The sequence below is a fragment of the Apium graveolens genome, chromosome 11 (assembly GCF_009905375.1).
Source record: "Apium graveolens cultivar Ventura chromosome 11, ASM990537v1, whole genome shotgun sequence".
Taxonomy (NCBI): Eukaryota; Viridiplantae; Streptophyta; class Magnoliopsida; order Apiales; family Apiaceae; genus Apium; species Apium graveolens.
In genome coordinates, this window is record NC_133657.1 from 161,791,972 (window position 1) to 161,864,060 (window position 72,089).

The 72,089-nt window shown below is 33.6% G+C and overlaps 3 protein-coding genes and 1 non-coding gene across 4 annotated transcripts in view; all 4 read left to right on the top strand.

Moving 5' to 3' along the window:
• LOC141696063 (uncharacterized) overlaps nucleotides 1-3,433 on the top strand; it is a 7,199-nt gene extending 3,766 nt beyond the window's left edge. The window contains exons 5-15 of the mRNA XM_074500251.1: nucleotides 1-122; nucleotides 284-340; nucleotides 429-485; nucleotides 584-718; nucleotides 851-924; nucleotides 1,008-1,533; nucleotides 1,637-2,095; nucleotides 2,193-2,445; nucleotides 2,519-2,588; nucleotides 2,732-2,999; nucleotides 3,084-3,433. The exon at nucleotides 1-122 is cut by the window's left edge and continues 7 nt beyond it. Coding sequence (XP_074356352.1) covers nucleotides 1-122; nucleotides 284-340; nucleotides 429-485; nucleotides 584-718; nucleotides 851-924; nucleotides 1,008-1,533; nucleotides 1,637-2,095; nucleotides 2,193-2,445; nucleotides 2,519-2,588; nucleotides 2,732-2,999; nucleotides 3,084-3,433 — 2,371 coding nt within the window. The remainder of the gene's footprint in view (nucleotides 123-283; nucleotides 341-428; nucleotides 486-583; nucleotides 719-850; nucleotides 925-1,007; nucleotides 1,534-1,636; nucleotides 2,096-2,192; nucleotides 2,446-2,518; nucleotides 2,589-2,731; nucleotides 3,000-3,083) is intronic.
• A 6-nt stretch (nucleotides 3,434-3,439) lies between these two features.
• Nucleotides 3,440-4,117, top strand: LOC141696064 (uncharacterized). The gene is made up of 3 exons (XM_074500252.1): nucleotides 3,440-3,533; nucleotides 3,635-3,834; nucleotides 3,935-4,117. Exons 1-3 carry the CDS (start codon nucleotides 3,440-3,442, stop codon nucleotides 4,115-4,117), a joined length of 477 nt encoding a protein of 158 aa, XP_074356353.1.
• A 25,780-nt stretch (nucleotides 4,118-29,897) lies between these two features.
• On the top strand, nucleotides 29,898-35,241 carry LOC141697531 (enoyl-[acyl-carrier-protein] reductase, mitochondrial-like). Its single transcript, XM_074501950.1, has 10 exons — nucleotides 29,898-30,218; nucleotides 30,362-30,459; nucleotides 31,445-31,576; nucleotides 32,050-32,193; nucleotides 32,270-32,372; nucleotides 33,250-33,349; nucleotides 33,559-33,635; nucleotides 33,718-33,796; nucleotides 34,388-34,506; nucleotides 34,905-35,241. Exons 1-10 carry the CDS (start codon nucleotides 30,034-30,036, stop codon nucleotides 34,996-34,998), a joined length of 1,131 nt encoding a protein of 376 aa, XP_074358051.1. The 5' UTR covers nucleotides 29,898-30,033; the 3' UTR covers nucleotides 34,999-35,241.
• Nucleotides 35,242-35,543: 302 nt separating this feature from the next.
• TRNAE-UUC (transfer RNA glutamic acid (anticodon UUC)) lies at nucleotides 35,544-35,615 on the top strand. The gene has a single exon. It is a non-coding gene; the product is annotated as a tRNA-Glu (tRNA).
• The last annotated feature ends 36,474 nt before the right edge of the window (nucleotides 35,616-72,089 follow it).

Here is a 72,089-nt window from a genome sequence, read left to right on the forward strand (position 1 = left end):
CTCTAGGGGGTCGAATTCTAAAAATACTAAATTTAGGAAAATAAGTCGTACTCCTGGTGTTGATATCCCGTCTACGCGTCTGTTTGATGAGAATAATGGCAACATTGATTTTGAATCTACAGGTTTCTGTATTATTCATCACATTAAAGTAACATTGATTTTTAGGTTATTTATTATGTTACTGTAAATTGCTGGAGTTCACGTTACAGTAATTTCAATAAGCGGATGTAATCCCATGTTAAATGTTGTTAAGTATTTAGAATCAAGATTATGTTGTTTGTAGAGCATTCCGTAATTCCAGAATTACAAGCAGAAGAGGGTGATTTGTTTTGGGATGATGGTAATACCCATTAACACTCTTCTTTATTCAATGTAGATAATTATGAAAATGTTAATCTTTTATTTTTTGTTTTCTATTTTTGTAACAGATTACATCAATCCTGACATTGACCATGCATTCAATCATATCAGTGAATCTGAACCAGGTACCTAATGCTCTGTAAGTTTATACTGACAATTTTGTGATGTGAAATAATGTTTTAAAGTTTTACTGAACATTGTAGACAAAATTTTACCACTGCAGGCTCAACCGGTTATTATTCGTTAGGTCCTCCTACCGAGTTTTGTCGTAAATGTGATGCTGTTATGTGGAAAGAAGAGAGAACCAACAAAAATGTTAAAAATGGTACTCCTAAGTTTAGTTTATGTTGCTGTCAAGGTTAGATAAAACTTCCACCAACACCACCAACTCCATCTTATCTTCTAAAATTATATACTGATCATGCGATAAGTAATTATTTCAAAAGATGCATTAGGATGTACAATGCTATGTTTGCGTTTACTTCGATAGGTGGTAAGATTGATTATTATATTAACTGCGGAAGAGCTCCATATGTTTATCGTCTCAATGGACAAAACCATCACGTGTTTGGCACACTTATACCCAACGAAGGAACCGATCCAAATTTTGTCAGCTCTACATTTATGACACTGAGCACGAAATTCAGAACCGTATAAAATCGATTAAAGTTGATGATGGAGATGCTCTTGATGTTGAAATCATTGAAGGTTTGGTCAAAATGTTAGATGAAACGAACCAATTGGTGAAGAAATTCAGAATGGCTCGGGATCGATTCAAAGAAAATCCTGTAAGAGATCTCAAAATAAAGTTAAAGGTATGTCGTTCTGAGAGTGGGCGTGAAAATTTTTTAGGACCCTCAGACGAGGTATCATATGTAATAGTTGGCGATATTGACACAATAATTGGTGATACAGATACAATTGTTGAGAAGAAGGTAGATGTGAATAAGCGTGATATAGTGATGGAGAAGTCTGATAAAGTACTTGAAAGAATCTTCAGCATTCATCCTTCACTCATGGCATTGCAGTACCTCCTTCTGTTTCCTCTTGGTGAGGACGGCTACCATGATGAAATACCTTATATAGACTCCGAGAATCAGAACAAGAAGAAGCGTAAAAGAATTACGATGAAGGAATATTATGCCTATAGGTTCCAAGTCCGCCGTAATGAAGGTAAAGTTTGATGATTTGTACTCCCTTTTTTAATATTGACTTTTTTTATTACATGTTTAGCATACTTTCTAAATTGTCTCTAACAAGTTTATTCAATATTTAGGTTTGCACGTACCGTTGGGCGGAAGGCTGTACCAGCAGTATGTAGTAGATGCATTTTCATGCGTCGAACAGTCCCGTCTGTGGTGGCTACATTCTCACCAAAAAACTCTTAGATGTGATTTATACAACTCACTTGCAAAGAAAGCGCTCAATGGTCAAACAGATTCGTCAAATGTAGGTAAAGGTTTCATACTGCCTGCAAATTTTCTCGGTTCTAAACGCTATATGCAACAGAATTTCCAAGATGCTCTTGCAGTTTGCCGTGTTGTTGGGCACACCGACATATTTTCGACTATGATGTGCAACCCCCTTTGGGATGAGATTCAACAAATGATGGAAGTTATTCCAGGATGCAATCCCAGAGATTCTCCTGATATAATTGCCCGAGTTTTCCACCTCAAACTTGAACAATTATTAGAAGATATTAAGAAGAAAAACTGCTTTGGCACATATTTGAGAGGTACGAAATGATTGCATTTGAATAAATTATTTTTTCTGTTTTTCCTCATAGTTTTTACCAGGATTATAAATAATTTTTTTCTCTAAATATTTTGCAGTCATGTATGTTGTAGAATTCCAGAAACGGGGACTCCCACATGTTCACATGTTGATATGGCTTGATTCGGAGTCAAAGAGAAAGCTGACTAGAGACGTTGACAATTTTGTTAGTGTCGAGATTCTTGATCCTATCACAGATCCTCTTGTTTATGAAGCTGTGAAGTCGTTGATGATTCACGGACCCTGTGGACTGCAGAACACTAAATCTCCATGCATGAATAACGGTGTCTGTGCAAAGCATTTTTTGAAGAAGTATGCTTTTCCTCCTTTTTTTATTGAATTTTAATACTGTCTAAAGTTTAAAAATTGCTATCAAATTTAATAGGTACTGCAGAGAGACGTATTTTGATCAGTCCGGTTTCCCCATTTACAAAAGACGTAATACAGGAGTAACGGTTCTCAAAGGAAGATGTGAACTTGATAAACGTTGGGTCGTGTCGTACAACCGAGATCTTCTAGTAAATACCAATGCCACATGAATGTTGAAATATGTTTTCATGCCCGTAGTTTAAAATACTTATTCAAGTATTGTATGAAGGGTCATGACCGTGCAACTATCGAAATTTTAACTCAGACAAATCAGAATAAAAGCAAAGTGGATGCTCATGTACACGAGATTAATGCATATTTTGATGGGCGGTACATATGTGCATCTGAGGCTGCGTATAGAATTTTCTCTTTTTCAATTCATTTTCGCTCCATTTCCGTGTTACGTTTATCATTTTATTTGCCAGGAGAGAGAAGTTGCACTTTCAATGAAAATGAAGACCTTGACAGAGTTGTTCGTCGTGAGCAGCACAAGCTAAGTCAGTTGGAAGCATTTTTTAAACTAAACCGCTGTGATCATGAAGCCCACAAATATATGTATGACCAAATTCCACAATTTTAAGTCTGGAATGAGATTGATCGTGTTTGGTCAAAGCGGAAAAAGGGCCAACAGATTGGTAGGCTGCTATACACACATCACAATGCTGGGGAGTTGTGGTACCTACGTCTATTGCTTTCTAATGTTCGTGGTTCCACCTCTTTTGAATCTCTAAAGACTGTTCATGGTATTCATTACCGAACCTTTCAAAATGCGTGTAAGGCCTTAGGTTTACTGGATGATGACAATGAGTGGCATTCTGTAATTAGTGAAGGTTCCGTTGGTGGCTTTCTTGAACAGATACGTCACCTTTTTGTACATATTATTGTCAATTGTCAGGTTTCTGATTTGAGAAATCTGTGGGACAGTCATTGAAGGAACATGATTGACGATATTATGCTCAGTAGGCGCAGCAATAGCAATGATCCAAGTACAATATTTTCTGAAAAACAACAACAGTTTTTTGCCCTTGCAGGTACCACTTTATACTATTGAAAGGCTGTGTTCTACACTTTATAATTACATAGTTTTTAAAACTTGCATTTTCCTCTCTAATGATTTAAAAATATTATGTAGAGATTGATAAGTTGTTAAAGTCCATTGGTAAGTCAATCAAACACTACTCACAGTTGCCTCAACCGCCAGCCAGTTATCTACATAGTGGCTTAAATAACTTGGTAATTGATGAAACCAGTTATAACCTTACTGATATGGAGAGGGAGTTTAACAAGCTAATTGTTAACTGCAATCCGGAACAACTTGCAATTTTCAATGAGGTATACAACTCTGTGCATAATAAGTTGGGTGGTTTATACTTTATTTATGGTAGTGGGGGGCTGCGGAAAAACCTATGTGTGGAAGACTATTATTTACAAGTTACGTTCTGAAGGCTTGATAGTTCTTCCAGTTGCTTCTTCTGGAATAGCTGCCACTCTAATTCACGGTGGCCGAACAGCGCACTCACGATTCAAAATTCCGATTGTGTTAGATGATTGCTTTTCTTGTGCAATTCGTCACGATTCAGATATCGCTGAACTTATAAAAACACAAGTCCGATAATCTGGGACGAAGACCCATGCAACATCGCTATGCCTTTGAATGTCTTGACCGCTCCTTACGTGATATAATGAAAGTGGTAGATCCATCAAAATACCATCTTTCGTTTGGAGGCATTACTGTGGTTCTTGGAGGTGATTTTAGACAGATTCTTCCTGTAATAACTATGGGTTCCCGTGGAGATGTTGTGTCTGCATCTATAACCAGATCACAGCTTTGGGTTAATTGTAAGATCATGACTCTATATCGTAACATGAGGCTAAATCAAGCTACAAATGATGAGGAGTTGCACTGTTTGAAATTGTTTACGGAGTGGGTATTAAATATTGGTAATGGGACCCATTCACCCTCCTCTAAATTCAGCAGTTTTAAAGAAGAGGACGATACTAAAATTCCTATTGACTTCTGTGATCCTGAAACACATAATTCAATTGAAAATATGATCAAGTGGACCTATCCCCAGTTTCTTTTGCAATACAGGTCTCCACAGTACTTAAGTGAGCGAGCGATTCTAACTCCAACTAACCAAATTATTAATCATCTCAACTATGTAATTATTGAAAACATACCAGGTGATGAATATACGTATTACTGTGTAGATAGAGCAGAGGATTTCGGAAGGACTGCTTTAGAGCTGAGTTTTGCTTTTTCGCCTGAATATTTAAACTCCATCACTATTCCAGGAATGCCCCCGCATGAGCTAAAGTTAAAGGAAGGTGTAGCTGTAATGCTTGTGCGAAATCTTAACCAAACTCTTGGCCTTTGTAACGGCACACGCATGATGATCACTCGATGTCTAAAGCATTGTGTTGAGTGTGAAGTTATATGTGGGGCATTTGTGTGCAGTAAGCATTTTATTCCTCGAATGAAACTATGTCCATCAGACACAAAGCTCCCTTTCAAGCTAATCCGTAAGCAGATGCCTCTTCAAGTCTGTTATTCCATGACGATCAACAAAGCTCAAGGGCAATCTCCAAAGAGGGTTGGTTTGTACTTGCCTAATTCTGTGTTTACTCACGGCCAACTCTATGTTGCAATTAGTCGTGTTACTTCTCCTTCCGGTCTGAAGGTTTTCATTGATTCCAAGAACGGGGATGCTACTAATATAACCAAAAATGTAGTTTTTAAAGAAATTTTTTATAATGTACCAGTTATATTTGAAAAGTAAATTTGCTATATGTTTCCTTATTTGTATTATAAGAAATTATGAATTTACTATCTGTACAATTTATTTGTCATTTGGTTTTCTGTTAAATCCCTGAATGGAGATGCTAAACCAAATAGTATTACAGTTTTACTACTTTTGTCCAGTTTCCTTCCACTTTTGCATTGGATTCCTTTATAAAAATATTATTAGCAAGAGATTCAACTATACACAATGTCACTTTATTGACTTGACCATTCTATAAACACCTATTTTGTTATAACCAAGAAGTACTCCTATCATATGTGTACTCTAATGTAATTACATGAACCAGTTTCTTGCTACTTTATATTTATAGATCTAGACATGAAACATAAATATCAAGCATATCACAATCTTCAAAATTTGCTGGAAAATCATGACCTCTTTCAGTTATCAAGCTTTATCTGACCTTCATCCATTAACTCCCACTGATTGTAAAATAAAAGTTCACATTTCCAGAAAATGGAATGACTATGCTCCATATCCATGTTCCGTTCCCAGAGTCAATCTTTTGGTGGTAGACGACATGGTAAGGCTTCTCCTCTTGCATGTTTCTCGAAAATGTTAAAAAGTTATTAAAACATGTTCTGCATTTACATATTTCTGTATATGTCCGTAAGCATATTTGGATTCCTCCAAATTTGGTGGGTCGTCTCGGTCGGACTTTAATGGTAGGAAAAACATATGAAATATGCAATCTCATTGTATATTAGCACACTGGGATGTTCAAATGTTTTGACAGTCACTCTCATATCTATATGACTGAGATGACTACTGTGAACATGATTCAGTCATCCACATTTGATGACCATGGTGAAATCTTTGAATTCACGTACATTGGTAATATTAATTCCACTCTATTTCAGGACAATCACTGCATAGGTAAGTGTGTCTTACCAAGATCTATGTTTCGTATTTTTTATAAAACTTTAAATGACTTTTTTCTATGTTGTGTTTTCAGATGTTATTGGTGTGATGACGCTTAGAAAAAACCTACGCACCCAAACTGATTTGAATAACGAAACTCACACTTATTTGGTCTTCTACATTTCTGATTGTGTGTAATTACTTTAGTTGTCTTCATCCCAATTGTATTGATTTACATGTACTACTTCAACCCATTTTATTAACACTTGTAAGTACTATATTAAGGTCCGACTTTGGGATCATTATGCTTTGTCCACCAACATTGAGATGAACAATGCTGCCTTCCTCCCTTTTCATCCTATTGTTTTAACAATATCCGGTTGCAAAATGGTTCAAGATCAATACACCAAAGTTGTTACCATATGCAATACTTCTTCCATTAAGGTCTTTGTAAATTATGATATTCCCAAAGTTCATGAATTGCGGAACAGGTCATTTTTCAAACACCCAATTTTATACAAATTTCTACGTTTTCTGTTTTTACAATTAATTTAATCATTTTGATAATTTTCTGATGTAATGCAGGGCTGTGGGAAATGAGCTATAGTGGCATTTATGATATTATTCCGCCTTTTTATTTCGAAGAGAACAAATTTTATTTGGGATTATGTTATTGTAATGAATCCTTTTATTTGGATTTGTAATAAATATTTTTATTAGTTTCTTCCATGCTATTATGTTCTAGCACAATTATAGAAGGATGCTTTATAAAAGCTTATGGTACAGTTAAAAAACGCTTACTAAATTAAAAAAAATAATAACTTATGGCAATGGTGGAAATTGTACTTCTCCGTTTATGAAAGATTTACTAAATTGACCACATCATTTTTAAATTTGTACCTTCAAATCAAGTTGTATAAGAAATTTATTAAAAATAATGACACCTCTGAACAATAATATAAAATAAAGCCTTTTTGTTTCCAGACAGATTTTTAATGTATTACATTTTCTTTAATATTTTACATATTAAATCACGAGGAACCTAATCAATTTGTAGAAAAACGAACATTTGATAATGTTGTTCAAACAATACATTACAAAGAAAATCAAAATAAAAAGTTAGTACATTATTCTTATCACAAGAACTAAAATCCATTACGTAACCCGTTAACTAATTATAACTTAAAACTTCAATATTATGTTATAATAAGTTTAACCTTCGCGCGTTGATCTCCGAGGTGGTTTTAGTCATAACAAACTTTTTTGTTCATTGTCCAAACCAGATTTGATTATGGAGCATGAGGTTAAATCAAATAACAAATGATCGCATATGATAGACGAACTAAGTAACTACATCATATATTATATTTTACTCTTTTCATGATATGGTGATGAGGCATCTCTAAAAAACAACCTAAAAAATACCGCATATGATAGACGAACTAAAGTAAGTCAATCATATGTTACATTTTACCTTAAAATTGAGTTATTTCTTTAAATAAATAAAATAGTGGCAAGAATTGAACTATAATATTACACCTCACAAGCCTATTCCAAAATAGATCTGACGAATGTAATTGTACCATAGTCAATTATGAAGACCTTTTACTTCAAAAGGAATGCAAACATTTTACGTAATTTCAAAACAAATTTCTTAAAAATTTACGAACCTTATTTTCAAAATTCCATCAAGGTCTTCGGAAAATAAAACTTTTTTTAAAACAAATAAATTTAGTAATATAGGTAATGCATGTCATTATTTTTAACAGAAATTGATGCGTTGTCCATGTTCTTAATGATAAAAAAATTAAAGTTATATTAAATAATACGTAATGCCAATATATACCACACTTTTTAAAAACCAAAAATAACTATATGAGTGATATAACTCCAAATTATTCTAACATCAAATAACATTAAATTAATTTTGCCGAAAACTTATTTGCAATCTTTTATTATGTAAACCAATCATATTTTGATTATTACAGCAAGAATTTCGGAAATCTTTACTCTCTTTCAGGATTAGGTGATGAAACATGAGCATAATTCAACCTAAAAAAACCGCATATGTTAGACGCACTAAAGTAGGTAAATCATAAATCATAGTCATATTTTGAGAACCTCTGACTTCAAAAGGAATCCTAACAATTAAAGTAATTTCACATTTTATTTCTTTTAAATTTACGAAGCATATTTATAATTTTCCTTCATGGATTTTGGAAAATATAACTTTTTAAAAAAAAAATACATTTAGTAATATAGGTAATGCATGTCATTAATTTAAACAAAATTTAATAAATTTACTCTTTTCATGATATGGTGATGAAGCATCTCCAGAAAACAACCTACAAAATACCGCATATGATAGACGAACTAAAGTAAGTCAATCATATGTTACATTTTACCTTAAAATTGAGTTATTTCTTTAAATAATAATATACTGGCAAGAATTGAACTATAATATTAAACCCCGCAAGCCTATTCCAAAATAGATCTGACGAATGTAATTGTACCATAGTCAATTTATGAAGACTTTTTACTTCAGAAGGAATGCAAACATTTTACGTAATTTCAAAACAAATTTCTTAAAAATTTACGAACCTTATTTTCAAAATTCCATCAAGGTTTTCGGAAAATAAATTTTCTTTAAAACAAATACATTTAGTAAGATAGGTAATGCATGTCATTATTTTTAACAGAAATTGATGTGTTGTCCATTTTCTTAATGATAAAAAAATTAAAGTTATATTAAATAATACGTAATGCCAATATATATCGCATTTTTTAAAAACCAAAAATAACTATATGAGTGATATAACTATAACTTATTCTAACATCAAATAACATTAAATTATTTTTGCCGAAAACTTATTTGCAATCTTTTGTTATGTAAACCAATCATATTTTGATTATTACAGCAAGAATTTCGGAAATCTTTACTTTCTTTCAGGATTAGGTGATGAAACATGAGCATAATTCAACCAAAAAAAACCGCATATGTTAGACGCACTAAAGTAAGTAAATCATAAACTATAGTCATATTTTGAGAACCTTTGACTTCAAAAGGAATCCTAACAATTAAGGTAATTTCATATTTTATTTCTTTTAAATTTACGAAGCATATTTCTAATTTTCCTTCATGGATTTTGGAAAATATAACTTTTAAAAAATATATATATTTAGTAATATAGGTAATGTATGTCATTAATTTATACAAAATTTAATAAATTTACTCTTTTCATGATATGGTGATTAAGCATCTCCAGAAAACAACCTACAAAATACCGCATATGATAGACGAACTAAAGTAAGTCAATCATATGCTTAAAATTGAGTTATTTCTTTAAATAAATAATATAGTGGCAAGAATTGAACTATAATATTACACCCCGCAAGTCTATTCCAAAATAGATCTGACGAATGTAATTGTACCATAGTCAATTTATGAAGACCTTTTACTTCAGAAGGAATGCAAACATTTTACGTAATTTCAAAACAAATTTTTTAAAAATTTACGAACCTTATTTTCAAAATTCAATCAAGGTTTTCAGAAAATAAAACTTTTTTTAAAACAAATACATTTAGTAATATAGGTAATGCATGTCATTATTTTTAATAGAAATTGATGTGTTGTCCATTTTTTAATGATAAAAAAATTAACGTTATATTAAATAATACGTAATGCCAATATATACCGCATTTTTTAAAAACCAAAAATAACTATATGAGTGATATAACTATAACTTATTCTAATATATAATAACATTAAATTAATTTTGCCGAAAACTTATTTGCAATCTTTTGTTATGTAAACCAATCATATTTTGATTGTTACAGCAAGAATTTCGGAAATCTTTACTCTCTTTCAGGACTAGGTGATGAAACATGAGCATAATTCAACCTAAAAAAAACCGCATATGTTAGACGCACTAAAGTAGGTAAATCATAAACCATAGTCATATTTTGAGAACCTTTGACTTTAAAAGGAATCTTAACAATTAAGGTAATTTCACATTTTATTTCTTTTAAATTTATGAAGCATATTTCTAATTTTCCTTCATGGATTTTGGAAAATATAACTTTAAAAAAAAATACATTTAGTAATATAGGTAATGCATGTCATTAATTTAAACAAAATTTAATAAACTTTCTCTTTTCATGATATGGTGGTGAAGCATCTCCAGAAAACAACCTACAAAATACCGTATATAATAGACGAACTAAAGTATGTCAATCATATATTACATTTTACCTTAAATTTGAGTTATTTCTTTAAATTAATAATATTGTGGCAAGAATTGAACTATAATATTACACCCCACAGCCTATTCCAAAATAGATCTGACGAATGTAATTGTACCATAGTCAATTTATGAAGACCTTTTACTTCAAAAGGAATGCAAATATTTTACGTAATTTCAAAACAAATTTCTTAAAAATTTACGAACCTTATTTTCAAAATTCCATCAAGGTTTTCGGAAAATAAAACTTTTTTTAAAACAAATACATTTAGTAATATAGGTAATGCATGTCATTATTTTTAACAGAAATTGATGCGTTGTCCATGTTCTTAATGATAAAAAAATTAAAGTTATATTAAATAATACATAATGCCAATATATACCGCATTTTTTAAAAACCAAAAATAACTATATGAGTGATATAACTATAACTTATTCTAACATCAAATAACATTAAATTAATTTTTCCGAAAATTATTTGCGATCTTTTGTTATGTGAACCAATCATATTTTGATTATTACAGCAAGAATTTCGGAAATCTTTACTCTCTTTCAGGATTAGGTGATGAAACATGAGCATAATTCAACCTAAAAAAACCCGCATATGTTAGACGCATTAAAGTAAGTAAATCATAAACCATAGTCATATTTTGAGAACCTTTGACTTCAAAAGGAATCCTAACAATTAAGGTAATTTCACAATTTATTTCTTTTAAATTTACGAAGCATATTTCTAATTTTCCTTCATGGATTTTGGAAAATATAACTTCTTTAAAAAAATACATTTAGTAATATAGGTAATGCATGTCATTAATTTAAACAAAATTTAATAAATTTTCCACGTTCTTAGTTAAAAAAATTTCAAAGTGATATTAAATATTACGTATTGCCACAGTATACTGAATTTTTTAAAAAACCACAAATAACTATATTATTGATATAATTACAAATTACTCAAACTTTACATTACTTTTAAATATTATTAACAAAAAATTACTTGCAATTTTATGTTATGAAAAAAATCATATTTTGATTTTTACAGCAATGATTTCTGTAACTGTAGCCACTTCATGATTAGGTGATGAAGCATGAGGCTAAAACAAATTACAAATGACCGCATATGATAAAATAAAGTAAAATAAATCATATGTTACATTTTACATTTAAATTGAGTTATTTCAGTAAATTAATGATAAAGTGGCAACAATATAACGATAATATAACATCCCGCCAGTCCTTTCCAAGATAACTCGGGAAGGTATTAAATAAAAACAGATATGTACAAAACATAGTATTTCCCTAGATCAAAATGGTTAACGAACTTTATTTTCCAATTGTAAAACATTAGGAGTGAAAAATCGAATACTATCGCAACACATGTAACCATTTTAACCACAAATATCCAATATAGATATATACTCTAAGAAATTCTAACTTAACATTTCATCAAAATATATTTCACAAAAATTAAAACCCAGTATTATTACAAAAATATTGTAACTAAATTCTACGAAAATAAAAAATGAAGCGTTCGAGATTTAACATGAATTCGAAAGCATTCTACTACAAAATTAGAATTCATAACAGGCTGTGTATATTATTATAAATTTAATATGAAAGTTAACAGGTTCTAACCAATGTAATTGTACCATAGCCAATTTTTAAAGACCTTTGACTTCATAAGGAATCCAAACATTTTACGTAATTTCATAACAAATTACGTTGAAATTTAAGAAGCTTATTTTCAATCTTCCATCACGGTGTTCGAAAAATAAAACTTTATTAAAAACAAATACATTTTGTAATATATGTAATGCATGTCATTTTTTTAAACAGAAATTGATACTTTGTCCACGTTCTTAATGATAAAAAAATTAAATTATATTAAATAATACGTGATGCCAATATATACCGCAATTTTTTTTAAACCACAAATAACTATATTATTGATATAACTATAACCTTTTCTAACTTCACATAACATTAAAATAATTTTGCCCAATTTTTTTTTGTAATTTTTTGTTATGTAAACCAATCATATTTTTATTATTACATCAATGATTTCGAATAACTTTACTCTCTTTCAGGATGAGGTGATGAAGCATGACCCTAAATCAAGCTACAAATGACCACATATGATAAATGAACTAAAGTAAGTAAATCATATGTTATATTTTAGCTTAAAATTGAGTTATTTTAGTAAAGTTAATAGTATAGTGCCAATAACTGAACAATAATATAACCCCCTTAGCCTATTCCAAAATAAATCGGAAAGGTACTAAATACTATTTCTCGAGTTAGCAATGAGTAAGGACCTTTTATTTTTAAAATGGACAACTATCGCAGCGATTAGTGGCAAGCATTGAACAATAATATAACACCCCAAAACTTTTCCAACATCACTCATAATGTGTAAGGAGCTTTATTTTCAATATGCAATTTTTGAATATTAAATTACGGATCAGGAATTACGGTCACTCTTCTTTTCTCACAACTCCAAGTTTATATAGAGACTCGCTTGAAGGGTAATTTATTATTTAATTTGTAACCAGATATCACAAATAATTATACAATTGCAATTATTAAGTTATAAATGTAGAAAATTTCAATTTTACATCAATGATTATGGATAAGGGTTAGTCTTCTTTTAATTCGGCTCAAAGATTTTTTTATAACTCTCTATAAGTGTTAGTTTTGTTTCCCATATACCTTATCTAACTTTACTCTCTTTATATAAAACATCTACCCAAAAAAGAATAGAATGCCACTAACAAAAAAATAAAAAGTATTGTTATATCTAACTTTAGTCTCTTTGTAATGTTATATCTAAAAACATGAATAATGTAAAATGAAAAAATACGGATTCAATAAGCTAAAATATTCAGGGGTTACACAAACCAAGTGCAGACAAACCTGATTTTCCTTTGTACTCTACTTTATACTATGATGCAATAGAAATGATGGTCATTTCTTCTGTCAAAGCACATATACGAAAGCAATGTCCATCCATCTGCAAGAATAGTTTATTATACGCTAAGTCTACTTTGAGAGATGGGAAGTGATGTCTTTGCATACAAAAGATACTACAATTTTCTGCATAAAGCTACCTATTTGAAGGTAATGCTCTTTCGGATAAGAACAAGGACTTTAGACTTTTGTGTTGCCAATGTTTTCTTGCAGCTTTAAAGTACATCGGAACAGTGCAATGCTGAGTAATTGCTAGCTAATTCATCAAATTGGCAACTGAGTATCTTTTATCCAACTCATTGTAGATTTTATACAGTCTATGATAGCCATACTATCAGTACTGATATTTATTTTCTACCTTTCCCAACAGATTGGTACTAAATTCAGATTTATTGTATACTACATTTCACATTTGTACGTTTCACAACCACAAATATTAACAACGGTCAAATTGAATATAATTAACCTAGAAATCTTTAGTTAAACAATGTAAAGGTTATGACATAATTAACTTTTTAGTAAATGTCTACGACACTTTTCTAGCTCTAAATCACATTTTTAGCTCTGTTTTTAATGTACGTACCAGTAAAGCAATCTATTTTTAATGTATGTACCAGTAAAGCACCGTATATTTCACTTTAGTCGACTATAACAAATAAAAAAATATATTAAGGTGTACTGTGCCATTGTTTTATGACCATACTAAGTTATTAACCCTTCTACATACAATTAATGGAAATTGTTATACTAATGACTGTAATACCACTGTAAGGCCTTCGTTGAATTCCCTGATAGTTCTTCCAAGTCCATAATACACATTTACAAAATACAGAATCCTTTCTTTTGAACATGTCTCTAACATTCAATACTCTGTCAGAGCTAAGCACTGAAAAAATTATATGGTCCATTCGTGTGAGAGCGCAGGCAGTATGAAAAGGCATCAATAGGAGAATAAATAAGTTCCGTGGCTTCAATATCTTATTCATTGATGAACAGGTATAACATTATCGAACAATACATCTCCATTTATTGAACACAACCACCTCTTTCAAGAACTTATTCTTTCTATTATATAGAGCTGTAGGATACATGCATTTATTAGTGAGAAATTATTTGATGTGTTTGCGGAGCTGCTAAAGGAAGGTCTTCTGTACCGTGTATCAAATTTTAAGGTTGTCAAATATAATGGTGACAAGAAGAACATATGTGTTCGTAATGATAAGCATATATACTTTGAGAGCAACACATAAATGACCTTAATACAACAACCCGTACCTCTAATGAAAGAACTGGCGTTTGATTTGTTCAATCTCAAAGATGTGTCTCTCTTTGTAAGAGAAGATAATTTTTATTTCATAGGTAACAAATATAAACCATAATCAATAAAAATTCTTAATATAATTATACCTAATAATCTAAGTTCTTCATTGTAAAATAACCATTTTGCAGATGTGGTTGGTATGGTGCAAAAGTCATCTGTTAGATTGCTGTAAGCTAAGGATGACAACTCTAAAGTGCATATCAAATTTGTCTTATCTGACGGGAGGTACCAATCTTTTTAATTTCATGTAGTAACTAACATTATCAGTAATACATTAGTTCACTTGCATGAACTACCTATCATGTTCAATATTCAATCCAGGAATGAAGTAAATGTTACCTTATTTGGGGATTTCGGACAGCATTTTGAAAAAGATATTAAGGGAATTCCAGAGGATGTTGTTTACGTTATATTGGCAAGTGCTAAGGTCAATAAATACGAAGGTATATATGAAAGATACATTAATTCAAAAATTTACATATGCACAAAACTACATGATTTGCACCAAGTACAATTACAAGGAGTGTTAGACGCCTGAACATGTTTTAAACCTAAGTTAAGAAACATAACATGTGTGATCTCACTAAAATGAACATAGTTTTCCTTCACTCATGTAGCTACTAAGGAGATTTATTTAGCCAACTATCCGGCAACCAGGTTCTACCTTAATCCAACCCATTATAGTGTTTCAATCCTTCGGGAAAGGTACTTCTTTAACCATTTGAAAATATGTATTTTTGTCCTTTCAATATTTGAAACCGAAATATGGGTGTTCAATGTATACTACCTCTATTATCTACTTCAAAATTTGTTCACTGTTGAAAATATATAGAGTGGCAGCACTTAACAAGAAAGATGTGGTCGACAATACAATCTACACAATTAAACAGATTAAGCAGTTTAACGAAGACTATCTTGAGGTTAAGTGCAACTTCCAATTAAAAGTTTAGTTCTCAAATTAGTTTAATACTGCTCTTTAAGATCATATATGATATTGCAAAGAACTGTTTTATGCAATGTTACTGTTAAGAAGGTGGACGACGAATGTAACTGGTATGAAAACTTTCATACAAAGTGTGATAATGAGGTCATAATAACAAATGGGAGCTACAGATGTATACAGTGCAATAGAAACCTGCCATGTCCAGATAAGAGGCATCAATATATATATCCTTCTTCAAGTATCATATTATTGCTTCAAGACATTTTATTTAGCTAGTTAATTGTTAAGTTTGCTGATTATTTTCATATTCAAGGTCAGTACCATATGTGGGGATAACACTGGATTTATGCCAATTATATTTCCCGATGATGAACTACAGCGAATTACTGGAAAAGACGTTTATGAGTTGGAAAACGATAACCGTGAGGTACCATAACATTATGTTGCTGCACTAAACTTTAACAGCCCTGGAATTTCCAGAAATTATAGATTCAATATAGCATTAATTTTATGATCTACCACCATAACCACACTTTTCTCTAATATAGACAGGAGATGAAAATAAGTTCCCCCAAATGCTTAAAGACTTACAGAACAGGTAGTTTCTGGTAACACTAAGGCCTAATGAGGATAACATAAAAAATCAGTCTAATGTTTACGTCGCCAAGCGCATTAGTGAGCCACACGAAGTATCGCAGAGTCATAATCCTTCGGAACCCCATAGTCCAGAAATTGTTGAGTTGTCAAATACTGTGGTAATCAATTAATATTCTCTATCTCTACAACTGTTACATTGTATTACAAAAGTTGGCTAAAATAATTACAGATGAATGTCATTCCTGGTTACACCTTATAGGACATTGATTCGCAAGATACACTGGTAACATTCATTAGCCCTCCCACGGGAAAGTCTACCAATCGAAATCGAGGACGCAAGAACAAGACAACTGTCAAATTGGAGATGGATGATGGTGAAAAAGTTTCTAAAGTTAAAAAATCTTAATCAAATGTTTTAATACCCAGGTTCAAACTGAAATTACCAATGCAAGATATGTCAAATTTGCTATTATGTATTAGTTCTAAACAATATGTGAAGAAGAATGCTAAGTGTTTTATGATCCTACTTTCATTTTTTTTTGTAGCTGGACTTTATATTATCACCAAATATTTGCTTATAATTTAATTTTTGTTTTTCCTTTTATGTCTATGGTTCTGCTAAAAAGTTATACTCACTATCTAATGATTTAGACAACTGCATTTATAACATTAAAATTATTTTGTAGGATATAGTAGTACTATTGGCTCAACAAATAACATACAACATTTAAGTTGTACAACTACTAAAGTTTAATTTTATGCAAAAATCACCCTCTATATGAAAGCTTGAGCCAAATTACTCTACGTAGAACAGCAAACATGAATATGCAGATGTATGACTCCTTCAAAGATCTACGCAAAGGCAAATATGATTGGAATGTTCCCACAAGGGTGATGAACCTATGGAGGGGAGTGACAAAAACTGGTGAAACATTCAAAGGCTTCAACTTACTGCTTTTAGACAACAAGGACAATTTTTTCTGTTTATTACTTTATGTTTTCATTTCAATTTCATGTATCATAGCATAGTAACATTGTGGCATCTATGCAGCGTTGTCGTGTTCATGCTTTTATACCGGGGAACATTGTTGATATGCTTGAGCCAGGGATTCAGGTAGATGGAGTTTACTTATTTCAAAATTTTACTGTCAAAGATTACAAACCAGAGGACAAGTTCAGATGTGTCATGAATGAAATGTGTATTATATTTGGAAAAGAAACTAAAGTGTATGGAATTAATGAAAAGGATATATGTATCAAAAAAATGGTGTTCGATTTTTACAGTATCGGGGATCTGAAAGAGCTTTCAAATCAGTCTACATATTTAACAGGTCAATTCTTTACCCTTAAGGTACCACAGAAATTAAAATGTTACTACACAAAATAATTTCATTATTAACAAATATATTGCATTAGTATAGATGTCATAGGTGTTATTAAAGAAACATCAATCCCTATTTCTCGATTCACAAACAAGTTGAACAGGCCACAGTCCCAGGTTAAGTTTAACATGTCAGATAGAATAAACTCAGTGAAGGTGACATTCTGGGATACTGTAGCTGAACTTTTTGACGAGTTGGTTACGGATGATATGGAACGTCCTATTATCATTATAATAGTATGTGGAAGAGTTACCGAGTGGAATGGAAAGCACTTTTTTATCCATTACAAATTATTTGTATATATAATACCCAGATTTAGTAAATAACCAAAAAAAATAATGCAGGCAAGGTAGATGTCTCCAATGTTGGGGCAACTTCATTTTATGTCAATGCTAATCACCACAGTGTTTTTTAACTCAGAAACATGTAAGTTTTCTAATATATACAGCCATTTCTACCTTCTTTATTAACAATATTTTTGGCCAAAATGTCAACCAAATAAACAGGTTGAAGGAACCATAGTTTGAAAACTTCCAAGCAAAAAAAACACTTAGAGCTTGCAAAAGTTCTTATTGTTGAACAAATAATTGAACTTGGTGAAGACTACATTGAGGTAATATGAACATAATTATGTATCTCTTTAACTGTCAACCTTTTTACAATATTGCTTTCTTCATATAAATATTCTGATAACACACAAAAATGCTGAAATTTGCCTACTGCAAATTGGAAATCAAAAAAGTCAGGGAGTCGCCTACATGGTCAAGTGACCGCTGCACCTCATGCTACAACCAAACTTCTGTGGTCGAAAATCTTAACTACTGTGCATGTGGCCCTAGAGAAGTACCTTACCCACTAAAATGGTATGAATATCTCTCCATTGGTTTACTTAGTCAATTTGGAAGGTCTTATTCATAAAGAAAATTCTAATACATTCAAGCATTAATCAAAAAGGTTTGAGGTTCTGGCCGTGGCCATTGACAAAACCGGAGAAATTGACATTATTATGCAAAATATAGCTGGACAAAAATGTTATGGGAAAACAACAATGGATATTGGTGAAAAGGTAACAAAGTTTACACAGAATGTACTTTTATTTTCAAGACTTATATTAAGAAAGTTTAACATTTCTCGAAAAACACAGTACAGTGTGTGCCCCCTATACTGAAATCTATTGAAAAAGAAATATTCCTCATGAAACTACAAATTAAGAGGGAGAATGTGTTTTTCAAATCAAGGGCTTATACAACAGTTGATATCATGGATGCTAATAATGCTATATTGCCTGAGGGAAGTGCCCCAAGGCCACTAGAAGATTCTTATGTAGAGGTAAGACATAACTAAGCCTAAATTTGTTTCCTCATCAGTTTAACAATGTTGTATCAATGCTAACCATGCACATTTTTGGTAAACTAGGCATCTACATCATCCACTCAAATGGAATCTCTCTCTTTGAACAGCTAGATTTCGAAATTCAGTGAAGCAAAAGTTGGACCAAAGCGTCTGCCAATTACTTAATAGTTATGTAAACTGGATCATGAAGTCCTCTGTGTTTGAGAAGTTTTAGTTGATACTAATTTCGTATTTCCAAAATTTGCCAAAATTTCTCAGTTATCCATTACCACTAACTCTGTTTTATTTATAAAAACAGATAACTGAATTAAAAAAACTACAAAATACTACAATTAAATTCAGAACATATCTAAATTAATCAAATAGTAACTGATACATGATCAATTTATAAATATTTTATGCCATAATATACTTCTTTTAACCTTATTTTATGATGCTTTAGTCCTAAATAATAAGTACTAGTTGTTATTTAACTTGGATGAATGCTAAGTCTTAATTTTCTATGTTTATAGGAAATTATGGAAGAACAAGGTGCAAAAGAGAAGAGTATATGATAAACAAAGAATTTAGAGGAGTTTAGGACCTGAGTTGGGAGGTTCAGGGCCTGAAGGAATCAGTGGAGAAAAGCACTTACCTCAGGGCTTGAGCTTGTGAGTTCAGGGCCTGAGAGAAGCAGATTTGAAGAATAAGGAGTTCAGGGCCTGAGCTCTTTTGAAGAGGCCCTGAGGACATCACTCAGGACCTGAGGTTAAGGTTCAGGGCCTGAACCTGATGAAAATTGTAATCAAATAGCTTTCCCAACTTGTTTTGAATTCTCTTTTAGTTACCTTGTATGACCTTTAAAAGCCCATCCAAGTATATATAAACATATTTATTAGGGTTTTAATAAGAACATAATAGAGATATCCATTATTCTTAAGAGAGAAGGGAGAGAGGTAGCTAGAGAGCGAGTTTGGGAGAAGGAGCGAAGGGATTCGTCCAGATTTCAAAGGAACTTTTCAAGTTGTATTCTATGTATTCAAATTCTTAACTCATGATTTGTGGTTTTAATATATATTCATTTTCTTCATATATCATGAGTAGCTAATCCCTTAATCCAAGATTTGGGTAGTATTCTTTGGTTTGTTGGTTTATTTAGTTGTACTGTAATTTTCTTGTGATTGTTAATATGTCATTGAGGGCTTAACACAATTGAGGGAATCGCGAACCTTTGATTGTATCTATAGGAGTTATAACGAATCGGGAGAGGAATTGTAATTCTAGTACATGATATGATAGACACAATTTAAGTATTGGATCGGGAGACTAATATGCAAATTATGAAACATGTAATCCTTGGCTTTTAATAGTCTATAATTGTACTTTGTAGGACCATGGGATTGACTTTCAAGGGATAATTGCAGGCACTATAATCTACCTTGGGAGAGGATTTTATAAATATTGGAAGGATTGTTTTTAAGAAAACAAGAGACACAAACTAGACATTCATGATAGCCATTGAAAAACCCTTATTCTTGGACTGTTTGTCTCATATATCTTATATAACTTTTATTTGTTTATTAGATTATTAGATTAAATTATGGATAGTTAAAACACCCATAAAATTATTCTCCATACTTATGAACTATAAGAGATAAAAGACTTGAAATTGGTGTTGATATTAGTCCTTCCCTGATAACGAACTTCTAAAAATACACATCAACAAATTGGCGCCGCTGCCGGGGAAGGCAACAATATTGATTTTGAGTTAATTATTTCTTGTAGTTTAGATTTTATCTTTGTATATATTTGTTTTCCTTCTTTTTGTTTTTTCTAGTGTGTGTATAGGTTTCTTTTAGGTAGACAGCGTACAGTTTTAAGTTTGGGAGACAACATGTACAATAATTTTGGCTGGGATAACACTCAAGACTTCACAGCAATCAAGAACGATATCAAGATTTTAATTCTTTTCAGGATTTTAATGCGTATCAGGTGAACTCGTTCGATTGTTATAACTCAGATTATGCTCCATACCCTCCTAGCACAGATTTTTCATATTCTTTTGATAATCAATACCATGATAATTCATATGTATGTAATGGTGTTGATGAGAGTTTGAGTCATTCTAATCCTTCTTTACTTTCTTTGGGACTTCTTAAACACATTGATGACCCAAATTTTGAAATTGCTAATAAAAGTGATATTCCATGTGAACCAGAATCAATAGGTTGGTACGAGGAGAATGTTAAAAGGAATAGATTTATTAAGGAAGTTCAACTTGTGATGCATGATGGTTATCTTCAAGTTCCTCCTTGTGTCAATTTTCCAATAATCAATGATTCTTGTTTAGCAGTTGATGATAATTTTGTGTCTGATGAGTCTACTGATTTAGTTAATGATAGTCCCATGTGTGATAACGATAATTTGGATGCAATTGAAATTCTACCAAATTTAGAGAATGGTGTTGAGCTTAATAAATTGGTAGACGAGATAAAAATTGATGAGTGTCCCATTAAAATTGAGGAGGGATTTAAGATTGATGGAATTGAAAGTCTTGTTTTGGAATATAGGGATCCAATTTGGGAGGAGTTTATGAGTCGTACTTATGATGATTATTCTGACGACTTTTCTAGCTACTTTGAATTTTCTGAGTCTCTAGAGAAAATATGGATCATATAAAGTCTCTTATATTTTTATAGATCTAAGATATATTTACATATCATAATGTTAATACTGATTCGTAGATATGTGCATTTATTTGCTTTTTCACCATATTGAAGATGCTAGTTGTATGTACACGTCAAGCTAATGACATTAAAGAAGCGCTGCTTGGGAGGCAACCCAAGATTATAACATTAGTTAGATTTTGTTTTTGTTTTTTTCTTCCACATGGTGCTTTAATGTGTTTGTTTGAAGTGATTCAGGCGTTTAGAATAATTTTGGACAAGAATGGAGATACAGCATGATCATGCAGGGTGTCCAACATGGTCATGCAGCACAATTATACATCTCGGCCTGTTTTTCAGAGATTGGCATAATCACGCAGATTTTGGCATGGTCATGCAACAGTAAAGAACCTCACGGCTGATTTTTACAGGTTTAGCATGCTCACGCAACTTCATCAGCATGACCATGCAGCTGGAAAAAAAAACCACGGCTTGCTTTTAAGGGTTTAGCATGGTCATGCATGCTATTGGCATGATCACGCGTTGGATTGGCATGCTCGTGCAGTTTATTAGCATGCTCATGCAACATAACTACATCAACAAAAGAAGCGCTACGAGTTTGCATAGACTTAATCGAGTTAGACATGGATCAGACACGTCAAGCATATATATAAGGGAGTATTTCTTTCATTCTTTTATATTGTAGAATTATTAGTTTAGCATGTCGTAAAGACATTGACTCATTTAAGTGCGGGGATGTGTTTTCAGTAGTTGCATTATACATAAAGAAATCATATATATTGCATTATATCATATAGTGATATTGTATGGTAGTTGCATTGCATTGTATTTCATATCATAGCATGATCTCAAATTAGTAGTAGTCCAAGTTGGTGAACTATGATAATATTATGTGTACCTTATATTTGACTGTCTTGCTATGATCACATGCTAAAGATGTTACATGCATAGTGTCACTTGTGCAGAGCTTATTTCTTCACACACTCTTATCCTGCTCTTGAATTGAGACTGAGATATGCTTGTTTCTTGAGGGGTAACCATTTGTTGATGATTAAAATTTTGACTATTCTCTTTTGAGCTTAGTACATAAATGCCTAAGTTTGGGGAAGTTATGGGGTGTATATATCTTCAAAAGAGAGAGAGAGAGAGAGAGAGAGAGAGAGAGAGAGAGAGAGAAAATAGATTATGAATAGTAGCAATAAAGTACGCACTAAAAATTGTGGTATGATTGACTAGGTTGAGCTCATTAATACTCGAGTAATTAAGTCTTAGAGGACTTTATGCCTAGTAACCTAAAGCCTTTTATGGTTTGGGATTGCTGACCCAACACTCGCCACATGGGTATTGGTGCATAAATCTTTAGGGATCTTGACCATTGCACAGTTAATAAACCATTAAATATATGTGTGTATAATATGGTTGGCAAAGTCTGATGGAGGTCGTAACTCACTTACACTGAGGAGCCACCCAACCCTTAGACCGAGCTTGTGAAGTCTTATGGTGGTCGTAACTCACTTACACTGAGGAGTCACCTAACCTTAGATCGAGCATATACAAAAACATATATCGTTATGTAGTAGTATTATATCAATAAAGAAAGATATGGAAATCCCTTGCTAAACTTGAACGATGGCTAGTGCTAAGTAACGAAGTGTTTAAGATCTATTCTAGTTCTCAACTTGGGAGCTATTAACTCGCATGACTTGTCATGTTGAAATTGTGTGTCTTTGTTCTTAGTTCATTAGAGAGCATTTTGTTAAGCTAAGCACACACGCACACTCTGTACTTGTACGTACTATATGGTGATATTGTGTGTGAGCTTGATATATCTAAACTTGGTGCATGAGCTGAAGGTTATTGCTGACTTGGAATACACTATTATAGTTGAGATTTTTACATTTTAGATCTTTTAGTTGCATTCATGTAGTTGTATATTACATGTGTTAGATGGATTTTGTGGGTACATTCACTATAGGCCCTCACGAGACCTTACTCGTCCACTAGGGCTACCTTAGGGTTTAAAGGGCTTGTTGCATATGTCAAATGCAACCGTGATCACCGTAAGGAAGTGGTATTAGTAGTAGTATATAATTATAATTTTACTCGAGGATGAGCAAAGGTTAAGTTTGGGGGTATTTGATACATGATCAATTTATAGATATTTTATGCCATAATATACTTCTTTTAACCTTATTTTATGATGCTTTAAATAATAAGTACTAGTTATAATTTAACTTGGATGAATGCTAAGTCTTAATTTTCTATGTTTATAGGAAATTATGGAAGAACAAGATGCAAAAGAGAAGAGTATATGATAAACAAAGAATTTAGAGGAGTTTAGGACCTGAGTTGGGAGGCTCAGGGCCTGAAGGAATCAATGGAGAAAAGCACTTACCTCAGGGCTTGAGCTTGTGAGTTCAGGGCCTGAGAGAAGCAGATTTGAAGAATAAGGAGTTCAGGGCCTGAGCTCTTCTGAAGAGGCTCTGAGGACATCACTCAGGACCTGAGGTTAAGGTTCAGGGCTTGAACCTGATGAAAATTGTAATCAAATAGCTTTCCCAACTTGTTTTGAATTCTTTTTTAGTTACCTTGTATGACCTTTAAAAGCCCATCCAAGTATATATAAACATATGTATTAGGGTTTTAATAAGAACAGAATAAAGATATCCATTATTCTTAAAAGAGAAGGGAGAGAGGTAGCTAGAGAGCGATATTGGGACAAGGAGCGAAGGGATTCGCCCAGATTTCAAAGAAACTTTTCAAGTTGTATTCTATGTATTCAAATTCTTAACTCATGATTTGTGGTTTTAATATATATTTGTTTTCTTCATATATCATGAGTAGCTAATCCCTTAATCCAAGATTTGGGTAGTTTTCTTTGGTTTGTTGTGTTTATTTAGTTGTACTGTGATTTTCTTGTGATTGTTAATATGTCATTGAGGGCTTAACACAATTAAGGGAATCGCGAACCTTTGATTGTATCTATAGGAATTATAACGAATCGGGAGAGGAGTTGTAATTCTAGTACATGATATGATAGACACAATTTAAGTATTGGATTGGGAGATTAATATGCAAATTATGAAACATGTAATCCTTGTTTTTTAATAGTCTATAATTGTACTTTGTAGGACCATGGGATTGACTTTCAAGGGATAATTGCAGGCACTATAATCTACCTTGGGAGAGGATTTTATAAATATTGGAAGGATTGTTTTTAAGAAAACAAGAGACACAAACTAGACATTCATGATAGCCATTGAAAAACCCTTATTCTTGGATTGTTTCTCTCATATATCTTATATAACTTTTATTTATTTATTAGATTAAATTAGTGGATAGTTAAAACACCCATAAAATTATTCTCCACACTTCTGAACTGTAAGAGATAAAAGACTTGAAATTGGTATTGATATTAGTCCTTCCCGGAGAACGAACTTCTAAAAATACACATCAACAGTAACACAAAAAAATATTTAAAACAATTACTGAAATCGATGTCCAAAATTTTAAGTTCAATTTTACTACCAGTTCAGAAAATAATGAAATGTAGAAAAGAGTTCAGATTCAAAGTACGGTCATAAAATAATATTCACAGCTTTCTTACTTCAAAGAGAAACTCTCCGAGATAACGAAAAACCAGCAACTGATCAAGCTGAATATTGTTGTCCCGAACAAAATCAGCCCATCCCATCGAGAACCGGCATTGCCTTTCACTCCGCAAAGCATCAACCGCCCACTGATTTCCACCAATCATCAGAGTTGTAATAGTCCTTTTATTCCAGAGACTGTAAACTGCTGAAAGTCTGGGTGCAATGTACTGTTACAGAGAAACTTTGTTATGGTAACTCAATATATTTTTTTTTCAATACAAACATGATTAAAATTTAATACATACCCTCCATGACAGCGGTCATCCAAGTGTGACTTCTTAGTTATCACATAAAAAGTCAACAATTCCAAATCAGCATCGATAGCGTTAATATCTTCTACAATCATAGTAGTTTAGTAACTTTAGTTCAATATTCAATTTAAATGAAATGGATTAGTTTTGCAAAATACCTTCACTGCTTTCACTACTATCACCAGAGCTGGTGCTATCAGAATTTGGGCTGAAATCCAGATCAAACTGAATTCCTACATGATTCATAAATAAATTATTATAAATTTATATAATCCAGAATAGGTAAATATCCATCAAAATATTGTATTACCTTGATAAACAACATCCATGTTATCTGTTATATCAACAACCTCTGCATCAGATGGGGGAAACATAAATTCATCAAATCGGTAGTTTCCTGTGGAATCGCGGAAGTGATTCATCCCTTCCGTGTCAAAAACGGTCAATTCAAATGATGAATTACCAGTATAATTGAACACAATCCAGTAGTCTACTTTAATGGCATATTGTTTTTCAAAATGATGCATTCCGTAAATCTTCTTCTCGGCCGGACATAACTTGAATTTCGAAGTTAGTGAGCCACCAAGTGAAATGTGCAGATTCTTTACAATCTCGTTGCCATACTTGAAAACAAACGGATGGGGAACTTCCTGAATTTAAATCCCATTACATTAGAATATGTTACAACCATATGAAATCTGCCAAAATTTACAGTTGAATAGAAGCCATACCAATTGTCCAAATTGTAAAGTATGATTTGTTATCAACTTAAAAAACTTAGTGCAACCTTTGAAACTGTTGACGCCACCTATACATTTACAGTTGAAAGTTAAAATTAAAACTGTAATTATTCAGATTTGCATGTAGACAGAAATCATACCTCCACCTGCAAGAGCCTCGCAAAGATAATTCGAATGAAATATACAGACTTTGTACTTCAAATACTCAGTGGTAGTGTTTAGTACAACTAAATCCCCAACTGATATGTTCCCTTCTTAAACAAAGCTATTCCATTCTTGACCTAAAAGATGCCTACCTTAAACAGAATTTACAATTATTTTTTACTTCTTCTCCAATCCTTTCACAACCCTCTTCTGAAAAAACCTGTTTAAAACTCACTATTAATTCCTGATAAAATTATAAGAGTATTTATGTTTCATATGGTTTTGTTTTCCTTTGTCAAATTTGCACCAAGAACATGTTCTGCTTTAATTTTCAAATGATAAACACCATCAAAATTACTATGAGCATTATAACAGAAATTGGCAGCAAGTTTATCAACTTCAACAGGTTTCAAAACTGAGTCCAAACCCAATGCATGCGTTGGATAAATCATCTCCACCGTATATGGATTATATACCTGAAACTTAAAATCACCTTCACCTTCATAAGTCATAAGAACCATGTGGTACGGTTTAATACCGTAAAAGGACATCATATTTTTCAACTCGGAGATTCTATTCCTCTCCTTTACATACTTTCCAGTCCACACCATTAACGAAGGACCATGCAGTTTCACAATTCCAGGCAAAGTTCGACCAAAACCAACAGAAAAAGCCAACGGGAGGAACTGGAATAATAACAATTCTAGAATAAGAAAAAAAATCATAATCTAATTCATATGAATTTAAAAAAAATGTCATGCACATACCAATTCACCATTCTCATAAAAGGCTGAATTTGGACAAATAAAGCTGATTTGATTATCTTCTAAATCCATGACTATACACAAAATATTGAATTGAAACAATTAACTTCAAAAAAAAGAAAGTCGAAAATGGATAGAGGAACATACCTCTGAAAAGTGGATGCTTGGCTCAATGTGGTAGATTACGGCTCTAACTGCTCTATTTGACTTCGAGAGATTAAAAAGCTATATAACTCCTTAACAAATATAGCAACCCCCAACTACTTAAATTAATGCTGTCATATTTATCTTTTATTTATTTCTTAATATTGATGACATTAATATATCATTTACATTTGTCCATTTTTCATTTTCAATATTTTAACAAGAAACCATTTTGTAATTTGAACAATTTTTCATTATTAGAAGGAATTTAAGTTCAATTTCATATTATTATTACTTTAAATATCATCCAACTGACAAAATTATAATAAAATAATATATTAAAATTGTAATGTAAAAAATAAAGTGATTAATTGATGTACTCCTTTATGTTGTTATATGATTCAAAAATATGTTCAAATATTTTTATTACCTATTAATCGGCCAAAAAAATTTAGATTTTACATTATTACTTTTATTATTATACAATTAATTCCCTCAAAAACAAAAAAAACATGAATACAAAAATTATGAAAACTTAATATGCCATACCGAAGCGGGCACATTTACTAGACATTTGAGATTTTTACAAAATTGTATATAATGTATTCAAATAGGATATAATGGTGTGCTGTAAATAACACATTAATGGAGGGTGGTTACAAATTCTGAATTTAATGCCATAAATTCAGAGTGTTACAATTACAATATAATGGCATTGTTGATTTTTTCAAATTAAGTTTCAAGATTTTAACAATAGTAGGAAAAATAATACCACAAATTATTTCGTTAGAACATTTACAATTTGACTGTTATCAACAAAAATTTAAAAAATTTCCATATGAGTCCTCTGTATTTAAGAAGTTTTAGTTGATGTTAATTTCTTATGTCCAATTACAAGCTTAAGAAGACTTGATTTTTGTTTATGTAATAAAAGGTTGTGTACATCGTGGTTAACCAAAAAAATATAACTAATAATAATTTGCATTAATTGAAAATCCAACAAACAATATCATCCACCCAATGCTACATTACTGAATCCTTTAAGAGCGCTACTATTACATCATACTTAATCAAACACGCTGATTAAAAAAGTCGAATGACCTACTTAAACAAATATCAGTTGTTGGTTCATAGTTAGATTATTTCCAGCTACGAAGTCATCCCACCCTACGCTGAAACGACAAACTCCGTCAACTCTCAAAGCTTGGACTGACCACTGTGTTCCACGACAGACAAGAGTTGTGTCTAATTTTCTACTCCAATCACGATATACAACATACAATTCCCTTCCAAGGTACTGTGAAGCATGTAGATTCGTTATAAAGTACGCATGCACATTACATATACAGTCAAGAACAGAAAGTATAATTATTTCAACTTACAAATCTGTGGCTACGCCCGTCAAAATGAGATCGTTTAAGAACAACACTGAAACTTAATGGCTCTTCATCCAGAATCTGCGGTTCACCGGTTCACCCTCCGAACTGAAATCACTTTCAGAATACATTTCTACAACCTCAATAACAGAACTGCTATATGTTAACTAAAAAAAAAGAATTGTTATAATAAAGAAAAGTGCTAAGACAAAGTAATTTGTCTTTACAACGGGGTTGTTTACGTACCTGAATCCGTATCGCTGGAATCAGCGATACTTCCATCCATTGATGCTCCTCCACTGGCAAACTGAGTATTCAGATATTACTTGAAGGACTGTTTTTATGTTGTTGTATATGCAGAGGTGGAATGGATTCAAATTGGATATTAGGGGTGCTGTAAATGATACATTAAGGTAGGGTGGTTAAAAGTTTGAGAATTTAATGCCATAAATTCAAAGTGTTAAAAATACAATATAATGTCAGAGTTGACTTTTTGAAATTAAATTTCAAGACTTTACAATATCAAAGTACAAACAAATACAAAAGTTTCATTCTTACATTTTTCAATTTTACATTTTTACTGTTATCAACAAAAAATTTAAAAACACATTTATGTACCATTTATATTGATAAATATATTTAATATATCGTCAAAATTTTATAAAATTTCAAATACCATAGCGTAGTGGGCACATTTACTAATATAACAATAGATTCGACATATTATTTTCCGGTTTTAATAACAATAAGTTATATCCTCCATTTACAAGTACGTATTAATCTATTAAAATAAGGATTAATTTATTCTAATTAAATACTATTAAAAATGTTAAAAATTAAATTTGTGTATAAGGGTATTATGGTAACATTGTAAAAGATTAAAGTTAAATATGTGCGCAAGGATATTATAATATAAATGTCATTTGATGGACATCATATGAGCTCCTTTCTTAATTGGAAACTAAATAGCTCTGCATTTTATTTATTTTCTTAATTTAAACCCAAAATATTAAATATTATTATTACACTCATGCACCTTAGACCTTTTTAAAATAAAAGAAAGCAAGTGATAAAAAGTTAAATTAATATTATCGTGTAATTGAAAAATTATGGAATAAAATTGTGTTAAATGTATTTATTTTTTCTCTTTTAAAACTAAAGGTTAATGTTGTATCTATCAAAAAATTATAAAAAGGGAAAGAAAAGGGTCCAACGCCAAGCAAGATCCTTGAGAAGCTATAGGCTAGGAAATTCAGAAAATCAGATACTGCTTCCATCTCTGTTCCACTTCAATTCTTTCTTGTTCCCGAAAATCAACCACTCAATGGCTTCTTCCTGTCTTTTAAAATCACTAACCCTAAAACCCCTTCTAAAACCCTACACTTGTCCCATCTTAATCAACCATTTCTCTTATCTCAAATTCACCTTCCGTTCATTCTCCGCTGCCATGTCACCCCCTTCTCTTGCGGTTATGTATGATCAGGAAGGCCCTCCTGACTCGGTCACCAAGTAATTCTCTATCCCCCCCCCCTTTCGATAAATTATTAATCTCCATTAGTTAACATCTTCTCCAATAATTGACATGATGTACATTGCATTTTTTTTATTCAGTAATTTATTTGTACTAAAATGTGTGTGTTATTTGGGTGCAGAATTGTGGATGTACCTGCAGTTGAAGTAAAAGAGAATGATATTTGTGTCAAGATGCTCGCTGCTCCTATTAATCCCTCCGATATTAATAGAATTCAAGGTTGCCTTACTATCTCAATTCCAGCTAGGCTCTTGATTTTTTTCAGAATGTATGCTTAATATTTTATTTGATTGAATAATTAGAGCCAAGGAGACCGTCTTTGTGCTTTGGAATGGTTAACCTGCTCAAATATTATTAATTACAGGTTGATTCTAAGTTTCAGATGATAGAAAGGTGGGGACAAATCCCTAAAATCCCTGAGTCACATAAATATGTAATTTTTTTATGTTTCTATTAAGTGTAAGATAAATAATGCAGTATTATAGCGTGGCCAGTAGTGGTTGTGGTACTACCATATCTTTAGGCCTGCAACGTTATTTTGATCTTTTATTTATTTTTATTTTTTTTAAATTTCTTGTAGGGATATCCTACAGTTAAGTTAGTGTGTAATAAAACTTGAAGTATGATATTAACCCAATTTATGGCAGGAATCAGCGCAATTTGAGTGCCTCTAATGTACTACCATATGAACGAAAAAATGAAAGAAAATAGAACCAATATGTATTTGTGCTATGCACATCTCCCATTTTTGACATTGTTGGCCATAAAATGGTTTGAAGGTTTGATTTATCCTTCGCATACTTCAAGGTTCAATGTTTTTATCTTCTGAACATTAATTAATGTTCATCCTCATAAAACAATAAACATTGACATCAAAACTATGTGTGAGCCAGTCCCATATATTTCTACGAGCAGATGCTAAACTGCATTACTTTCTCTTAGAAAAATACCCCCTTTTTGTTTGTGTGCATTACTTTCTCTTAAAAAAATACCCCCCTTTTTGTTTTTGAAAATTGAATTTTTTTGGTAGCTGCTCTTATTTATAATGGTAGTGTGGGCTTGGACTTCCTATCCCTTAGTTAATCATGTCCGCTACCCTGATTTTTGAGGAATTAGGGAAAAATATTATGCATTGTGTTAATTTGATCTGCATAGACAAATACAGTTAATTTTGCTTCATTGTTTCTTATCGAATGCATAATAGGTGTATACCCTGTGAGGCCAGATGTTCCGGCAGTTGGTGGTTATGAGGGCGTTGGAGAGGTACACTCACTGGGCTCTGCAGTGACGGGTTTTTCTCCTGGAGATTTAGTCATTCCATGTCCGCCTAGTTTTGGTAGTCTCTTTTGCTTATGTTATTAACTCACTTCATGTATAAGCTTATTCATATTATAGTCAGTTCTCTTGTTTATTTAACTGTCACATCTGTCAAGTTAGAAACAGTTACCACATTGTTACATTATACAAGTTTTTGTGTTTTTAAAGCTCTGATAGAACACATTATGGATAGAACATGCATGATGAGAAAATATAGTATGTTTATTGCTCAAACTATTAAATTTTTAAGTCCCTGACCAAACCATTTTTCTGGGCTATGAAGATGATGGATTTGACTTGTAGTGGGATCTTAAATAATAGAAGAAGAATCAAGTGCCCATAGTGTAGCATGCTATTCAGTGTTTATACTGTAAATGATTTAAGTTATCTACTTTAGATAGTTACTATGTAGCTGAACCACAACAAGATAATCTATTTTAATTTTCGTTTTATCAAAATATTTATGGAAGTAACATGATGCTTTTCGTTTAGGTACGTGGCAGACATACGTGGTGAAAGACCAGAGTGTTTGGCATAAAGTTGATAAGGGGACACCAGTAGAATATGCTGCCACTGTGTTTGTCAACCCTTTGACGGCCTTAAGGATGCTCGAGGACTTTGTGGATCTAAATCCAGGTGATTTTAGCCTATCATTTTACCGTTAGGTTTTTCTTGCTGTACAATCCCCTAATTAGTTGTGATGCCTGAGCAGGAGATGCCATTGTGCAAAATGGGGCTACAAGCATCGTTGGACAGTGCATCATTCAGCTTGCTCGAATTCGTGGTATCAGGAGCATTAATATAATAAGGGACAGGTTCCAGTTAGATTTTAATTGAGATTCTATAGTACCTCAAAATTAAATATGCTAATGCACAGTTATTAGGCTTTAGTGTTCTTAGGTTTATCAGATCAGGCTCTTTAAATAGGTATGTTGCAGTGAGTCAGTGACATATAGACTCAAAATCACGCTATGTATTTCTTCTTGTTAGTAAGCTTTATGTTTGGCCTACAGCAGTCCTCTGTCTTTTTTATGTTAGTGTTGACTGATACATAGAGTATTATCACGGATGAAATACTCATGGTATCTGCCAAGATGAATCTTTTGAAGCAGCAGTTCTTTTGCTTGGGGAACTGGTGGAGGCAATATACTAAAATTGTTTAGTAGGAAATGGAATTTGCCACACAACATAATTTAATGGAGCTTTCGAAATTTATATACTATTTCTTTCGGCTCAATGTTCATGTATATTAAATGACATGGCTGCATGTGTATGTATTATGGTACAGTGGTTTCTTTTCACAAAAGTTTACATTTTTTATTGCATCATCATGTCATATTTGTTCACCCAACAAAATCCTATCCACTCTCCTAGATCTTAGACTCATACTTAGTATGGAAAGAACGTTTAGCAGTAACCGTTATGCTGTGACTGATCTTCTCTTAGAAGGGAAGTTTATGGTCGAATTCAAAACAAGAGCTCCCTAAGATCACTATTTTACTTAGCAATTCCAATAGCGATAATTTTTCTTGGCCTTCCTACGAACGTATTGCCTAATTACCGAGTAGATACTGGAATTCTGTAGTTGGTGCACTACCAAATATTTAATATATTTGGTAGCAGGTGATTATATATTATAAAGCTCGTGATTTGAAATAATGGCTCTGGTTTCTTATGGAGTTCCTTATGCAGAGCCGGCTCAGATGAAGCAAAAGAAAAACTGAAAAAGCTGGGTGCTGATGAAATATATACAGAGAGCCAACTGGCAGTGAAAAATGTGAAAAGTCTTCTGGTATGATATACTTCTGTATCCCTAAATTAGGTGAACCATTATCTGGTATTATGCAACAACTTGGGGTCATGTACTTGCTAGATGAAGACATAATACATTCCTTTCATACTTTATTCATGGCTGCAGAACTAGCTTTTTGTGTTTCTGTTTCATATTCATTTACTTTCTCTTCTGTATATGTTTTGATTGTTTCATTGCCATTACTCTAGGCTAATATTCCTGAACCAGCTTTGGGATTTAACTGTGTTGGTGGAAATGCTGCAACTCTGGTTTTGAAATTCTTGAGGTAAGACGGTATATACCATGTTTCGTTAACTTAAACTTCTTGCTTTCTCCTAGAGTTTTCCACTTAAAGGTGACTATTTCAGGCAGCGAGGAACCATGGTAACATATGGTGGAATGTCTAAGAAGCCTGTCACTGTATCAACATCGGCCTTTATATTTAAGGTACCAAAATTATTAAAGAAATATTTCATGATTAAAAAACAAGATGATGAGTCAAAAACCTTGTTTTTATTTACGACTTAACAAAGAACACGGTCAAGTGCATGAATAGCTTTTTTCCCGTTGTGATGATCAATCCCCAAATCAATAAGAGATGAGAATCAATAGAACCTTGGATAAATAAATTAGCAAAATTATGATGTATTGGCATGAGTCTCAAGATTCTTTACCGCCTTGCATGATAGTTGCCTTCATACTCCTGGGAAGTCTGATTATTGGTATTGATTCTCTTGGTTTTAAACCTGTGAATATATTAGAATATAATATGGTTTTTTAGTCCAGCAGTGAGGTACAAGGTGTACAATATTTTATCCCCCTTTTGAATTTACAATGCTCAATTGTTTCAGTTTAGGTAGGAGTACCTGAAGAATAAGGAAGAAAACCATAATCTTAAACATATAGGATCATATCTATTGTATGATACCTTTCAACCAAACACAGAAGAGAAAATTTATGGTAAACCTTATAATAGGTTTGTTGGCACATTTTAATCTCATTTGCTCTGATCCGTGTATACACCTGGCCTGTTTATAGGAACTTTCCTTGAGGGGATTTTGGTTGCAAAATTTGATGAGTTCTGCTAAAGGAGAAGGGTGCAAGAGTATGGTGGATTACCTTTTGGGCCTCGCGCGTGTAGGGAAATTGACATACGAGTATGTTTTCTTTCCCATGTTTGTTCTTTTCATTTTTGAAGTTTGACAAATTTGTAATTATAACTCAAACTGCTTTCACTCACATAAACAACAAAAGTATGTTAACATTTCAGCTTTATACAACGGAATTAATAAACCCAGCTACACCAAGATTACTCTTTCACAAAATGTATGTAGAACAGTATTTCTACCCGTGTTAGCTAGATTTATATGGACAAGACCGAAGTGATCTCTTGTAGTGAACTTTCTTATGCAACCTTTCAGTACAGTATATTTGATTGATAGTAGACAGAGCATGTACACATGATCAGTAGTGATCATGCTATTGCCAATATTTGTTCTGCTGCTATTGCTCATTCATAAGATGATTTCATGTTAATGGGAAATTTGTTTTACAGGATGGAATCAACCCCTTTTAAGGATTTCCATACAGCGTTGGATAAATCACTGGGAAAGCTAGGAAGCCAGCCTAAACAAATCATTAAATTTTAACCGGGATCAGAGGATGGCAGCTGTTTAGGTGGTTAGAGAAAGAGGAAATAGAGGGAAGACGCTAAAGGAAAGAAAAACGATAGTATTCAGGAATCAGGATGTAGATTGCAATGAATGTATACTGTGTACATCATGGGTTACCAGTCCCTTGACATAGATATCCTTCTACTTCTCCATAACTATCAATCAAGAAAGATAGAGTGTTGTTCAAATGTTAATATAATGGCGCTTACCAGTTTTATATATTGTGACTTGTTTAATTAAAGAGTAATCTTATATTGAAATTGACAGAGTTCGAGTTATGCTAAACAAGCCTTACTGTTTTATTATTTGTTCATAACTTCAATCGATATCTAAGATATCAATATCTTGTGTCACATAGAAAATATATATGATGTAGTGAAGTGCACTTATTAGGTAAATTAGGTGGCAAATTTCGATACTGAACTATTTATTAATAGAACTGGCAAGTGCTTTTTGCTTTTAATTTTTGTCCTTTATTTTATTTCATGATGTATAGTGAGATTCTCAAAATGTAACATAAATCCGTTGTCGTCCAGCGGTTAGGATATCTGGCTTTCACCCAGGAGACCCGGGTTCGATTCCCGGCAACGGAATTTTTTTAAATTTCATAAAACTTGCTCCTGGAAATATGAACAGCCCAAGTCTTAGTTATGGCTTGTGAAAGAAGTAGTACATCTGATGGATATTATTGTCTGCTAAAATCAGGTATCCGTATATATAAACACACTAAGAAACAGTGCCATGACTTTTTTTTGTACAGGTAATCAAAAATTGAAAATCAAAGTTGATGAAAAATGTACTTGTGATCCAGCCTGAGCTGACCCATCCACTATTTCATTTGTCTAGCTTGGAAAACTAGTACTTGAAATGCAGCTTTAACTTAAACCCTTGTTTCCGACAAAAAATAAATAAATAAAACCATTGTTCTCTCTCTGCTGTACGTACCTGTCACCAGATTCCGCAAAAGCATGCCTATATGCATATTTTTTTGTCAAAAGGCATGCCCAAATGACATGTCATTTATCAATTGAATATAATAAAATTTAAAACATATTTATTATACTAATATACATGTTTATTATACTAATATACAGTGAACTTAAATGTCAAATTAAAGTTAGTTGATAGTAACAACCGAATACCATCATAATACTTATTTACATTAGTAAATTTTTAGATACTCAAATATATATAAATACTTTATAATTATATTTGTTATTTCCGGATATTTCTAATATTAAGATAATTATTAAAAAATAAAAAAAATAAGTAAAAAAAACATGCCAAATTATAAAAAAGAATGTCCGGCTAATTGACGTCATGACTTACCATCTTCACATATTCGTGCCGCTGTGACATGCACCCTACTCTACTGCTTCTACTACTGTCACAAAATTTACTTTACCTCTAGCTTGCATAAGTAAGCTACGATAAGCATTTGTTTTTATCAAATCAAGCCTGATTTCATCGTTTGAATTGATAATACTTGACTCTAGGAATTTAGCTTAAGAAATGCTCTTCATAATTTACTTATGAGGACGAGTGGTAGTCTAAAATATGAGAATCGAAATTAATTGATACAAGTGATTGATCGAATAATCATATTATTAATTGAATATATTGAAAATATATTTAATTTATTGTAAAATTAAATTCGAAAATCGATTTATCACATAATAAAAGACGAAAAATAATTTATTCACTCTTACGTGAGGCCGTAGAGTTTATTCAATACGCACTCAAAAGGTAGTGCCTGCGAGTTATCTACGATTAAAAAAATAAATTATTCAGGCACCTTTTTTTCACTTTTACTCTAAACACTTATAAAAGGTTGTGGGGATATAAAACTCGAACATATTGGTTTAAATTCTTTTTAACCTTTCATTTATTATAATCGAACGAACACCCGTCGGACATATAGATACATGTGCGTTATTTTCTTATATACTTATGGAAAAAATTACTCCCTCCGTCCCTAAAAACGTTTCCTATTTCTGTTGGACACGTTTACCAATGCATACTTTTGATTGTTAATATCTTTAATTTTGTATTGATATTAAATATAAAAACTTCATTATATTAAAGTACTTATAAATATGAATCCAACAACTCATGACTATATTTGATCATATAGATTAAACGTAAATTAATAATCAATCATTTAATATAAATAATATAAAAAATCAATATAGGAAATATAATACGGGAGGGAGGGAGTACAAGTTAGTTAAATGATCCGTACACCAACCACATCTCCCCAGGACAGGACCACAGGTATACAACCCCAGTCGAAACTTCCCAACTACGAGTATTAGATTGGATGAGGAGGTTTCATTATATTTACCATTTTTTAATTTGAGGTTTCTATAAATATATCTCATGTCCCCCCCACCCCATTTCTCGTTGTGCATATATACCTCCACCTTGCAGTTTTAGCTCCTCACTTCAAAAAGCTTAAAAAAAGAAAATCAAAGCCACTCTCTCTCCATCCAAATTTTCCCTTCCTTTAGTTTTTCTCACTTCTCTCTCATTTTTACCGGAGAAAGAGTGCGCATATATTAGTTATTACATACAGATTTACACACACACCATGGCTGTTTTCTAATCCAACTTTATTTTTATTATTTACTTGTTTTTTCTTACTTGAAACCAGTGTCTAGTGGGTCTAACCATAAACCTCTCCTAATCCTAATCCTCCGTTATTTGTTTGGTTTAAGCGTTTGTTGATCCAAAATGTCGGCTAAATGCTTGGCTCCCAATCCTCCCATAACCAAAAAGAACAAAGCTTACAGAGGTCAGATTAAAGCTCAGATTTTTGAGAGCTTGGGTTTGGCCCTTGTTTCTATGGCCTCTAAAGCAGGGGAAGTTATCACTTACAAAGTCAAAGTCGAAGCTGGCGGCGCTGGAGGTAACGGCGCCACTGGTGGTGGTGCTGCTGAAGGCGGCGGTGGAGGCATTAATAATGACAAGGAAGGTGATGGCAGCGACTAAGACAACACCACCTCTTCGGCCAGTGCTGTTGAGGTGGTGCTCAAGCGTGTGTATGTTTACCCTACAATTTGAGCTAGGTCTTTTGTGATATAGTTTGTGATGATCCAAGCTCAGCCCCTTTTTCCACTGTATAATATAATATATAAATAAATAAAGGGCCAAAACTGTAGGGTAATGTGTGTGTTTAAACTTTAAATCTCAGCTTGTAAGTAGAGTTGCCTTGTTTAAAAGTTATGATCAGTTATTAATAGATTTCGTTTATGTAAAATATTTGTTTGGTGGAATGAAGATTTTGTTTTTTGCACATCTTGTCTCTTCAGTGCTCTTATTCTCTTTTACTGCAAACTTCTGCTGGATTGTGACCTGAAAAGAATTGTTTTTGTAAATTATTAGGGTTAAAATGGAGGTTTGAGTTTCATGGTAGTTTGTTTATAAACTTATTTTTACACTTTACTGAAGAGTTTGAAAATAGAGAGAAGAGAAAAGAAGAAAGAAGATAATTTTGAAATTTTTCTTCGTATGCCTGCTTCCGAATTTTTTGACTAGAGAACAGAAATGATCAGAAGAGAAAATTTCCTATAATTTTTCCTCAAAACCGTTTTCACAAAAATGCGAAGATTTGGAAAGATCGCCTCACATTATCTTCCTTTTCATAGTCACTTTCTCTCTTTTTTACAAAAATTCTGGGCACACGACTGATTCTACTATTTCTCTTCTCTTTTTTCCTAAAAAGTCTTTGGAGCAGCGTTAGGATTTTATTGAAAAAATAAAGATAATCATTTTTTTTTCGTTTAAACACTATTTTAACCAAATTTCTAGAGCGTGGGAGCCCTACCATTAGCCAAATCAAATGGAGTAACTGACATAGATTCTGTTTATGTTTTTTTTATGAAAGGTTATCCTTATTTAATAAAAAAAAATCTGTTTCACTAAAATATCTGGTGCTCGAACTTAATTACCACCTACGTAGACCAATTTTACCTTATTTTTTATAAAGCGTACTTGCAAATAAAATCTCGAGCAGTATCCCAGATCTATATATAAATACAACTAATAATTTTTTTGGAAATATGAATTCTTAAAGTTAATTTTACAAAAATGCGATTCTTTTTAAATTTATTTATATACAAATTTTTAAAACTTTTTGCAAAATTTAATTTTGTAACCAACACAATTTCGAATGCAATTAAAAAAAATTCAACTATTTTTTTTTTGAAAAACGTAAAGTAAAAGAAGTTGCATATCTAATCACTTTTAATGTACAATATATACATTTTTTATAAATATTTTCAAAAAATTGATAAAATTTTCGTTAATTGTAGAGAGGAAACGGATATTCTATGATCATACTACAGTTTTAGTTAAGTTTGTAACGAATCACTCCATATATCAGAAGGCAGAAGCCAAACTTGAAAATTGAACGGTACGGTGAACATTAAAAAATAATGCAGGGGAAGATGAGATATTACTCCACCATCACTTGTCGATCTCTTTGTTAATTTCCACCACTTAACTCACTAAATCAGCTCCGATAGTGTTTAGAAATTTAAAGAATCTTGATAATCCCTAAGTAAAGAAGAAAAGGCAGCTGTTTATTTTTTTTCCTACTCCTTAATTGTAACATAATCTGAATTAACGACGCTCGTCGTTTTGTCATTAAAATAGACAAAAACAATCAAATTCATCACTTGTCTAAATCACAAAATTACTTGCCGCGTCCAACGTTATATCGCAGACCCCACACGTTTTATGTCTAAACTATGTTACTACTAATTTTATTTATGTTTATGTGACTTCAAATATTTAGTCAATTTGCCCCCCTTCCCTGACAAAAAAAGTAGTCAATTTGCTGGATTTTACCACGAGCATTAAATAATAGATATTGAATTAAAATACACTATATAAAATTATAAATTACAAACCGATCATTTAGTATATGCAAAATTATATGAAAATGTGAAATGTACATTGGTATACCGAATTTTTTTATATTCAAATATAAGAAATATTATGTTTGTTATCCCTTCTGTCCCGTTGTCACGGAAGTTAAAAAAATATATATTTGTGAGAAATGGTAATAAAGGCGAGTAAAGTGGTTAATATTTAAATGTATAGAGTGAGTGTAGTGGAAGAATGAAGGAGGTGTAGTTAAATTTTTGAGAAATTATAAAAAAAATACTGTTTTTTCTAAGTTTGTTAACGATTTTATCATATTTTGAAAAAAATTGCAAAAATACGATTTGCATCATGTTCGGGTCTTCCTCTATCACCTTAAAGTTTTAGATGAGTTGATTACTTAACATGGTATCGTTGCTCGGTTTATGGAGGGATTTGGGTTCGAGTCTGCCCACCCATATTCATTTAATTTAAATATTTGATGTTGGTATTGGTTGTATTTGTTGTTGTCAATCATAGCGAAACGTATCGTACGACTGAGGGGTAGTGTTAAATAATATAAGATCATGTTCGAGACTTCCTCTACCATCTTAAGATTTTAGATGAGTTGGTTACTTAACATTAACATTGCAATCAACAGCAATCATTATATAATTTTTCAGAAAAAGTACTGAATTTTTTGTTATATTTAATGTTACATTATCTTGCATTTGAGGTTGTATTTGTTATATTTAATGTTACATTATCTTGCATTTGAGGTTGTATTTGATTGTCGCGGGTTGTAAAATCATATTTTTGTAAAAAATGTTGAAAAATCATATTTTTGCAAATTAAAACTTATAAAAAACCGTATTTATGTTAAGAAACTATAGAAAACATTTGGAAAAACTTCTTAATTATAATTTTTTACTAATATTTAAAAATTTTAAATATATAGAATAAAATGGGACAAATTGTATAAATATGTAAGGATCATGTAGTAGGATTTTCTTTTGTTAGTTGAGATTGATAATACAATTATTGTTTGCTTCAAGTATTTTAACTAAATTCATGTAGGATTTGTGTTGGCGGCTCCCTCACAAAGCTGATTTTTCTATACATACCCAATCAGGCCGGCGACAGAATGCAGTGATGCATAATGATAGGTGTGATGGGTCTTGACAAGAAAAAGGGTGATTGGTCTGAAACTAAGAGTGTAATTTTGGTAAACCGATTAGAATTGGATGCCGGCCGTTGGCGTTGCAGTAGTATAATAATGTGTTACGTATATGAGTTTGTTTTATATAAAAATTGAATTATTATATTGAAGAGCTTACTTGTTTTGATCCATATACAAAATTTTAATCATCTTCTTACGAGTCATCGCGGAACCGGAATCGAATATGATAAACTGTGATCACAACAGATGTGAAAGAATTATCATGCCAGAAGATAAATACCATGTGTTGGTACTGTGTTACGGAGATTTCAAATATATTATGGTAGCCTCCTATTTCGTACAAGATGAGAGCAGTTTTCTAGCAATATTAAAATGCGGTGTATATAATTTTAAAAATATCAATTTTTTTGTGGTTAAAATGTAATTTATAATAATTTAATTAGAGTGTGCAAAAATTAGCGATAGAATTAGTTGAGGCTTAATGATTAAATGATGATTTATTGTGTTATATTTATTCTTTCTTTTTATAGGATTTGACGATAATTTTTTTTATTTTACGTGACTTTTGAGTTAAATATATTATTGTGTATCATAATTTGTATAATTTCAATATATACGAGTCTAAGATGATGAAAACTTATTGCATATGAAGTAGAAGATGTATCAACACCGTCTCAAATTTCTCATGTTGAAATGCTAGTATAATGTTTTTAGATTTCTGCGACAATATTTATTTAGAAAATATAAGCATATCTATTATTTATATATGAGTACTTTAGAATATGTCCTTGTGTGGATTACATATTATTTTTTAGTATAGAGACTAATATCGCGTAATTTTAATCGTTCTTTATTTTGTTCGTGAATGATTCAACATTTTTATATACAAATTCAATAGTGATATATATTGGCTTTCCGTGCCAAACTTTTTTAAATTCAATAAAATTTTCATAAATATTAGTACTGAAGTTTCTAATATTTTAATGTTATTATGAAAGAAATAGTACGATGAATTTTATGTTCAATATAATTATTTTTCATTTTTAAGTTATAATCTATCGAAGAAAATCATATTTTTAGTGTATGCATAAATTTTATTCATATTTTAAAATTCAAATATGAAAATAATTCTATAATAAATTAAACTATTTCGAACCAAATAAACAATTACGAGAACTATCATGTTTTATTCACAAACTTTTAAATATATGTAATTTTAATTATATGAAATAATATACAATTTACATTTTTTGGTAAATAGATTATTGTTAAAAAAAATTAAGTCGATACATTTTTCAAATTATGTTAACTGCTAGAATTAATTTTTTATAAAACTGTAAAAAAAAATCTGATTTTGTATGAAATATAACTTAGAATTTATAACTTAATCTTTAAGAATTCACAATTATTAAAACAGACACATACACATAGTTTAAATTTTGATATTAATGTACATATTGTTTTGACAAAATGGAATTTGGGAAAAAAAGTTGGTTGGGTACAAAGTAGTAAGAAAGACACAAAATGTTATTATCGAAAAATGAGACCGAGAATATCACTTCATCAGGTTATATCGTATAACGTTTTTTCAATTACAAAAACGCTACACGATTCAACATTTTTCTTCTTTTTATTTTTTTTTAAAAATAACTCACCAATATATACCCACCCCCAAATATATGTTATTCGACTGTTCTGGGGAGAGAGCTACAATCACGCACATCTGAGCTATATACACAGAATTAGGGATACCCATAGCTGAATTTTGTAGGATTTATATACATAACCACAATATAATCATCATAATCGAAGAAGGGATATGGACAGAGCCTCATTTTTCAATTTGAGCCCCCTGGAAACCATGAATTTTGAGGTGTCATTTTCCCAGCATATATATTGATTACGTTTTGTCGATATTATGTGCATATTTTCTATTATTTTGAGAGGTATTGTGTTCATATTGTTTATGCAAATGTGTGCTTAATGTGATGAACTAAGATGATTACAAATTTATGATGTTGTGATTTTAATTTTGCCTTTTGTATGTTATGTTTGTTTAATATCATATTTTGTCGCATTTTAACATTTAGTGTAATATACTGTTTTTGTTAACATTTCTTGTAATTTACGCGATAGTTGTCGAATTAAAACTAGCAGCTTTGTTTAATTTATACATTTTGTAAAAAATATCCTTGCCTAAAATTAAATTGAGCAACGTTCAATTTTAACTTTCTAGGATGCAGTATCTCGCTTGAATTGGTTATTCAGATTAATCAATTGTTATAGATATTTAAGCATTCACCGACAAAATAAGAGGAATCTAGTTCTCGTACTGTGGTAGAGTCGAGAAAACATTCATAGGCCTATCTGTGGTGCTTTGTTCCTTAGCTGTTTATCTAATTTAAGAAGTTTGAAGTTTTAGTTGGGGAATTTAGGTCTCAGGTTGTGCTAGGCAGTCGAGAAAATATTTATAACAACCTCAATGTCTCTTTCAAATTGAGTTGTTTGTACAATTTCCAGCATTGTTACTCGTAGAAACATTGCTGGTAATGACATACTTTGCCATTTCCCTCAAATTCCTTCACAACCATAATAACAATCGGTCGTTTAAATTTTATAAAGGCAGAAATCATAATAAAATAATTTCTTATCTCTTGGTATACATCTTCATTCATATACAAACTAATTTATCCTTGATGTATATTTGTTGGCATTTAAAGCCACTATATGTAGGAAATATTTACATTTAGTTTTTGATTTCAGAGAAATGACATTTTTGATCCTAAAAGCGGAGAAGGAATTAAACCAATACAAATATCGAAAAAATTTAAAACAGAGAAATGAGTATCGATGTGAATGTTAGGAGTCATATTGATATCAAGGACACTATATTTTTCCTAATTTAGAGTTACTAGGTTGTAAACTGTTATATCTTAGGCTATTTTAGAAGTGATATGCCATCTTGTATGTTATCATTATTGTTGCTTTGTTTAGTTTCTAGACTATATTGTACAAATCTTTTTGAACTTTTCAAGATTTACTAATATTGTAAATGTTGCAGGACGTGCATCCGAGACCTGTTAATACTATGCTTCTTCATCTTCAGGACTCACACAGATCTTCAAATATTTGGAGGTTAGAGGGTGGTGATATATTAAAGTATTGACGTAACAAATCTAATAATCAAGATGACCTTCCTCCGTCAGATGTTCGTATGGTTTTTTTGCTTCAGGCTACTGGTTTCTATGGTGTAGCATGGGTGGCATCTTTACAGTTTGATTGTAGTCTTATATCAACTCTCTTTAAGAGATGGCGGTCAAAGACTCATATATTTCACTTGTATATGGGAGGGTCACTATTACTCTACATGATGTAGCAGTTCTTTTAGGGCTTCTTGTTGATGATGATGTTGTTATTTGTGATGTCACCCTTGGCCCTGGTATGAGTTAGTCTAGTTATGTTGGTGAGATATTTTGCGGCACTCTCGATCCGAAAGACCACATGAATGGAGCAAGAGTGCGCTTGACCTTTATTTTTTCATGTGCTCCACCCCATTTACTACATGATGCATCAGCAGATGATATTCGGTGTCAGGTGTTATGTTATTTAGTTCATCTGTGTGGTGGTATACTATTTACTGATCATTCTGGATTTCTCTTATATCCCATGTTTCTGAATTTTCTTCTTGACCTAGACTGATGTGGATATTATGCTTGGGGGGTGCAGTTCTTCCATATTTGTATAGGGAGCTATGCAAAGCAAGTAAGAAGGACATTGATGAGTTAGATGGTTGTCTTATATTGTTGCAGTTATGGGCATGGGGGAGATTGCCCACTCTTGCTCCCACTGACACCCTTGTCTCTTTATTGATGTCCGTTTTTGGGTGGGGCAGCCTGCAGCTCCATATTGACTCAGGTAATATATTTTTCTAAGGTCTGAAACTTAATTTACCATTTTTTTTAATATTTTAGGGTTCATTAATCCCCAAATTTGGTTTTAGAAACTTTTAAATGAATTTGATATGATACGGAACGGGTTAGGGTTTAGGGTTCATGGTTTAGGACCTTTAGGTCCTAAATAATGGAGCCTAAATCCTAATTTCATCTAGGGTTTAGAGCCTAAAGGTACCAGAATTTAATTTTCTATAAGATATTTATTTACCATTTTTTTAATATTTTAGGGTTCATTAATCCCCAATTTGGGTTTTAGAAACATTTAAATGAATTTGATGTAATACGTAACGGGTTAGAGTTTAAGGTTCGTAGTTTAGGGCCTTTAGGCCCTAAACCATGAAGCCTAAACCCTAATATCATCTAGGGTTTAGAGCCTAAAGGTATCAACCTTTAATTTAAATGTTGAACTGAAAGTTTATTGTAATGTGATTCTAGGTGGTTTTTATGGTCATTCCTACAATACTACGGGTGGCCGTACCCTCCCCGTTACTCAGACACTCCTGGATGGGCTTGGACCATCCTAGTTCATATGGGAGCCTCACTCTGTTGATGTCATTGTTGATCTTCCAGCTTACTACTTGTCTGGTGAGCGTATTTGGCGATAATGTGGGCTTTGATATGTTTCTTCATTATGGAGCTTCATTGCCCTGATAGAGTCGCTAGACAATTTGGGTTCGTGCAGACTATTCTTGTTGATGTTATGTACTCTGATATATTGCATACTACAGATATGAGGGGCAACAACAAGATTAAATGGATTCAAAAACATGCGGCGAGTACAACTATATGGCTTCGTTTGGATCGTTCCTTTTTGGGGGAATCGATTGTTGCTGAGAGTGTAGTGCCCGAGTACCATCCTTGGTATCTTGAGAGGATCGTTAGATTCATATCTCCTATGGGTGCATTTTATCATCGCAATGTAAGTTTTATTCTTGTTAATTCAGTTTACGGCATAGGTTGTCATGCTTGTATAGTTTTATTATAAATGCTTTATTAGTAGCTTTATTTCATACATGATTCTTATAGCACGTGTGTCCCTTCTTTTTTAATTTTTCATAAAAAAACTTATTGTAACAATAACAGAAAACAAACTTTATTGAAACAATAAACTCTGTTACAGTATGGAACTGTTACCTTTCAGTGATGAACAAATATCACGAGAGCTGCTAGGGTTACAATGAATAATATTTTCGATAATGATAACACTTATAGTGTAAACCCTACGTCTGTGTTTATATACTACACAGTTACAAGATAATTGCTAATTGATATGAAATATAATTCTGCTTCCTAAAATATATCAATCAGATATCTTTTCATCCAAGTATTCTATTCTTCATAGAATTCCTTCTTTATGCATATCTCTTCTTATGTTTGTCTCGATCTTCTTTCCTTTAATCAGCCGTTGTCCTTATCTGAACGTCCTTCAGTACTTAAGTTCTAATATCCATATTCTGATGATTATCTCCTGATAATATAAGTACTGATATCCTTAAGTCCTGACTTCCAGTAAGTACTGATTTATCCTGTTTAAGTAAGATCTGAAAACTAAACATAAATCATATTAGCCATGACATTATCAAATATATCTAACAATCTCCCCCAACTTGTAAATTAGCATAATATACAAGTTTAACAGATATTTGATGATGTCAAAAACATTAAGTACAAATGCATGAGAATTAGACTAGATAACTACAACTTACAGTCCTTAAAGTTTTACCAATCTTTAACTTCTGATAACAACTTCAGTCTGTACAAATATCAAAATTTAAGCAGTTGTAGATCTTGACTTGGCTTCATCTTCTGATATCTCTAATGTCATGAGTTGTTCTGAGATAGTTCTTCAATAAACATCTCTCAGCATATCTGAGTTCATCAATCATCCTCCTTTTAGCATCTTTAAGTTCTGCAGTATCTTCACCAATTTGAAAGATTGCAGCCCTGAGATCATTAATCTTAGCTTTTCTTATATCCTGATCCATTCTGATTAAATATGCCTTATCAGACTCAAGATTGAATTCCACAGCCCTGTAACCCAGAAAGGTAATTATAATCTTAGCAGTGTTGGACTTCATTTTAACTATATCACCCTTGTGATCTCTGTACTTTGGAAGATATGTGCTGTCAGACTTAACAGAATAAAGCCTTTTCTGTCTCTGAATCTGATCCTTCAAATAGTTTGCAGCACTTTCTGTTAATCTGTCATTCACTTGAAGTAAGAATAGTACATGCTCCAGTTCTTCAAAATACTTCAATGGAATGGTATTTTTCCTTATATGATAAACCCTACCATCTGTCATGAAGTACAACAAGATGTGTTCTTTCAATTAGGTATGGTAACCCATTTGTACAGATTCCAGTTGATTCAATCTCTCAGGAGTTGCTTCAATACCTGGTTCACTCAAGGAAGTTGGATCATTGGTAGTGTTCTGTATTCTTCTTTCATCAGCACTTCCCAATCCAGTTTTATCTCTTGCTTCCTTTCCAGTAACCATTCTTGCTTCAAAACCACTTGCAGCAGTCTTCAAAAGTTGAGTCTGTTTTGCTTTAGTGAATCCTGGTAGGAGTTTCTTTGATTTATCTTCTGATATCAAGTTAACTTGAGCTATGTCAGAGGTTACTTGCTTCTTCGAAATATCAGAAGTTACTGTCTCTTGACTCTGAACAACTTGAGCCATGTCAGAGGTTGTATTAAAAACTTTTCTTGAAGTCAGAGCAAGATCATCCTTTTCATCAGTAATTTCTTCATTCACAGGAGGCACATAAACCTTGATAAGTTCACCAACTTTTTCTTTACCCTTGGATCTTGGATCTATCTGCGGTTGTGATTTAGCCATTGTTGCTTCAGTATTTGTCCTTTCTTTTATCACAATGCCTTTGAGTTTTGGAAGTGTTTTTTTACCAGAAGCTTCAGATTTAGACTTGACTTTTTTTTATTTAAGTCTGGCTTCTTCTTCCATTAAACTCTCCAAGTCCATTCCTGGATTTTCCTGAAGAAATAACTGTCTTGACATTTCGTCATCAAGATCTAAAAGTTCATCAGAACTTATCCTTTTACCAGTAGCAGAACTTGTCCTGTGACTTGTGATTTCAGCTTTTCTTGATGAGAGACCTCTACCTTGACTATGACCTCTACCCATTCCAGGGTTTCCTTGATCATCCTTTTCATCATCCTTCCCCTTCAGAAGTAGCTCTGGTCTCAGGACTTAAACATAATCTGCTAAGTATAAGTCAAATCTGTGACAGAGGTTATCATGTTGATTTCTTTGAAGAACACTGTGAAGTTGTAAGTAAATCTAAATGCAAAGTTGTTCTGAAAGGATACAGGCGTGGTAACATTTATGAAGCCAAGCTTTCAACAAGTACTGATGGTTCTGCGATCTGTCTGATAAGTAGAGCATCAATTGAAGAAAGCTGGAATTGGCACAAGAAACTCTCTCATTTAAATCTCAACAATATAAACGAGTTGGTCAAGAAAGATATTGTGAGAGGACTGCCAAAGTCAGTTTTTGCTCCTGATGGCCTTTGTGATTCTTGTCAGAAGGCTAAACAAAGAAAATCCTCATTCAACAGCAAGACTGAATCATCAATTCTTGAGCCTTATCACCTACTATATGTTGATCTATTTGGTCCAGTAAATGTCATGTCTATTGCAAAGAAGAAATATGCTTTGGTCATAGTGGATGAGTTCACCAGATACACATGGGTGTATTTCTTGCACACAAAAAGTGAAACTGCATCTATCTTGATTGATCATGTCAAGCAAATGGATAAATTGGTCAAAGACTCAGTAAAGATAATAATGAGTGATAATGGCACTGAGTTCAAGAATTTGATAATGGAAGAGTTCTGCAAAAACCATGGAATCAAGCAGGAATTCTCTGCTCCTGGAACTCCACAGCAAAATGGAGTTGTTGAAAGGAAGAATAGAACTCTCATTGAAGCTGCACGTACAATGCTTGAAGAAGCAAAGCTTCCAACCTATTTCTGGGCTGAAGCTGTGCAGACTGCTTGTTTTACTCAAAATGCAACACTCATTAACAAGCAAGGAAAGACACCATATGAGATGGTGAAGAAAAAGAAGCCAAATCTGAAGTATTTTCATGTATTTGGATGCAAGTGTTTTGTTCTTAAGACTCATCCTGAACAGCTATCTAAATTTGATCTAAAAGCTGATTAAGGAATCTTTGTTGGATATCCACTTTCCACAAAAGCCTTCAGAGTCTATAACTTGAGAACAAGAGTGGTCATGGAATCTATCAATGTCTCTTTTGATGATAAAAAGATTACTGGACTTGAAGATTTTATTTATCATGATCAGCTGAGATTTGAAAATGAAGACTCAAATTCTGATACTGAAAATCCTGACAATATAAGTCCTGATACTGCAAACTCTGATGGATTAAACTCTGATGTTATTGAAACTGTGGTGACTACGCCAAAGGAAGATGCACCTATGCAGGGGGAGCATACTCAAGATATTACCACATCTCAAGAAGCATCAGAACATACATATATATGTCTCTTCAAGTTCTGATTCATCAAGTTCTGATAAGCCAAGTTCTGATAGTACTGAAAATCTAAATTCTGAAAAATCCAACTCAGAGAGCATAGTTTCAGGGGGAGCATCAGAAAATGAAAATGAAGACAGCATGGACCATGTGGGAGCATCCAGTTCTAGAGAGAACCTTCCATCTGCAAGGAAGTGGACTAAATCACATACACCTGATTTGATAATTGGAAATCCTGATGCAGGTGTCAGAACTAGAACAGCTACTTCAAATGAATGTCTTTTCAACTCTTTTCTCTCTTAGAATGAGCCAAAGAAAGTGGAAGAAGCTCTTCAAGATGCTGATTGGGTGCAAGCAATGCATGAAGAGTTAAATGAATTTGAAAGAAACAAAGTCTGGACCCTAGTGCCAAGACCAAAGAATAGATCTATTGTTGGTACAAAGTGGGTATTCAGAAACAAAACTGATAGTGATGGCATAATTACAAGGAATAAGGCAAGTCTGGTTGCAAAAGGATATTCTCAACGTGAGGGAATTGATTATGATGAAACATTTGCACCGGTTGCTAGATTGGAAGCCATAAGGATATTTTTGGCTTATGCTGCTCACAAGAAGTTTACTGTCTTTCAAATGGATGTGAAAAGTGCTTTTCTCAATGGAGAATTGGAGGAAGAAGTATATGTTGAACAACCTCCAGGCTTTGTAGATTCCAAATATCCAGATTATGTCTACAGGCTTGATAAAGCACTTTATGGACTTAAGCAAGCTCCAAGAGCATGGTATGAGACTTTAGCTCAGTTTCTTCTGGAAAGTGGATTTAACAGAGGAACAATAGACAAAACACTGTTCTACCTTAACCATGGAAAAGACTTACTTCTGGTCCAGATATATGTTGATGATATCATTTTTGGTTCTACAAATGACAGACTTTGCAAGAAGTTTGCCAAATTAATGCAGTCAAGGTATCAGATGAGTATGATGGGAGAACTTAGCTATTTTCTGGGCATTCAAGTCAAGCAGAATGAAGAAGGCACTTTTATTTGTCAAACTAAGTACACCAGAAATTTGCTGAAGAAATTTGGAATGCAAGACTGTTCAAGTGCATCCACTCCCATGGCCACTGCAACAAAACTGGACAAGGATACTGGTAAATCAGTAGATATTACTGATTACAAAGGTATGATTGGCTCTCTACTCTATCTAACTGCTAGTAGACCTGATATCATGTATGCTACCTGTCTTTGTGCAAGATTTCAAGCAGATCCAAGAGAACCTTACTTGACAGCTGTGAAAAGAACTTTCAAGTATCTTAAAGGAACAGCTGATCTGGGATTATGGTATCCCAGAGAATCAGATTTTAAACTAATAGGTTACTCAGATGCAGATTTTGTAGGTTGCAAAATTGACAGAAAAAGCACAAGTGGAAGCTGCCAATTTCTTGGAGGCAGATTGGTTTCTTGGTTTAGAAAAAAACAAAAGTCAATTTCCACATCAACTACAGAAGCAGAGTACATTGCTACAGGAAGCTGTTGTGCACAGATTCTTTGGATGAAGAATCAGTTACTGGATTATGGGTTAACATATTTTAAAATCCCTATTTACTGTGATAATCAAAGTGCTATTGCTATGACAGGTAATCCAGTTCAACACTCGATGACAAAGCACATCAGCATCAGGTACCACTTCATAAGGGAACATATGGATGAAGGTACAGTGGAATTGCATTTTGTTCCAACAGATCAACAACTAGCAGATATCTTCACCAAACCACTGTGTGAAGCTACTTTTACAAGATTGGTAAATGAACTTGGAATGGTTTCAGGTTCTTTCTCTAAATCTGCTTAGTTTTGTTCTGATGCATCAGACTTTATAATCAGTATTTACAGAAATTACTCTCTGTGTGTATTCTGTGCTTAATTGAAAATTGATTATGTACTGACTGTTGTCTGATGTGACTTTCTAAACTCTGATAGTGATATGTCTGTTTATGTAACTATTCAATCCTATGAGGATACTTGTGCTAGATGTTGACCTAGTAGTCTTTAATAACCTAGGGATCCCATTTTAGAAGTAATTATTTCCGTGGAAACCTATTGACACAAGCAAATTCTGATATTGAGCTTAGTTGAGTTTACTTTGTCTATCTTATTACTAAGTCACAAACTAGAATAATGCTTCTCATCTGTTAAGTTCTGATGCTAGTAAATCTGTTGAATGTCCTAAGTGCTGATACATCTCTCTTATCAAAAGAAAAAGAAAAGAACCAAGGATTAAAATCAGGTACTCCTTTGAGATCTAGAGTAAAAAATGTGGAAGGGACGACCCAAGTGCATTGCTGGTATTAAGTAAATATGCATCGAGGAAGCAAAATATTTTCTTGGTGACTTTTCACACTCTATGGTTACTGGAGAAATACTCTGATAATAGCATAAATTCTGATAAGCAGTCGTGACTCACTTACACTGAGAAGCCACTGTAAAATGGAATATAAAAAGATGCACAAAATTAGCACAAATCTGTTGAGGTGGACTCAAGCATGAACTCATTCAATAGTAGGCTTCAGAATAATGACAGGTTTTTAGTAAAGTTTTAGTTCTGCCTTATTTCTAAGATGTACTGAAGTGAATTAGACTTTACTCTTTGTCTGATATTTAGCTTAATGCATACACTCAACACTCCATATGAATAATGAAAATTTATGTGGTGATCTATGCTATTTTAGATGAACAGTTTATGTGTCAGATTGCATAAATTCTGAGGATAAGTTCTGTTGAACGTTCTGATGATTAAATTCTGAAGAATCTATATCAGAATTTGTGTGAAGAATTACAGCAATAGCCATTCACTTTTCGAGTTAAAAAATCAAGTTCCGATGACTATTAAGTTCTGATATAAGTCTAAGTTCTGATTTTAAGTTCTGATTCTTTACTTGACTTATTTGTGGATTATAAAAACAGTCTCAGTTTAAACCAGAATATGTTGAAGTGGAAGATTAACAGTCACTATATTTAGGGATAGTGGTACACGTACATGCACAGTCATTTTTACTTGCTTCTTGTGCGCATTAAACCATGTTTTACCTTTCCAATGACTGTTTTTCTTTTTCCAAGTCTAGGGAGACGAGGTAGAATTAATTCTACCTATCAGCATTAAAATTCCTTGCGTCTCCTGGCATTCTTTTACCTATATAAACAACCACTTCACATCAGCCTATACATCAATTCTTTTATCATAAACTCACCTTCATTTTCTTTATATCAAAAACACCATGGTCAATTATAACATGTTTTTGAACTATGAAACATTCAACATGGAGCTGAGCTGTGAAGCTTGGCAACAGGAATGGCACGTCACTGCCATTCCTGATGAGATATGGGACTCAGTTCCCCAGGAGGTACTCACCCACCTCCTGTTCTTCTACATGGACTACCATCGCCATCTGGAGCGATTGGAGGAGGAAAGGCGGGAAGCTCTCCGCCAGCAAGAGCGAATCATCAGACTCGCTATTCTATTTGTCGAGAGTAGGAAGAAGAAATAATTTATTTTCTTCTTCCTGTTTTTCTTCATCGTCAGCCTTGCCCTACTTCTTGGAGATAGGACTAAGGCTGTTGATGTTAGGTTTAGAAGCTTAGGAAAATCTTGTAAAGCTCTGATATAATTTAAATTTCATGAATGTATTCTCTTGATATATTAATGGAATTTCCTTTTTCTTTGTAAGTTTTTGTCTCTGAGATGTTTGTAACTTTAATGCACTGATAAATCCTGATATATCCATGTTCTGATGACCATTTCTACTTTGCTTTTAATTAAGTTCTGATCTTATAATTTCAGTAGTTATTTACTTGATTTATTTTGGTCATTCTCATACTTGAATTTTTCTCAAAATATTGGAGTTGCAGTGAAAAATAATTGAATAAGTGGGAACAGTTTAAATTTTAAATTAAAACTGATTTACCTCGATTAATGGAATTACTGGGTAAGTGGAACGGTTTTTCCTTGAAAAACTCCAAGTGGGTAAGTAATGATTACTGTTTTCCCGTGCCCATTAAATATTCATTATTGCTGCATGTCTGACAGGTGTCCAACGGTTATATTTTTTTTACCAAGTATAAGTAAGAGAGAGAGAGAAGATTATACAATCTTTTATTTACTTTTTCCACTTTATCTCTCTCTTTGTTTTTACTCTCTTTCATCTCCTGGCGTTGGTTTTTCATACGGTCATTCTCTCAAACACCTAACAGGCATCTCTTAATTTTCGATTATTTTCATGGCACCTAAGGATTTGATCATTGATGGAGCTAAATTTGTTCCAAACAACTATGCTGCAATTCTCGATAATGCTGAAGCTCCGTATGAGTTGCATTTTGTGCAAGATCTTCTTACACACAGTGAAATCGGGTATGCATTGACCCAGCCTTCAGTCTTTTCCAGCCAACAAGTTCTGACGTTTTGGCGGACTGGGCACTTTGATAATTGTGGTACACATGGTACTCCCAGTATTGTTTTCGAAGTGGATGATTCTACACATGTGGTAACTCCTGGTACAATTCGAAAGGCTCTACATTTACCAGAAGGATGTACTTTTTCAACCCCGGAGGAATCAGCTCTTAAAGAATTAATGGCTAGTTTGGGGTACGAGCAGAGTTTGGCTAAGCTTGGGCAGTTGAAACGGGCTCATATCAGAGAGGAATGGAGCTTCTTCTTCGACTGCATCACTAAAGCTTTTGGGAATAAGTGTTCCAACTTTGATGCCATCCCTATAATGAGTCAGCACATCGGGTATGCTATCATTAACCAAACTCATTTCGATTTTGCAAATGCTGTGATAGGTTTTATTGGGGATAGGATGATAGAAAATAGGAATGTTGTCTACTTTGCTAGATTTTGTCAGCTTATATATAATTTTTGTTGTGCTGATGAACCCCAACCTACCACTGACTTAACTCCACCTTTCAAAATTGCAAAACGAGCCTTTAATGATTTGGTAAATGCCGATCGTAAGAAAACAGTGGTTAGACCTTTACAGATTCCTCAGTCTGTAAAACAGATCTTGGTAAATGCTGATCCTGACACCTATAGATCTGTTTATCCTGATGTCCAACCTACCACCACATCTCAAACACCACAGCAACCATCAGAACATACCACTCATACTACTCAACCTACCCTCAGAACATATCTCAAATCATATCTATCAACTTCACAGACATCCCAACCTTCATCCTCAGGACCTACTGTGAAGACTTCATCTTCCAAACCCAAGAGGACAAAGACTGTTCCTCAAACACCTCAGAAGAGAAGGAGGATTGCTTTGAGACATGAGTATGACAGTGAGGAACATGTGTCTACATCAGAACCTGTTGTCAAAGAAGCTGAGAAAGTTTCTTCTCATAAGGATTCTGGAATTGGGGGATCTAAGCTTCTCAAAAGACTTAGAAGAATGACTGAAGCTCCCAAGAAATCCCCACCTTCAAAGAGATACAAGAAATAGAGAGCTAAAAGACCAGTTTCAGATGATGAGGAAGTAACAGCTAAGGAAGGAGATCAGGAATCTCTGATCTCACAAGAACCAGAATCTGCTAAAGCCACTGCTTCTCCATTAACTCCAACTCAGGAAACTGCTACTGAAAAGTCCAACACACCATCTGTGTCTCCTGTTCAAAAATCTGTATCTCCTGTTGATCCAGGCACAAGTGCTGAAATTGATGTTCAGAACCTGGTTGTGCCTGAAATACTTTACTTAGAAGCTCCAACAACAATTCATCCATTAACAACACTTGTTACTGATGCTGCTTAAACTTCAGAACTATCTACTACACCTTCTCTGCATCTAGATGCTGATGATCAGACTATAGGTGAGCATCGGGATATGGCTGTTGATCAGAACTTGGAACCAGATCAGCACTTAGAAGATGATGCTGAAGCCTCAATTGCTTCTCATACTGTTATTTTGTCAGAAGATGCTGATTCTGTAAGTTCTGATGCTGCAAATACTGGAGATACTGGTGATGCTGCTCCAAAAGCAGATACTGATGAAGCAGGTCCTTCAGGACATGCCCCTCAATAAACTGTTCTTAAATCTAAATTAGTTAAGAAGTTTGTTACCAGAGAAGCACCAGTGCCTTGGAGTGAAACTCCTGCAGGACAGGAGTGGACTAAGGAATGGAATTCAGTTACCTGTGCTCCATCTGCACAGCATCTGGCTGAGCACTTGACGAAAGCTGATGAGATGTTAATTACTGATGATTTCAAAACACAGCTTCGAGTCACTGCATTGAGTACTAAACATCTACAAGGTCTCCATTCAACTACTCATGCAGAGATACATAAGATTCAGGAAGAATTAATGAAGCAAGAACAAGTTCAGAAGCTTGATAAGAAAAAATTCTTCCAACCTACCTTTGACAGAGTTGCTTATATTGAGAAGACTCAAGAGAAACAACAAGCTCAGATTGGTGATATTCTGAAAAATCAATCTTCTCAGCAATCTCAACTTAATGAAATCCAAGCCTCAGTGGAATTGCTTGTCTCTCTTCTCTTACCTGCTGATGCCAAAAAGGGGGAGAAAGTAATTAAGTCCAAATGCAAAACTGATAAGACACTGAAGGGGAAGGATGATGAAAAGGATGATCAAGGAAACCCTGGAATGGGTAGAGGTCATAGTCAAGGTAGAGTTTTCTCATCAAGAAAAGCTGAAATCACAAGTCACAGAACAAGTTCTGATGCTGGAAAAGGAAATACTTCTGCTACTGGTAAAAGGACAAGTTCTGATGAACTTTTGGATCTTGATGAAGTAATGTCAAGACAGTTATTTCTTCAGGAAAATCCAGAAATGGACTTGGAGAGTTTAATGGAAGAAGAAGCCAGACTTAAATCAGAAAAAGTCAAGTCTAAATCTGAAGCTTCTGGTAAAAAGACACTTCCAAAACTCAAGGGCATTGTGATAAAAAAAAGGACAAGTTCTGAAGCAACCATGGCTAAATCACAACTGCAGATAGATCTAAGGTCCAAGGGCAAAGAGAAAGTTGGTGAACCTATCAAGGTTTATGTGCCTCCTGTGAATGAAGAAATTACTGATGAAGATGATGATCTTGCTCTGACTTCAAGAAAAGTTCTTAAGACAACCTCTGACATGGCTCAAGTTGTTCAGAGTCAAGAAATTGTTAGTTCTGATATCTCAAAGAAGCAAGTAACCTCTGACACAGCTCAAGTTAACTTGATATCAGAAGATAAATCAAAGGAAACCTCTGACATTGCTCAAGTTAAACCTTCAAAGTTACTCCTACCAGGATTCACCAAAGCCAAACAGACTCAACCTTTGAAGACTGCTGCAAGTGGTTTTGAAGTAAGAGTAGTTACTGGAAAGGAAGTAAGAGACAAAACTGGATTGAGAAGTGCTGATGAAAGAAGAATACAGAACACTACCAATGATCCAACTTCCTTGAGTGAACCAGGTATTGGAGCAACTCCTGAGAGATTGAATCAACTAGAATCTGTGCAAATAGTTTTCCATACCTACTTGAAAGAACACATCCTGTTGTACTTCATGAAAGATGGTAGGGTTTATCATATAAGGGAAAATGCCATTCCACTGAAGTATTTTGAAGAACTGGAGCATGTATTATTCTTACTTCAAGTGAATGACTCAATAACAGAAAGTGCTGCAAACTATTTGAAGAATCAGATTCAGAGACAGAAAAGACTTTATTCTGTTAAGTCTGACAGCACATATCTTCCAAAGTACAGAGATCACAAGGGTGATATAGTTGAAATGAAGCCCAACACTGCTAAGATTATAACTACCTTTCTGGGTTACAGGGCTGTGGAATTCAATCTTGAGTCTGATAAGGCATATTTGATCAGACTGGATCATGATATAAGAAAAGCTAGAATTAATGATCTCAGGGCTGCAATCTTTCAAATTGGTGAAGATACTGCAGAGCTTAAAGATGCTAAAAGGAGGATGATTGATGAACTTAGATATGCTGAGAGATGTTTGTTGAAGAACTATCTCAGAATAACTCCTGACATCAGAGAGATCAGAAGATGAAGTCAAGTCAAGATCTACAACTGCTTAAATTCTGATATGAATACAGACTGAAGTTGTTATCAGAAGTTAAAGACTGGTAAAGCTTTAAGGACTGTAAGTTGTAGTTATCTAGTCTAATTCTCATGCATTTGTACTTAATTTTTTTGACATCATCAGATATCTGTTAAACTTGTATATTATGCTAATTTACAAGTTGGGGGAGATTGTTAGATATATTTGATAATGTCATGGCTAATATGATTTATGTTTAGTTTTCAGATCTTACTTAAACAGTATAAATCAGTACTTACTGGAAGTTAGGACTTAAGGATATCAGTACTTATATTATCAGAAGATAATCATCAGCAGATGGATATCAGAACTTAAGTACTGAAGGACGTTCAAATAAGGACAACAACTGATTAAAGGAAATAAGATCGAGACAAACATAAGAAGAGATATGCATGAAGAAGGAATTCCGTGGAGAATGGAATACTTGGAAGAAAAGATATCTGATTGATATATTTTAGGAAGCAGAATTATATTCCATATCAATTAGCGATTATCTTGTAACTGTGTAGTATATAAACACAGACATAGAATTTACACTATAAGTGTTATCATATTCGAGAAGTTTATTCATTGTAACCCTAGCAACTCTCGTGATATTTGTTCATCACTGAGAGGTAACAATTCCATACTGTAACAGAGTTTATTATTTCAATAAAGTTTTTTTTCTGTTACTTGAGTTATAAAAGTTCGATTTGATTGTATTATACACTGTATTCACCCCCTCTACAGTGTGTGTGTGACCTAACATGATAATATACGAAAAACTGAATTAGAAGATTATGTATATCATTTTTAAGCAAGTAAAACTTAATTCTAGTATGATTTTAATAATTCGCGTGATGCATTGCTTTTGAAATTGAAAATTGATAGGAGTTTGTATGATTTTAAGTTCTGTTATCGATTAAAAATTTTCAATGATATGAAATTTGGTATCATTCTGGTTGATAATGATTATGATATTGCGATGATATTTGGAGTTATTGTTTTAAATGGACCTCCTTTCTTTGTTGAAATTTATTTTAAAAAAAATTCAACTTCTCCGTTGATTGAAACTACTAATAATATGTATATTGGCGGTGATATGGGTAATAGTAGAGTTTTGGATGCTTATGATGTTGTTGAGTCGGCTTTGATTACACGTGAGGAGACGTCGGAGCCGATGGAGTCGAGGGAGGGGATGATATTTGATTTAAAAGTCGTGTTGATGTATACGGTTAAAGAGTTTCATACCCGGAATCATCAAGAGATTAAGGTGATTAGATCAAATTCAGTGTATTGGAATGTGGTTTGTAAGAATAAAGATAGTGGTTGTGAATGGAGTTTAAATGTTAGGTTACGAAAATCACTTAAGAAATTCCAAATTATAGAAATTTCAGGACCACACACATGTTTGCGCACCACCGTTACCCAAGATCATCCTAATTTGATATATCATGATATTCTTGAACTAATTAAGGATAAAATTATAGCCATTCCCATAATTAAGGAAAAAGTGTTAACGATTACGGTGAAAAATGTTTTTGGTTATCAACCGGGAAGAAAGAAGATTAGAGATGCCAAAAACCTAGTAATGAATCAAGAACATGGATCTTGAGAACAATCATATGAAGACCTCTCTTTTTTGATGGAAGTGTTGCAATGGTTTAATATGGGAACCAAGGTTGATTGGCTTTTCAAAGAGGATAAAATGGAAGATCGTTAAGCTTAGAGGTATTCTTCTTTTTTGATACTAGTATCGTATTCATTTATATATATGTGTATATATATATATTCATATTGTTCATATTTTGTAGTTGATGAGTAATTTGTGCCTATATTTGGAACAATAGGTGACATTTAAGAGGCTGTTTTGGGCTTTCAAGCCATGCATTGATGGATTTAAGTATTGTATGCATGTCATCCATATAGATGGGACAGACCTTTATGGTCTATATCCGGTGTACTATTGAGTGATGTGGCAATGGATGGCTTTAGTCATATTCTTTCATTGACATTTGCTATTGTTGAAGCAAAAAATGGGTCTAGTTGGGAGTGGTTTATGGATAGATTAAGGAGGGTTGTGGCAGGTAGGAGACATGGGATGTGTGTCATCTCTGACAGACATGCTGGAATTATGGCAGTTATACAATAGACATGATGGTGTGAGCCCCTTGACCACCACATACTACATTAGACACTTTGCTGCAAATTTTGCCAATGCACATAGGAGAAAGGAATTGGAAAATAGGGTAGTTGAGTTGGCTTTTCAGGTGCAAGAGAAGAAGTTTGATTTTATATGGGAGCAACTGTTGATTGAGGATCCCCGGGCGGAAGAATGGTTTGAGGATAAATCATTGAGTAAATGATCTTTAGCACATCATGGAGGGAAACGTTTTGGCATGATGACCACCAATCATGCGGAAAGTTGGAACGTCGTGATTCTTGAAGCTAGAAAGCTCCCTATTAGTTCCTTGGTTAGAGCACTATTTTTGAAGACGGTCGAGTATTTGATGAAAGACAGTTGAAAATTGCAACAGAGTTATCTAAAGGTCAAGTGTTTACTGATCATGCAAGAAAGATATTGAATCAGTCGATTGTGCGTGCTAGGAGTCATATTATCAAAGTCTATGATCGAAATTCTTTGTTGTTTGAAGTGGTCACTAGGAATGTTGCCCAAAAATAAGGTAATAGGCATACTGTTAGGATTCACGAGTATTTGTACTTGTGGGAAATGGAAAACTTATCGTATTCCTTGTTCTCATGTCATTGCTTGTTGCGCGCATTTGAAGTTAAGCCATGAACTGTAGGTTGATAGAATCAATGAATTATAGAATGTATCGATGGTTTATAATGATGTATTTGAACCCATTCCGAGCAAAAGAGATGCGCGTTGGCCGACGGATATTAACTTTCCAAACGTGATTCATGATAAAGATGTAGAGAAAAATAAAGGAAGAAGAAAGTCTACGAGATAAAAGAATGCGATTGATTTTCAAGCATCAAAGGGGAAAAATGAGTTGTTTAATTAATGTTATGTTCCATTCGTAGACCTTTACTAGTGAGACTTGTTTAGTTTTGAAATTTGTTTAGCATTCAAACTCTTTTAGTATATTGTTTCCTAAAATATTTGTTGAATTTGTAGATTTTTATTAATCATTTTTATATGTATATATATATGTTTTACTAATGTTAACTTTATTTTAATGCTTTAAATTCGATAAATGGCAAAATTTTATAGTGCTTTTTTGTCTTTTAGAAATTTTTTAAAAACATGTAGTAGTTGAGAAAAAAATAGTAGCCATCGGTGATTTTAGTGACAAAACGCAACTTACATCAGCGTTTAGGGCTCTAACGTCTTTTCGTCTAGCGTTTTAGCTCCAAACGCACCTTGGTCTAGCGTTTTTATTTTTTTTAAAATATTTAAAGAAAGTAAGTAGAACATGAAACTATGTAGCGTTTTGGTCAAAACGGTTTTCGATCTTGCGTTTTATTGTTTATTAATTTTTTAAAAAAATAAATAAAATTTTTTTTATATAGCATTTAGGGACTAGACGAACCTTTGTATAACATTTTTTTATGTTTTTTAAATATTAAAGTAAAAAATAAATGTAACGTGCTTTTGTGTAGCGTTTGTGGACTAAACGGTTGACGATCTAGCATTTTTGTTGTAAAATAATAAAAAAAGTAAAAAATAAACAAAACAGTTTATAATTATAAAAGAAAATAAGTAAAAAGCAGACAAAACAGTGAGCGAAGTAGCATTATATCCAAATCTTGAGTGAAGTGTCGTAGAGGAGTGATATGTTGGACCATTATACTCAAAAGTGACAATTTGAATCATTTTTATTACAAAGTAACATCGAGGACCGACACCCTATGCTAATCGGACTGATCATCGTCTTGCTTGTTATTCCTGCTATAGTTCATGTGGTCATAAGAGAGGTTCCTTCATGTACTTTTATAGTTCATGTGGTCATAAGAGAGGTTCCTTCATGTACTTTTATAGGTTACATATATTTGTGTATTATTAATAAGGTTTTTTCATTATTTCTTCATAAACAAATATTACAACTAGGGCTGAGCAAAACCGAACCGAAAACGATAAATCGTTAATTTTAATTCGGTTTGGTTTGGATTTTTTCTAAAATTTTGGTTATTTCGGTTTTCCGTTTAAATAAGAATAAATTTGGTTTGGTTTGGTTTTTCATATATCAGTTCGATTTTAACCGAATTATATATATATATATTATAATTTATAAATATATAAATTATTATATGTATAATATCATTAGTTTAATTAATACTAATATTGTAATACTTGTCCTCTTATCCATCCGATCTCTAACTTGCAATCGATTCTTAATATTAAAGATTTTTCATGAGTTCATCCAATATTTTTTTTTTGTATTATTGATTTTCTTATTCCAAATTCTTTTCTTCATCTAATTTGTAATTCGTTTTCGATCTTCAGCAACTGAATACTAGAATGCATTGTGCATGAGCTAACTTTTGTGTTAAATTAATGGCCAATAATATTTTAATTTGTACCGAAGGTTTTATTACTGTCTTGCATCTGTTTATTTTAATTTCTCAAATTTATTAGTAATTGTTAATATATGGTTTTTTAATATTTCGGTTTTAGAAAACCGAATTGAATAAACCGAAATATTTCGGTTCGATTTTCGGTTCGGTTTATAAGTAAGTTCGGTTCGGTTACAAAAAAATCTGCTATTATGTTTTCGGTTAATTCGTTTCTCCGAACCTACCAAATGCTTAGCACCAACTACAACATGTACTATATGCAGAAAGTTATAAATTTAATATATTTTAATTAATTTTTTCTTTTATAATAGTGATGGATCTTCATGCATTCATAAAAACTCTACAAATTTAAAATAGTCTAAAATTATAAATTTTTACGCTTATTATATACGCACGAGCACAATAAAAAATTGGTTATTAATAATATGTCTAATCGTAACAGGGTACTCGTTTCTGTGACAAATTTATGCCTTTACTTTGATACACACTCAAACAATCAGCGATTTATTCTATACAGGTTTGATCTAATTTTCACGTTAGTACTATATAAATTATACTAACTTAAATCCCGTGCGATTCACGGGCTTTTTTAATATTATTTATTTTTCCCCAAATATTATTTAATATTTTAATTTAATTTAAATTATTTTTTTAATATTAATTTATTAATTTGAATTGAATCAACGGTGCGTTTTTGTTGAAAACAGAAATTGGTTATAAAAAATTAAAATGTTATTATTTTATTTTGTTAAATAACTACGCTCGTGTCATTTTTGGAAAAAAAGAAGGGAGGTTTGGTTAGAAAAAATTAATAATCCGTGAATGGTTTTATAAATATTATATTCAATTAAATTTACTGTATAAGTCAAAAAATTTATATCATTAGTAGATAAAATATTCGTATGAGTAAATGAATTAGTAGGTCGGATGACCCATTAATAAATAAGTCGGGTTAGTGTCAAGGTTTTTAGGGTAAATATTTTTCTGTGTTGGGTTAGTGTCGGATTTAAAATTCGACCTAAGAATATTACCCGACACAAATCCGACCCGTATCCCGAAATTGACATCTCTAAGATTTACTTTTTAGAATTTGTAATATTTGATTTTGAAATATTAGTTTTGAAAAAAAAGGTCGGTTTATATGTATAATTATTGTCTTCATTGTAAATTGATAGGTATAAAATAAAATCCTAGTTTTTATCATTACGTTCACATTCAAATATGATTTTTAATAGGTAAAAAAGAACAACTATTTTTATTAACAAAATTTCCTTTTTTTTAGTTTTACCTTTTAGGATCTTGTAGTTCAAAATACTTAAAAAAATTTAAATTAGGATCGAACTTTCAAATTATTTGTCTATTTAGTTTGGTTATTTGTTAAGTATTTGTTCGGCAATGAACTCGGAAAATATGAAAATAAAGAGAATTGATGCTGATTAGGCAAATAACAAAAATAATTATTATAATAGAAGTATGACCTTAATATTAAATATTTTTTTAATTAATTAGTAAGGACAACTAAGTAATTTCAATAAATACCGACCGACTACAAAATTTTTAAAATTTCGATTATTATAATATAGTATAGATGATTGGTAGTTGATTGGGTCGGCCAAGTACAGATAAAAAGAACATATATAGAATCCATCTTTTTGTTTGCTTTTTGTAAAGCATAAATTCTCAATAATTCATCTTCCATGCTAACCAACCCTAGCCAATTATTGTAACTTTGAAATTTGAATAAATTCTTTGAAAATTTCTCTATTTTATAATAACATTTTAGTAAGTTATGGTATCATGCTTCACATGTTTAAAATTGATTAGTATGTAAAACATAACAATATTTGATAGAGAAAAAATAATATAGAGAGCACAAAATGTTAAAATATATGATTACTTGTTTCTAGAACAAGGATGAAAGATATAGATTATATTAGTTGCCCACGAAAGTGATCGCTTATTAAACAAGAGATACATATTCTCTGCATTTTTTAATGATTGCTTATTTAAGGAGAAATATACGAATATGTTTCTTCATGGACCTACTAATAAAATAAATTATGTTGCTTATTGACATGCGTAGATTGAATTATAGTCATGAGTAATAAAAAATTAATACTTTTGAGAATATTTTGAGGGAAGATAAAATTGATTTTTTTTCTATATCCAGAAAAACAAACATGTTTTCTTTAAACTTTATAATTTATTACCAATAATTTTATTTCTTATTGCTTTCTTTTTAATTTTCGAATAATACAGTAAAAAAATATTATTCAATACATTTTTTTGAAGACTAAATTTGCAAAAATATAATACGGTTTCTGCTAACACTTAACTTTTCTTTTATCTGATAATAATAACTTGATCTTTATTTAAGAGAGGGTCTTGTTATATTATAAACGTAGAGAACCCTTTCATTCCATTATAAAATTTCATCAAAAATTATAAAATTTTATTTCAAAAAATATAAAATTCGTTGCTAATGTAGAATAATATTATATTTGAATGTATTAAAAATTTTAAAAATTAAATTTATAAAAATAATGATTTTAAATTTGATTATAATGTGAAATAATTTTGAATAAGTGTGATTTTAAAGTGATTATATTACGGAATCACTTTAAACCATTTCACTAAATTTTAATAATTTTTTAAATGAAAAAATTGTATAACTTCATCTTTAACTTGATGAATAAATTTATGACTATATAGAATAAAAAATGAAATACATTATATATTTTATATTTTTTAAATAAATAATAATTCTCTACAAAATTTTATATAATCTATATAAAAAGGGCTCCATGAATTGTCACCCAAAATATCTGAAAAGAATTAAAAATGTTTTCACTTTAGACTTCTGAGTTCCAACATCTTGGCCCACTGAAAGTAACTCAACTGGGCAAGCAAATAAAATGAATCTTTGATTGAAATATCTAATCTCAGTTGTTAGTTATTACATCTATAAATTGACAATATCTACTAGCATCCTCATCATCACTTTCTTGCTCTGTTTCCTCTGTTTTTTGCAAAGGTATTAACCTACAAGAAATGGAATACACAGCTTATAAATCAAAGAGCAGCCCACATCACAGTCTACCAAAAAGAGGGGAGGTACAGAAAAAAGTATTAAGCAAAATATTCAAATCTGCAGTTACAGTTGTATCGATGGCTGGACATCTTTCAGGTGGATTAAGGAGGGGAAGTGGAAGGTCTCTTATTTCAACTTCATCAGATGGTACTCTGAGTGGGTATGTCTCAGATGATCATCCTGATGCCTGATCTTGTCAAATATTAAAATATGGATTGTAACATGTATGTATTGTCACAATGTCATATTTTGCTTACTGCTTACCAAATTTACCCTCCTCTTCTGTTATTTTGCATTACCAACTTATGTATCATTCGGTTTGGCTTTGATTTAGACATCCTTAAGTCATGAATATGAATAAAAAAGAAATGTTTGAGTCACAAAAAATCTGTTTCCAAAATCGTTGCCTAATGATGAATTGAAAGCATGCTGTTTAATGTTCATTCGTAATTAAAATAGACCCTTGTGTATTGTTGACGGAGGAATTTGGTATCAACAAAGATTGAGGTTTCTCGCCGGAATTAAGATCTGTGACGGTAGTTCTTTGCCGGAAACTTAAGCGGTGTATGGTTGATTGTGGTTGTTTTTGGCTGAGATTGATCAGAGTAAGTGGTGGCTCTCTTATCAGCTCTCAACTTCTTACCCTCTCAATGTGCCTACGTACCCTTTATATAGGGATCAAGCCTGACGTAGTTCTCGTAGAACAAGAAGTCTAACGCGTTGAGACTTCTTACTCCTAAGCCCAGTAGAAGCCCATCCGATATCCATCTTCCGCTAGCTTTAGGAATGTCCAACTATGAGGCCCAGCCGCAAAGGCCCAAGGCTCGTCCGTAATCGTAGGACTTCACGGATAGTGCATCTCCCTGCGCAAGGATAACACTCCGCTACAGCTATCTCCCTTGATTTACGAACGCAGGTATAGCCACGGTTCACCCCAAGTGCCAGACGCGTCCCTGTCCCCCGAATGAGGATAACCCACCAGATAACAGGACAGGTGATCCCAAGCTCTTGGGTGCAAAGTGCAGGATGACTCCAAAGTTCTCCAACGAGGACACCCGTTGAATACAAGAACAGAGCTCCCAAAGCACACACCAAAGTAAACCCCACATCCCCAACGAGGACACCCGTTGAATACAGGAGGAGGCCTTCAATCATCAGGTACACCCCTGGAGGCCTTCAAGCTTTTCACGGACATCCCCCTCCTTGACCGTCTCAAGGAGGGAATTCTTCAAAGAGTACCTGCAACAAATATGTTAGTAAAAATACCTCTTCATTGCTCCTTTCCATGCGTGCTTTGTCCTGAGCTCATCCTTGAGAATACATTTACCACACAGAGGACGCGTCCTAAGACATTGGGCGCGTCCTCACCCTCTAGGCACGCGCTCCAACCTTTATTAGCCTAGCGACTACAATTGCCAAATATGGACGCGTCCTGCATCCTTTGACGCGCTCTACACTAGGTAGGTACCTCTAAACCTCCTTTCCACAAAAATTAGTCTTTATAAACATTTCCACAACAAGTGGGCGCGTCCCAAGCTCATGGGCGCGGCTTCTCCTTTCAATATCTTCCTCCCCATCTCTTAACACAACCCAAGATACAATCTACACAATCATGGACGCGTCTTAAGACTAGGACGCGTCCTCCCCTCATGTGTTGCGGCCTAAAACCTAATCCTTCATCCTTTTGTCCCAATTCAATTCCAATTGACCCGTACTTGACCCGAGACGATCCAGTACCAAATTTTGGCTATAACAACTACCCCCCAAATTCCATTTGCAGTTTAAAAACAAAATTGGAATTTCTTTTCAAGCGAAATTTGGCTCAAAATATGTGGACGCGTCATGACAGGAAGACGCATCTTAGGGTGCAGCTGTCATCCTTAGGGTCGTCCTTCTTCTATAAATACCCTAGTTGTACCACACCACCACTACCATCTCTTTTTCTCTCTCATACAACCGCCATTGCCACCTTTTCAAACAGGAGTTTCGAGGTCCAAATTCCGGTGATCTATCCAGCCATTTCCCTATTTCTTTAGCTGAATCCAACCGCCAACTCACAAGGTATGCAAATCTTCCATTACTTTCCTATTTAATTAAGTAAATTGAGTTTAATAAACAAAAAACCCGTTCATATACTTCGAGTTCCATACACCATTCCTTGCTCTCCTTGTGTGTATATGTGTATATATCTGTAGCTATAACATATTTTGCTTCCCTGATCTCCCAATTACATGTTTCTAGGATTTCATCATATTTCCCCCAAATAGTTAACGGTCGATTAACATTCCGCTATTATAATTATGTAGGACGCGTCTTCCTGTTAGGACGCGTCCTGTACCCCCTAATTTAAGACATGTTCAAGTTGTCCCAAACAAAGGTAATATAGGACCAAAGGTTTATTAGGACGCATCATTGTAGCACACCCCCCTGCAGTAGATTCTCAGGACGCGCCCCCCCAATATCCTCCTTCCATCTTTCTTTTCCTTTTCTTCTCTCCCCTTTTTTTTTTTTTTTTTTTTTTTTTTAAAAATGGACGCGTCCTCAAATTGTTATTTATTCTTTTGTAGCTGGAGGACGCGTCTTCTTCTTCACCATTTCACCCGTTTAAAGCATTCAACAAGCGTATCGGAACCTACTCCCCACACCTGATCTCTTTTAAACCCGACTTTCCCAACATCCACAGGACGAATTCCTTCCTAAGAGCAGAAAGACGCGCCTTCTGTTCCCTTAAATCAAAAACCTCAATAATGTCCAATTCCAGTTCTGACTCCATGGATCATGTTCCCATACTTTCAAGAATGGAGAAGAAGGGAGTCAAAAGGCAAAGAACTCCGGTTCTCAATACTAGGGCTGCCATTGAAGATTGGACAGACGACGAAATTGTTTTAACCACAAGCCAAAAACCCCAAAAAATAGCCATTTCAGGCGAGGACGCGTCCTATTCCCAGGACGCGTCAAATTCCCAAGGCTCGGCTCCCTCTCAGGACGCGTCACCTCTCAGCGTGAATGAATTTGAAAGGAGGATTCCTGACCCCGAAACATATCCAGTATCCCCTCAGAAATCAGACTCCCCTCTGGAACATTGGAATCCTTCAGATGTTGAAGTGGACTGTGACTGGACCAAGCTTGACACTCTAACTGAGGCAGAGAAGAATGCTAGAAGAAAAAGAGAGGGCAAGCTGGCATGCGTAGCTCTTGACTCGACGGCAACCGATTGGGAAATTCAATGGCACATGAAGTACTATGACATGGAGGGAATCTGGGCGCGCCCTCTTCGAACCATGAGGCCACACATTTTCAATGTCGGGAACCAAAGGATCCCCAGAATGGTGCTTACTCCAAAGTTAATTTCCTTGGGTGTGGGCGCGCCTTTGCATCCATACATTAAGAAAATCTTAAAATGGTACGACGTAGCTCCAGTCCAACTATCACCAAATTCATACAAACTAGCTTGGGCTCTGTTCATCATGTACCATAACTTAAGGCTGGGCGCGCCCTCAATGAAAGAATTCAGCTTCTTTTACAGCATCAGGAAATCAATTCCCGGGTACCACTTCTTGGTAGTCAACAAATGGTTGAACAACAAGGGATTCAATGAAGGTAAAATTAGCCACGAAAGAGACTGGAAGGAGCCATTCTTCTATATTTATGATGTCAAAAGGACACGCGTTCGCTTCAACTTGGAACCAAGTGAGTCCAACATTCAGGACGCGTCCCCTTTATCAGGGCGCGCCTTTTCTTTTATACCCCTTTCTTTGTCTTCTTTGTTGTAACCTATCCTCCCTTCTCTTAGATAAAAGGACCCAGAAAGAGCTTGCAGGAAAGAAGAAGAAGAGAGCAGAAAAGGTGTTACAGTATGCTGAAAAACATTTCAACCTCAAGGACATGATCACCGAGGAGAACTTGAAGAAAATAGGAGCTTTGTCCCCACGAGTGGGTTCTCTCTGCAAATTTCGAGATTTCCACAATGGGAAACCTATCCTTACCGCTTCTGAAAAGTCCAAAGGGCTCCAAGCCACAGAAATTATTCAGCCAGACATCACCAAGAAGGTGGATTTAAAGCAGGGTAAGAAATCATTGTACGTACGACGCGTCACGGCGTTAGGACGCGTCGTATTTATGCTCACTTTTTTCCTTTAATTTTAGCGTAATTTATAAGAGTTACTTCATATATGCACTATCACTTTGGACGCGCCCTACCCCCCGGGCATGTCTCCTTATTATAGAAAACGTCATACCGTTAGGACGCGCCATTACCACACATTTATTCATCTTTATGTTCATTTATATCTGACATGCACATAGACCTTTATATCATTAAATGGGCGCGTCCTACTTTTAGGACGCGTCTCCTTGTACCTAACTAATTCCTTTCAATGTTTATATTGCAGATATGGCCTCACTCCCCAAAGGGTTTGCAATTGGGGCTTCCAAAAAACTAAGGGCAAGGAAGCAGGCTCCCATAAAGGTTGATTCAAAGGCAAAAACCCCACCTCCTGCTGCAACTCCTTCTCCTCCTCCAAAGATAATAGAGACTCCCGCGTTTGAAATTCCTGAGGGGGAGGACGCGCCCTCCAAACGCCAAAAGATCATTCCTGACGATCAGTCCTTCGTTCTTAGATACCTGGGCGCGTCCTCTGTTGGGGATTTTTCAGAGGATGAAGTCAGAGGCTGGACTTTCAGAACAGAGCAACAAACAGAAAAAGCCATGGTGAAGGCCGCAGCCGAGCTTCACCTTCATGCCAGACAGAGTGCCAACATGGCGGCAAGGCTCAGGGCGCGTCTTGCAGTTACTGATACTGCAAAGTGCCAGGCCGAAGACAAAGTCAAATCTCTGGAAAAACACATTGCCCTGCTCACCCAAGAAAAAGATGCTGAAATCAGACGCCTGGAGGGGGAGAGGACGCGTCTAGAAACAGAGAAAGCTGTTTTGGAAGGCAATGTCTCTGCAATGGAAAAGCAAGTGGACAGCGTCATCGCCCTGAACTCCACCATGCAGCTGGAGCTCGACATCCTGAATGATGATAGGCTGCATGGGTGGACAGAGGAGAAAAAGCTAGTTTACCAGCATGGTTTCCAGGCTGGGTTTGAAGAATGGTGCTCTGGGTTTATTGCCAACGACCCAGAGTATACATTCTCAAAGTTTGATGCAGATACCCAGATATGGGTAAACGACTTCAGGGTAAGGGCCGCAGACTCCATCAAAAACAAGAGGATTTTCCTGGGCTTAGAGGAGGAGGACGCGTCCCCTGCTCCTCTCCAAACTCAACCTCCTCCCGCAAATGATCAAGACAAAACCCTGGACGCGCCTCCTGCCTAGGACGCGTCCTATGTTTTCTATATATTTTTCCTAAACTATCTTTAAAGGCGCAGGCCCTTTGAAGCCTTGCAAATTGTAAAGACTATTTTTGAACTTCATTCACTTGCACTCTCTTTTTTTTTCTCAATCATTCACATGGGCGCGCCTTGTGTTTAGGGCGCGTCGCCTTTGATTAATTTGTTATTATTTTCTCCCAATAAGCAAATATCCATTATGGGCGCGTCCTCTCTAGTTGGACGCGTCTTTGTTTGTTTTGGAAAGTGCATGAGCACGGCACTACACTGTACTTGTGTGTTTAACCAATGCACAAGGCACGACGGGGCGCGTCCTAACTGTTTGACATGCCTTAATGTTCTCTTAGAAATATTTCCTCTCAGGGAGGACGCGTCCTTGGTAGGGACTTGCTTTTGCTTTTAAATTATGAGCATCAACCAATATTACTTGGGCGCGTCCTTGGAAATACAAAATACATCACCCTTCCCGCAGGACGCGTCTTTGACAAGTACTTTTTCTTTTTCATAGTAACATCTAGTCTAAAGGAGCATCAACCAAAATAACTTGGGCGCGTCCTTTAAAACAGTATTTTTCTTGAGTTTCCTTTATACAAAACCCTAGCTTAGGGCGCGCCCTATACTTAGGACGCGTCATGAGATCAAACAAATTGAGCAAATATCTTTTGGGAAAGTTTCAAAATTTTATTTATAATACGCTCTGGTGTCAAAAGTGCACCAGTCCCACGGCTACTATGCTTTGTGGGAAAATTATTTCTAAAAATTGACCCTTCAACTAGTCCCAAGGTAAGTAGTACATGCACTACCCCCCTAGGCTAGGAGGAATTTATTTAATTCTAGCCTATAAACTGGGCATAAACCAAAATAATAAAAGAAATATGCAAGGGGCCAAAGCCACGCCTTACTGGTAATACTTTCGGAGATGTTCCACATTCCAAGCTCGCGGAATCAGCTTCCCGTCCATGTCTTCAAGGTGATAAGTCCCCTTCCACAGGATAGACTTTATTCTGTACGGTCCTTCCCAATTAGCTCCAAACACTCCATGTTGGGGGTTCTTCGTATTGGGCATCACTTTCCTAAGTACCAAATCCCCCACCTTCAGCAACTGTCCTTTTACCTTCTTGTTATAATACCTTGCGACGCGCTGCTGATATGCTGCTAGCCTTAGCTGAGAATTTTCCCTCGTCTCCTCTACGAGATCTAAATGAAGCCTTTGATTAACCTCAGCGTCCTCTTTCCCGTAACAGTCTCTGCGAAGTGATCCCGATCCAACTTCCACGGGGACCATAGCTTCGTAACCGTAAGTCAGCATAAACGGCGTTTCTCCCGTAGTAGATCGCGGTGTAGTGTTGTATGACCACATCACCTTCGGGAGTTCTTCAGGCCAATTCCCTTTACGTTCCTCCAGCTTGGTTTTGAGGGTATGTTTTATTATTTTGTTAACAGCCTCTGTTTGTCCATTGCTTTGAGGATGATAGACCGCCGCAAATTCCTTCTTGATTTTCAACTC

Coding starts and splice junctions, on each gene's coding strand:
- LOC141696064 (XM_074500252.1), top strand. CDS start 3,440: ATGATTGACGATATTATGCTCAGTAGGCGCAGCAATAGCAATGATCCA. Junction 3,534..3,634: donor ACAGTTTTTTGCCCTTGCAG/GTACCACTTTAT, acceptor AATATTATGTAG/AGATTGATAAGTTGTTAAAG. Junction 3,835..3,934: donor AACTTGCAATTTTCAATGAG/GTATACAACTCT, acceptor ATTATTTACAAG/TTACGTTCTGAAGGCTTGAT.
- LOC141697531 (XM_074501950.1), top strand. CDS start 30,034: ATGGCTTCTTCCTGTCTTTTAAAATCACTAACCCTAAAACCCCTTCTA. Junction 33,636..33,717: donor CTGGTTTTGAAATTCTTGAG/GTAAGACGGTAT, acceptor TGACTATTTCAG/GCAGCGAGGAACCATGGTAA. Junction 33,797..34,387: donor CATCGGCCTTTATATTTAAG/GTACCAAAATTA, acceptor GCCTGTTTATAG/GAACTTTCCTTGAGGGGATT.